This window comes from Terrapene carolina, unplaced genomic scaffold, assembly GCF_002925995.2.
Source record: "Terrapene carolina triunguis isolate 2854851 unplaced genomic scaffold, T_m_triunguis-2.0 Scaffold231, whole genome shotgun sequence".
Classification (NCBI taxonomy): Eukaryota; Metazoa; Chordata; order Testudines; family Emydidae; genus Terrapene; species Terrapene triunguis.
The window spans coordinates 1,880,071-1,931,788 of NW_020664582.1; the positions used below are offsets into that span (position 1 = coordinate 1,880,071).

The 51,718-nt window shown below is 54.9% G+C and overlaps 1 protein-coding gene across 1 annotated transcript; it reads left to right on the forward strand.

Annotated features, from left to right (window-relative positions):
* Nucleotides 1–8,395: 8,395 nt before the first annotated feature.
* LOC112116049 (uroplakin-3b-like) lies at nucleotides 8,396–16,312 on the forward strand. Its single transcript, XM_024213328.2, has 6 exons — nucleotides 8,396–8,456; nucleotides 10,849–11,001; nucleotides 12,203–12,428; nucleotides 14,325–14,404; nucleotides 15,251–15,380; nucleotides 16,207–16,312. Exons 1-6 carry the CDS (start codon nucleotides 8,396–8,398, stop codon nucleotides 16,310–16,312), a joined length of 756 nt encoding a protein of 251 aa, XP_024069096.2.
* Nucleotides 16,313–51,718: the final 35,406 nt, after the last annotated feature.

Here is a 51,718-nt window from a genome sequence, read left to right on the forward strand (position 1 = left end):
CCTGTCACACGCCCCAGGCCCCAGCCTCCCACACGCTCACCCTGGTGCTCTAGGATCACCAGCCCTGGGAGAGGAGAGGCTCCATGCTCCCCATCTGGGGTATCCAGCCCGCCCTGCCCTGCTTCTTCCCACTTCCCTGTGGCTGACTTTACAGGACACAGAGCAACAGCTGGAGAAGGGGAGCACAAGCCACACCCTCTGCTCCTGCCAATCAAAGGGTCGTTTCTATTGACTCCAATAGGCAGCTGCCTGGTGCATGGGGCTGGGCACTGGTGCCACTCAGGGCACCTCGGTCATTTGTTTCTCGCAGGCTTTATTCACCTCCTGCAACTATTTATGAGGCCAAAATAACTGGAGGAGCGAGTGGCAGGGCAATCCCATGATGAGAGCCGAGCTCCATTTACCGAGCCGGAGGGATTAAAAAGCCCTTGAGAAACAAAGACTATCCCCTCCCTGGCTAATGGGCCCCCTGCTTTGATCCCATTTCTTTACCCCCAGCGTAGGGAACAGGGCCCATCTGTCCTATCGGCGGGAACGTGATGGTGGTGTTCCCGGCCCGCTTGCACTGCCGCTGCGGCTCCAGGTTCACCTGGGTGCAGGGCTGGGCCCCGAGCCACGCTCCTCCTGAGCGCTGGGGAAGTTTGGGCCTGGATCTAGAATTCCAGCCCGGGGTGGAGTCGGCTGATTGGCACCTGAATACACAATGACCCTCGGCACCCCGCCCTCCCCACCACCTGCAATTGACGCAGGAGCCTTCGGGCTAGAATGACAGCCCTGCCCTTGCCGGGCCAAGGTGAGCCCTGGCACACCTGTGCTTTAATGCGCTGGGAGGCCGGAGCCCAGGGAACTGTGCACAACGCCTGCTGACGTCAGCGTGGCCTCAGGGCTCTCGAGTGGTCGGGAGGGAGGCGCCTCATCTCTGACGGGGGGGGGCCCTTTCCGAAGTCTGCAGGCCTGCAATAGAGCCAGCCCCTGGCCCCCTCGGACCAGCAAGTGCTGAGGAAAGAGGTCAAGCCAACCCCCCTCGCCCTTCCCAGCTCTGTCCCTGGAGTCTGAGATTCCAGCCCCACAGGACCCCAGCCAGGCCCAAGGGGAGGAGCAGGGACTCACCCCAACACCCATGGGAGTCACTGGGCTTTGGAGCAGGCCCCCAGTTCAGCAGGCTGCAGGATGGAGCGGTCCCCCCAGGACAAGGAGCAGCCCAGCAGCGGTGTGGCTTTAGGTGCTTCCCCCTCCAGCCCTTAGAACTTGATTAAAGGACCAGGGCCCAATCTCTCTTCCCTCCACACTGGAAGCCTTCCTCAGGGACCAGCCGGCCGGCCGATGTGAGAGGTTCAGCTTCTGTGGTTATTGTATATCCCGCTGGGGGAAGGTGGGTTTCTCTTTTCAACTCATCGGTGCCCAGCCAAGTAAACTGTAGTTTGCATTTTTGACCCGCTGCCTCGCTGTCATCCTTTGCGCCCTCCACAGCGGTCCCAGCCCTTGGGCCGCAGGAGGGAGCTGTTCTACAGAACAGCTGACGAGACACCACAGGCCCAGAGGGTCCACGCAGCTCGCGTGCCAGCCTTGCTGGGCTTTACCAGCCCAGCCAGACCCCATCAGGAATGCCAGGCAGCACACCGTGCCATCTTGTGGCTGAACAGTGTAACTGCAAGTAAACGTACCGTTCCCGTGGGCGCAGCCAGCGATGCCTTTTCATGCTCTTGCACTTATGTGGTGCCTTTCATCCAAAGGGACGGTGTGGCGGGCATTGGCATCAGCCTGCGCAGCGCTGTTTAATGGGGCCCAGCGTGCTCATGTACAACAGGACGGTGCCTGTTCTCCCCCAGCCTCAGAGGTGCCCATGCCAGCTGTCCCACTACCAGCGTGTGTCTCATGAAGTCCTGGCCCCGTTCTGTAAGGAAGGGAGGGTTGTCGTGGACAGGAACGGGGCAGTGTGCCTTTCCTAGTGTCTGCTGGGGTGGAAGCCACCAGCCCCTAACACAGCAGCAGTGTGTCCCTAGGCCTTGTACATTTGTGGCTAGGACCTAGTTAGTAACACACTGATCTGGAACTCAACCGTGCCCATGTGGTTTCCTCTAAAACTTATACGTTCGAGGGACAGCGGTGTGGCCTGGCTCCCCCCTCGGTACAACGGGGGTAACAGTGCTGCCCTCTCTCACAAAGGGCTGTCAGATCTGCTGGTGGACAGAGCTGGGGGGTGTTATTAGTGATGTAGCAAGAGCGGAGTTGGATGAGGGGTTTGTGGGGCCCTGAGCCAGAGAGGGGGCCCCTCCCCACCCCTTCTGCCTGCAGGCGCCCCCCCCATCTCCCCTCCCAGCGCTCCTGCCGGAGAGCGGGGTCGGAGCACGGGGGCTTCTCCCATGCCCCAGTGGGTGGGCAGAGCAGGACAAGCCCCTGCTCCCCGGCAGGAGCGCTGGGCGGGTCAGGGCACGGGGGTGCCCCAATTGGCTGGGCGTTGGCCCAGTGGCTAATCCGTCACTGGGCAAGGGCAGTAACACATCAAGCGTCTCATCCACAGGAACTCAGTGTTATTCAATGGCCTTTTCCCCGCAGGGCAGAGGGCATGGAACGGCTGCATGGCCTTTATAGCAAAGCCTTCACCTCTGCTTCCCTCTTGGACAATGGCCCTGAGATTCTGAGCGTCTTGACTCTGCTGATCAGGTCCTGGCACAAACACCTCCCTCCTCCCCCAGCTGCCATTACTGCTGGGGAGGGGCAGGAAGGCCTGGGGCGGGGAAGGGGGAGATGAGATGGGAGTGGAGAGGAAGGAAGGGTGTGTGAAAGAGGAGGGCAGAGGGGGAGAACAGCTCGGACATTTTGAGGGACAGGCGGGGTTGGCTGCTGCAGACTAGAGAAGGGAAGGAATTGTAATAATCCAGGTGTGCCCCAGAGAGCAGCAGGAGGGTGGGGAGCGGGTGGCGGGGGGAGCGACAGCTCGGCATGGTTCTGTGCAACACTCAATACAGCACATCGGGGGGGGGGGGGGGGGGGGGGGGGGCGCGACAGGAGGGGGGGGGGGGGGGGGGGGGGGGGGGGGGGGAGAGGAGCTCTCAGAACAGAACAAACATGGGGGCGGTCGGGGCGTGGCCCGCGGCACAGGGCAGAGCAGGAGGCAGCAGTGGTGTGCAGTGGGTAGAGCATGGTCAGGAGATGGGGTCATGGCTCCCTCTGGGACAGTGGCAAGTTCCTTCCCCTCTGTTTTCCCATCAGTAAAACCAGGTCAATGACCCCAGCCTGATGCGAGCAGTCGCTTCTGTTTTCTTCCTGAGCCGCAGAGAGGGGGAAGGGAGCTGCCCGTCCTGTGAGCAGAGGCTCCGTGGGACTGGGGCGTGGCTGCACGGCCTGGCCCCTTTGGGCCTGGGGTTTGATCACGTCACAAGTGGGGCTTACCCAAGCACGGAGAATTTCTTCAGCTTCTTACACACTCATCCATGCACAGACACACCCACAATGCATGGACACACTCACACCTGGACACACACCAAACCCACGCACATACACACATTTGGCTGGGATGATTTAGTTGGGGATTGGTCCTGCTTTGAGCAGGGGGCTGGACTAGATACCTCCTGAGGTCCCTTCCAACCCTGATATTCTATGATTTGCATCTGGCCTTTAGGCCTAACCAGCAATCCTCTAATAAATCCATCCTAGGCCAGCAGCCCCCCCATTGATCCTACGCGCCCCCCGCAAGTATATATCTCTAGCTGCTTTCTGCTCTTTCGCCTGTTAGTCGGTGACCAGTTACTCTAAGCAGCCAGGTGCACCGTGCCACTAGTCACATGGGTAGGCCAGAGCAGAATTCAATCTGCATTTCGTTATCATTTCAGCAGATACGCTCAATGTTTATCTTCAAGCATTTTTTTTTCAACTGGATCGATTCAAATTTTCCCAGTTGCAGGAAATTAGGGGACAAGGATCAGGCAAGGGGGGGCGGGAGGGCGCGTTCCAGACAATAATGATTTAGCGGCCGCAGCCGCTGAGATGCTAAAGCGTTTATAACCCTTAAAACACAATTGGTCGGCATCACGTGTGGAAAGACATCAAGTCAACAGCCTTAAACGGAGCTCCAAGAAGGTCTCCAGCAGCAGGCGTCTGACTGCCTGGCCGCACGTTTCGCTTAGTAGCACCGGAAACCTTTTCTCCTCGGTTTGTGTGTGACCGATACAAACCTGATCCTTCCCAGGGCCGGAGAACTGCTCCAGTCCTGTGAACCCAGGGGGAGGCGCTGCTTCCCCCCACCCCAGCGCTGGAGCAAGCCCGGAGCGTAACAGAGATGGGAGCAGCCACCGGGCTCCCCTCCCAGGGGCGGGAGAGCAGGGCGCCGGTGCTGTCACATACCCCAGCAGGGTATGACAGCAGTTGAGTCAGGCGCAGTTGGAGCGGCCCAGGTGTACTCATGGTCAGGTGTGTCCCTCACCCCTCCAGCACTGTGCGGATTCTCCATGGGCTGGGAAGGGAGACGCCTGTCAGCTTTGCTCACGCGCTCAGTGACCCGAGCAGGGGAATGCACGGGGGGGGTGGAACTACCACACCCACCTTGTCTCCTTGAGTTCAGTGCTAATGCCTTTTATTGGCTCAGCGTCTGCTGGTGAGAGAGACACGCTGTGGAGTTTACACAGCGCTCTTCAGGGCCGTCCGGAGCTAACGGCAGGGGCTTGCTCGTATGCGCTGGGACGGCTACAGGCTCAGATCCCCTGCGGCCCAGGCACAGAGCGGGACCCCAACACACAGCAGTGGGTCACACAAGCACTGGTGGAGCCTGTGATGAAGTGGGAATGTTCTTATGTTTTCTCTGAATACTATGTGGGTGCCTCAGTTTCCCCTGTGCCTTTCTTAAGTATCTAGGGGCTGGGATAAGGGGGTGTGATTGTTGCAGAGCAGAGGGCCAGTGTGATGCTGTCTGCACAGAGAATGGCCGACACCCTGTCTCCTGGCAACTGATGGCCTGGGCCCCTCCCCTGCAAGGTGCAAGCTGAAGGTGTTGGAGAACAAAGAGATCAGGTGCCCCCCTGGCCCAGGAAAGGGACAAGGCTGGAGGAGGAGCCAGGGGGCGTGGCTGGGGGGGAGACTGCTGGAGGGGGTCAGTTTGAAGCTGGCGGAAATGGAGGGAGGCCCAGACGGGGGACTGGTCCCCCTACCCCCCCCCACCCCAAGATGGACCTGACTGCGGGGGCCTGTTTCCTGTCCCTACAAGCTCTGTTTTGGACTGTGTTCCTGTCGTCTAATAAACCTTCTGTGTTACTGACTGGCTGAGAGTCCCGGTGAATCGCAGGAAGTGGGGGGTGCAGGGCCCTGACTCCCCCACACTCCGTGACAGAGCGTGAGGGGCCTTATTTCATCACGGAGATGGCTGCTGGTTAATACCGGAGTTCCTGTGGCTGAAAGCCCTCCCGCATGTTTTCTGTACAGTCAGCATATCCCTTCGGTGACGTGAACCGCGAGGGGACGCTCACCCAGACCGCTCTACCCTAGAAACCGTGCTGGGAATCGGCTGAAAACAGGCTTTGGTACCAGATTTCCAGCTCGGCCAATGAGGCCCTAAGAACGTCCTTCCTCCTGGTTAGCTGGAGCCAGGAAACCCGGAGGCACATGGAGGAAAAGGGTCTGAAGCTTTGGGTGCAGATCTGGCCTGGCTCCCCTCTCACCCGGCCACACCCTAAGCTCGAGTGCGTGACAATGAGGAAAGGAGCCATAGCCATTAGCCGCCATCCTCGTCGGCCACAGCGCGGGCTGCCCTGACTCGGCCGAGCCCAGGCTGGGCTGTTCAGACTTGTCTCCTCCCGCACAGGTGTCTGGTTCCCAGTGTTTGCTTTCACCCCCTTTCTGCAGAGGGGTGGGCCTGGCGCAGGTCCAGGCTGTTTTCTTCTGAATCCCTCCAACGCGGGCAGGGAGTTTTCTGACTCTGCTCCTGGTGAGGTCAGTTACAAAGGCTTGGACTGCGGGGGTTTATCACTGGGCCATCTGTTCGGCCCTCTGCTATAGCGTGAACAGCCCCTTTCAGAGGTAATGGGTCCAGCCCCACCTGCCCCTCACTCAGCGCTCCTCCCCAGGTGGGGCGCATCATCACAGCCAGGGCATGTGGCTAAATCAGGCCCGGGCCTAGTGATGTGAAAGAAGCCTGCAGCAAGCCAGAGGGAGAGAGGGTGAGCAGACAGGGGGCTGCCCGGAGGGGAAGGAGAGAATTCAAAGGGGGCCAGTTCAGAGACGCTGATCAAGGGCTACAGCCTGCCTCTGAGAAGGAGGACCACACCCAGAGAGGCATATAGGCCCAGAGGGAGGGCTGTGGGACCCCGACCGGAGAAGGGGGACCACACCCAGAGCGGCACATAGACCCGGAGGGAGGGCTGTGGGATCCCGACCGGAGAAGGGGGACCACACCCAGAGAGGCACACAGGCCCAGAGGGAGGGCTGTGGGACCCCGACCAGAGAAGGGGGACCACACCCAGAGAGGCACACAGGCCCACAGCGAGGGCTGTGGGACCCCTGAATTCAGGGGGAGTGCAAGGGGCTAAAAACTAATCGCTCTATTTAGCGAATGAGGAATTCACAGGGGGAATCTCAGGTTAAAGCCATCTGGCCTGGGAGTGGCTTCTTACAAGAACCAGAGCCGGGGGAGCAGAGGACAGCGGCCGTGCAGAAGGGGCATCTGGAAGGACTGTTGCCTGTCACAACTTCCAAGTGCCTTCCAGGCAGTGGGAACTGGAGGACTCAGCACCTTATCCTCAGGACGTACAGTAAGTCCATGGGATGTCCTCTGTGCTGAGAGCGCTCCGCCTGGGCCCTGCTGGGCAGCTGGGAACCCCAGCCTCTCTCTGAGCCTTAGGTGGCGACATCTCCAAAGTTCTTCCCGCGTCCTGCCTCCGACAGTCACCAGCAGCAGCCGCTTCAGAGGGCTGTGCAAGAAACCCTGCAACTACGGGGCAACCTGCCACCAGGGAAAGATGCCGGGCACCCGGGATTGGACTGCAGGGGCCACCGTCGGAGGACAGGATACTGGGAGGGATGGACCTTAGGTCTGACCCAGTAGGGCCGTTCTTATGGAGTGACCGATCCCACATCAGGTAGCTGTGACTCACCCACTAGCTTTTCTCTTCCCATCAATCACAGTTTCTTTTGTCAGCCACTCCTCTTGACGTGATTGTGTTCAATCCAGAGTTACCCCCTGGGCTGCCTTCCTCCCCACCAGTCCTGCTTCCCGCTCCTGCGGATTCCCTGTCCGCCATGCCTGGTGTAATCACCCCCATGCCAACGGCCCATTACGGAAGGGTGAAGCCCCATCGTGTGCCAGGCCAGTGCATGGCGACCCAACGGTCTCATGACGCTAGTGATGCCGGGCTGACTTTGAGTGGGGAATACAATGCAACCTGACTTCGCGTCTATCATGCAAACGGGGTCCCCTCAATTCTGCTCAGCAGAGGAATTAAGAGGCGCAGACATATTGGGATCGAATCTGATCTCACTTACCCGGTTCTACGCCGGCTGCCGTGGATTTACCCGGGGTAAGGGAGATCAGAGTCTGGTTCTGTGCGCTGCTGCTCGCAGGCCCGGTGGACCCAGCTGTGTCGCTCAGGAGTGTGAAAAACCCACAGCCCTGAGCGCTGGAGTTAAGCCGACCTAACCCCTGGTGCAGACAGGGCTAGGTTGACGGAAGAATTCTTCCATTGACCTCGCGACCGCCTCTTGGGGAGGGGGATTACCTACGCCAAGGGGAGGTAGTGTTTACACTGAAGTGCTACAGCGGCGCAGCTGCAGTGTAGACGAGCCCTCAGTTACACCAGTTTAAATCCGGAGGGGAGAGAAGTCACTTCATATATGTGCCAGCGTCACAGAGATCAGAATCTGGCCGTCTGTGTTTGCAGCTGATGCGCTGGAGAGGCAGGAGCCGCAGAGGGGTGGGCTCTTGCACCATGTGGGGAGGGGATTGTTTGGAAGGGCAGAGAGGAGGCTGGTGCTACATAACAGGTAGGAAGGGAGAGAGGAGAGAGACATGCTGGAGCAAACCAGGGCCATCTTGAGTACTCCCTGACGCTGGCCTGGTGTTAAAGGGGGAGCCAGGCTCCTATTTCTATGCAATGTCAGATCGGTGCCCCCAGGCAGCTGGCCCAGGGAGGGCGCTACAGGACAGCTCTCTCCAGCGATGCCCCCGTCCCTGGCGCTGCCAAGCCCGGCGCGCACTCATGCACAGCAAACGCGCCCCAAGAAACTGGCCTGACCTGTTTGCTGTCAGCTCTCAGAGGAGAAGAGAGGAATGCAGGTGTCCAGGAGAGGGGAGGGTACAGGCGGGACCCACAGGGGCCGGGACACAGAGACCGTTCAGCCAGCGATCCTCTCGGCACTACCGCGCCAGCTGCCGAGCCGCCGAGAGCCCCGCTCCACCAGTGCCGCCGGGATGCCCCTCCTGCTGGCACTACTCCTGCTGGTCACCGCCACCTGCCCCGTGCGAGGCCAAGGTGAGTCTTGGGGATGCGGCCGGGCGCTGCAGCCTGGTGTGGAGGGCGACGCAGGGGGGATTCTGAATGATGGAGCTGGGAATGCCTTGGAACCAGGCAGGGATCCATTCACGCCGGGCCGGCCTGCGACCCCCGTCGGCGACCAGCCCTCTCCCCAAGGCAGCACCGCTGCAGGCGGGCGAGTAACCGATCGGGGACGGGAGCCAGGCGCTGGCAAGCAGCAAGGCGACGACTCGGCTTGGGGCGTGTTTACTGAGCGAAATCCTCCCTGAGCCGCGCCGGGCGCTCAGCCGCACGTCTAATCCCCCCGGCCACGCTGTTAGCAGCTGAACCCGCAGAACGACGCCCGAGCCGTGGACCGGCCGGCCGAGCTCAGGCAGATGCAGGCGTCTGACATTGGACCCACGCTGGGAAATCGCAGCATGGGGCAATCGGTTGGGGGGGGGAAAGGGAGGCTATTTGCAGAATATGATGCTAGTGTGAACACGATCAAGTCCACAGTGCATCAGGCACCCACGGGTGCCTCTATACAGATCCATGTGAGGCTCAAAGTTCTGCCGTATTGGAAGCAAATCGCCCCCTGGCTGGGGAGGTGGGATGGGGGTTTCTGCGGGAGAGAGCAGGTCTAGGGTGACCAGATATCCCAGTTTTATAGGGACGGTCCCGATATTCGGGGCTTTGTCTTACATAGGCACCTATTAACCCCACCCCGTCCCGATTTTTCACACTTGCTGTCTGGTCACCCTCAGCGCGTTCCTCCAGCTCATTAACGATAAGGTCATGACCCACAGCATTGGTCATGGCCAGAACTCTGTGATTAGCCCTCCCCACATGCCCAGAGGTGGCTGGTTCTATCCCCATGCTACTGATGGGGAATCCGACGCCAAGAGGTCACGCGGCTCGATCTAGCTGCCTCTCTGGGTGTGTGCATGACCTAGAATGACCAGATGTCCCAATGTTATAGGGACAGTCCTGATATTTGGGGCTTTGTTTTATATAGGCGCCTATTACTCCCCACCCCTTGTCCCGATTTTTCACACTTGCTGTCTGGTCACCCTAGCATGGTCCCAGCCCGCAGTACATGTGCCCCTCCTGAGCTCAGGCGTCCTGCCTCCCAGTCCCCCAGCATTGGCAGCGAGGTGCCAGGTGCTGTACAAACACCAAACAAAAAGGTGGTCCCTGCCCCAGAGTTTACAATCTAAGTAACTGAGCTTGATAGTCTTTTCCCTTGCATCAGCTGAATGCTACCAGCTTCATTGCAGTTACTGCTGATTCCATCCAGCTGGAGAGCGGGATTTCTACCTTCGTAACCCGTCTCCATTTCGTTCTTGCTGCTGCAGTCAGTCAAACTAGCAGGGGGGAAATATATATAAAATTGGCTTGTACTGTCCCAAGCTCCACCCACAAGCCAAACTCCACCTACTAATGGTGCCAAATGAGACCCCCACTCCCAGTAGGATGTGCGTGATTTCATTAGGCTTCAGAGTGAACAGCCCATTGGAATTAATAGAGACAGTCTGCATCTCTCTCAGAGCCACTGTTTCAGGCTGATCTCAAACTCAGGCCTGGGCAACACAAGTTGCACCAATTCCACTAAATTGGTTTCTAAACTGGCTTGTTTCCACGTGAAGCTATATCAATAATAGTCACTCTTCATCCAGGTTAAGAGGAGTGTCAGTGTTTTAATTCATCTGATTTAGAAACCACTCTAGGTGCAGTTTGTGTGTGTGTGGCCCGCTCTCCCCCACAGAAAGCCCCATCCCACCTCCCCAGCCAGGGGGTGATTTGCTTCGGGAAATCGGGACTGTCCCTATAAAATCGGGACATCTGGTCACCCTAAGCCCAGGCCTTGGGCAGACAGCAGTGCATCACTGTATGTCTGGGTCACAGCTGGAAGGTTTTCTGTGCAACTGGAGGGCCTGAAGACTTCGTTTGCTTTTTTTTTTTTTTAAGCAAATTTTTAGCTCCTGGAGCACATATTGCAGCCACCAAGGGAAAGTCATAATTACACCTTCCCCTCATCCAGCACGTCGCATCCCTAGACCTCAAAGCGCTTTAGAGAGTTCAGTGTCCTCAGCCCCAGTTGGCAGATGGGGAAAGTGAGGCACAGAGACAGGAAGTGACTGCCCAAGGTCAGAGCTGGGAATAGAATCCAGCTCTCCTCAGTTCCAGCGCTCTGTTCACTAGGCCATGCTCTCTCCCCCTTGCTGTCATCAGCTTGCCAGCCCAGTTCACCTGCAGCCTGAGTTTCAGCGGCATCGTGAGGTTTGCTCCTGCATTTCTGCAGCTGCATTTCTGCCCCCACAGTGACCGGCCAGCTCAGAGAGTAGAAGGTAAGTGGCTGTCTACCAGCCTGCTCCGACTCATGGTCTATCTCTCTGGCTTTCTGCAGTCTCCACCATTGAGTATGAGCCTGCAATCACTGCCCTGGCGCTGGAAGGGAACGTCACTTCTTCCACCTTTGTCCTGGAGCAGCCTCGCTGTGTCTTCAACAAGACTGTTAGCGACACCGATGAGATCTGGTTGGTGGTTTCCCTCAGTAGCGGTAAGTGTCGTTCCTGCGCACGGGATGTGCTTGGCTCAGCAGAAGGGTCTGGGATTGCCGGGGCTACTGACGTGGCCCCAGGGGCTTTGTACTGAGTGTACGCTGGGTATCAGGCCCCCACTCCACAGCTCAGCCGAGGCACTGGGAAGCCTGGCCCTGCCCGGGAGCCCTGCCTGGCTGGCGATGGGCAGACAGGAACGGGCCTCTCCACCCTGCCCGGCAGAGCCCTTGTTGGCTAGAGATCCTGCCCGTACTCCTGCTGCCAGCTCCCTCTGATTGGAGACTGGGGATGTCCCTGGAGAAGGCTGCAGGGGAAGGCATGTGCTGGCCTGCAGAGATGCAGCAGGCCCAGACAGAGCCAGACGGGTGGGGCACAGGCCCAGGGAGCTGCCTGTGGCGTGTTCCCTGTGAGCACTGCCTGGAAGAATCAGCCACTCCCTAAGGGCAAACAGTGCCTTGATCCAGGGGCGAGGAGCCAAGGTGGCTGGAGGCGCAGCCAAGACTCTGGCTGATGGAAGGAGAGCTCCTTTTTGGCCTCTGACTGCTCTTAGCAACGGGACAGATCTGTGCATTGGAGCCATTCCCTGCCAGAGCCAGTCGCTTCAGAACAGGCACTTAATTGTGCAATATCATCGAGCTGGGAGAGCAGGCGCTTTCTCTCCATGTGTCACCCTCCTTAGAGTCCCTACAGGTGCCAATTTTTGCCCCAGCCTTACTGGGCTCTCTGCCTCAATAATTTCCGGTGGCAATGAGTTCCACAGATAAGTTATGTTGTGTAAAAAAGAAAATGTCCTTTCCATGCAATAAGTGTGCCGTTCTCGGGGCTGGATGGCTCAGGGGGTTAGAAGACTGAGGCTTTTGCCTTAAACCCACTGGGACAAGTCCCGCCCCGGTGGGAAGTGGCTGAAAGTCCTTGCCACCTGGCTAGATGTTGAGTGGCCTACAGGGTGGGATGGCTCATGAATCTGGGCCAGGCAGGGAACAGGGCTCCTCTCCTACTGCCATTCCTCCAACCCTTTGGAGCCCAGTTTGATCCGTATTGTTTCCGTAACTCTGGATAGAGTCCATTGGTGTCCGAAGACTTCATTCTCCTCTAGCTTACACGGGTGTCACTCCGGAGTGACTCCATTGAAGTCTCTTCTCCCACTGTTGTAAATCAAGAGTAAAGCATTTCACTTGCTTTTCACCGTTGTCCCTGCAGCGATATCCAGTTTCACCAGACCCATCTCCCTGCAAAGCCTCCCTTCCTTCCAGAAGTTCCCAGAGAACCCCCAGTACATGACCATGGGCACCTCCTCCTTCAACTACCCATGTGAAAATAGCTCGGGCCAGATCACGGTGCTGCGCGTCGGGAACGAAACCGGGTGCGTTTCGGACACATCAAGACCAGATTGCAACGGCCCCCTGCCTGGCCCGGGGCCCTACAGGTGAGCAGCACTGGCTGAGCTGCCGTGTTCATGTGCTAATCCCGGGGCAACACAAGAGATCTAGGTATGCTTCATCCTGCCTCAGAGCCAGGGGGTGGCCTGGATGTGACCCCTTGAGGCCCCTTCCAGCCCCACATTTGACACATGACCCCACATTGACAGGGTAACAAGCCTTGTGGATAGGGGGGAAGTGGTAGATGTGGTATATCTTGACTTTAGTAAAGCTTTTGATACTGTCTCGCATGATTGTCTCATAAACAAACTAGGAAAATATAACCTAGATAGAGCTCCTGTAAGGTGGGTTCATAAATGGTTGAAAAACTGTTCCCAGAGAGTAGTTATCAGTGGTTCACAGTCATGCTGGAAGGGCATAACGAGTGGGGTCCCACAGGGATCAGTTCTGGGTCTGGTTCTGTTCAATATCTTCATCAATGATTTAGATAACGACATAGAGATACACTGATAAAGTTTGCAGACGATACCAAGCTGGGAGGGGTTGCACGTGCTTTGGAGGATAGGATTAAAATTCAAAATGATCTGGACAAAGTGGAGAAATGGTCTGAAGTCAATAGGATGAAATTCAATAAGGACAAATGCAAAGTACTCCTCTTAGGCAGGAACAATCAGTTGCACACATACAAAATGGGAAATGACTGCCTAGGGAGGAGTACTGCGGAAAGGGATCTGGGGGTCATAGTGGATCACAAGCTAAATATGAGTCAACAGTGTAACACTCGCAAAAAAAGCGAACATCATTCTGGGATGTATTAGCAGGAGTGTTGTAAGCAAGACACGAGAAATAATTCTTCTGCTCTACTCCGCGCTGATTAGGCCTCATCTATAGTATTGTGTCCAGTTCTGGGTGCCACATTTCAGGAAAGATGGGGACAAATTGGAGAAAGTCCAGAGAAGAGCAACAAAAATGATTAAAGGTCTAGAAAACACGACCTCTGAGGGAAGATTGAAAGAATTGGGTTTGTTTAGTCTGGAGAAGAGAAGACTGAGAGGGGACATGATAACAGTTTTCAAGTACATAAAAGGTTGTTACAAGGAGGAGGGAGAAAAATTATTTTTCTTAACCTCTGAGGATAGGACAAGAAGCAATGGGCTTAAATTGCACCAAGGGCGGTTTAGGTTGGACATTAGGAAAAACTTCCTGTCAGGGTGGTTAAGCCCTGGAATAAATTGCCTGGGGAGATTGTGGAATCTCCATCATTGGGGATTTTTAAGAGCAAGTTGGACAAACACCTGTCAGGGATGGTCTAGATAATACTTAGTCCTGCCTTGAGTGCAGGGGGCTGGACTGGATGACCTCTCGAGGTCCCTTCCAGTTCTGTGATTTCTATGGATCTGTGCTGTCTGTATTGCAGTGAAATCCCATAGAGTCTCCCGTCCAGCGAGGGGGCGAGGGGAGATCCCCCTCTGCACAGAGCCAGCCCAGAGCCCATCTGTCACTTCCGCGCTATTTGGAGGGCATCAGTGGTGCCTAGACCTCGTCAATTTCATATCTGCCACCATGTGTTCCTGTTGATTTACCTCTTAGGCCTGTTGTGTTCCCAAGGCCTTCCTCCATCTACCTCTCCTCGTTGTCCACAGGGATGGGTGATGATCCTCATGGGGTACAAGGGCAGATCTGGAGCTGGTGCAAACTGGGGTAACCCCAGTGACTTTGAGAGAGCGATGCCAGTTTGTGCCAGCTAAGAATCAGGCCTCTTAACTCATTTCCCGCCCCGCCCCATCTCTTGATTTTTGCAGGCTTGGGGTTGGCGCTGCTGGGAACAGAGCCTGCCACAGGCTCACCCCTTCCCTCTCCCCAGCTGCTTCCTGCGCCCCCTTGTGACCTTGAGCCCCCAGCCTGTGCATTTCCAGGTCCTCTTCCCATTTCTCTCTTTCCAGAGTGAAGTTCCTTGCGATGAGTCCTGCAACTGGCCCCAAGGCCGAGACAAAGTGGTCAGCCCCGATCACACTGAAAACAGGTAACTGCCCGTACAGCTCAGCCACCGGGAGACGCAGGGGGCGCCGGGTTCTGACTGCCCCAGGCCGGCAGGGAAAGGAGAGGGTCACGCCGCATGCGGCCGAGGAGGTGAAGCATTAGCAGGTTCCGGTGGGAGGCGCATTTGGCCCGGGCAATCGGCCAGGCCAGAGAGGTTTTGTGGGAAGCGGGTGGAGTGGGACGGCCACACAAAAAGAGGAGGAGCGTCTGGAGCGAGGGAAGAATGGTGGCTTGGCGAGCTGGGCTCAGTTCCTAGCTCTGCCGCAGGCTCCATGTGTGACCTCGGACAAGTCACTCAGCCTCTCTGAGCCCCAGTCCCCACCTGAACTCTGGGGATAATCGCCCTGCCCTGCCGCACAGGGGTGTTGTGAGTGTCAGGGGCTCAGACACCGCTGTGAGTGGGGCCAGGGAAGAGTCTAAATGGCTAGAACGGGACATGTCTGCGTTCATCTCTATGGCCCTGGTCCGGGGACTTATAATGCCCCTCTTGTCTAGTGCTTTTCCCCACCAGATCTTAAAGCCCTGCGCAAAGGAGGCTAGTGTCCTTCTCCTACAGATGGGGAAACTGAGGCACAGGGCGGTGAAATGACTTGCCTAAGGTCACCCAGCAGGTCAGTGATGGAGCTGGGACTAGAACTCTCCTGAGTCCCAGGCCTGCGCTTTATCCACTAGGCCACCCTGCCGCCTTCTTAACTTTAAGCACATGACTGGTCCCATGACACCCACGACATTAGGGGAGTTATTCATGTGCTCGGAGTTCTCTCCCCTTCTGCCCGGGGGGGGGGTCCCTGCCAGTGACTGTTTCCCCTCCCCCCACTCTCTTTTCCAGGGAAGGACCCTGCCCGCATTGACACCTGGCCCGGAAGGCGCAGCGCTGGTATGATCGTCATCACCACCATCCTCTCCATCCTCCTGGCCGTCCTGCTGGCCTGCTTCATCGCCGCGCTGGTCTATGGATGGTGAGCTCCACATCCAGGGGGCGGATGGGCAGGGCCTGGGTGCTGATCAGAACCCTTCCCGTCTCTCAGTCCCCCCCAATCCTTCCCCTAACCCCCTCCAGCCCTGCACTCCCATAGCAGGGGAAGGTCACCAGCTGGGACCCTCCCGGTGGTAGATGCGGGAACTAAGTCCTGCCGGGAATTATCCAGGGTTCCCGTCAGGTTCGCACACCCTGCGCTGAACCTTATGCTGCTGGGGCATTGTTTCTCCAGGACCTGAGCTAAGTCCGTTAAAGCTGGCTCGGGAAAATCACCCCCCGGGACTGCAGGCTAGACGCACCCTGGGGGGGAGATGCGTCTGCCGTGGTTCGCACCGCCAGCGTGGCTCTGATTTCAGCACACCCGGCTCCGGAGCCCCAGCTCATTAATTCCTCTCCTGCCCCAGAATAGTGCGGGCTGCAGGGGCTCGGGAGAGGTACCGGGGCTCGGATGGGATGTTAAAGCCAGGTGCTCTCGTGAAGATTCAAACCTGGACTGAATTCACTGTAAGGGGAGAAGCCTGTGAAGGTCGTCCCATGTGCTGTGTTGATTCACCTCTGGGCCTGTGCGGAGATACCCTGAGTCCCAGTCCTTGGGGTCCGCGAAGGAGCCCAGCCCACTGAGGGGTAACTGGGGATAACTGGAAGGGTCGGGGGGAGAGAAACTGACTTGTAACGGAGTCGCTCGCAGCAACAATGGGCAGATCTCTGACTGTATCTGACCCAGGGGGTTAGGTTCGCCCCGCCCCACTCCCCAGAGCCCCCCCTGTGGAGCCCCCCTGATCCGCTGTCCACCCTTCCTTCGGCAGTTCGGACATTTCCGAGAGCGCGGAGATAATGGACAAGCAGGACCCGGTGACAGTGAAGAGGTACAACACCCATCATATCTACGACCAGCCTGCGTTCAAGAACTGAGGCCTTCCCGCGAGACAGCCACCCCCTGCTACAACCCCGTCCCATCACGCGGGAGCTCCTCGGCTGACTCTCCGGCACAGCCTGTGTGCGCCGGGAACAGCACTGGGAGAGGAGGGGACCCAGGGGCAGTGATCCGGGGTGGAACTCCCCCGCTTCTCCTCAGTACTAGTGCCAGTAGCACCCTTCGCCCTGCTCCTGCCAGGCTGTTCCTGCTCCATCCCCTCCTCTCTCTGCTGCATTCGTGAGCCGAGCTGAGTCCCAAGGCCCAGACCCAAATACTCCAGTCCCAAGCTGCAGACTCGGAACCAGGTCCTCCTCCTCGTGCTGATCCTCCGATCACCCCTGACCTTCCGGGGGAGATTTGACGTTGGCGTCTGTCTCTTGGGCTCGGGCGCTGTGTCAAGGACCCAGTAGCCTGGGGCCAGTGTTATTTCCAAGCATGCGGTACTTGAACCCAGGAGGCAGTGGCCGCCTGTGGGTCTCTCTGGCTGCTAGGGTGACCAGATGTCCCGATTTTATAGGGACAGTCCTGATATTTGGGGCTTTTTCTTATATAGGCTCCTATTACCCCCCACCCCCGTCCCGATTTTTCACACTCGCTGTCTGGTCACCCTACTGGCTGCAGAGGGCTCATCCTCCGAGCTGGAAGCCACTCCTAATCCTCTGCTTGCTGCCCATGTCTGAATCCAGCCGGCCACGTTCCCTGGCTGCCCCGATGTCCGCTGGGGGCCACGTCTGTGCCACCAATTTTGGTGCACCATTTCCCAGAGCGCTAGCCCGCCTGGACTGGGTATGGTCCTGTGTGATCAGACAGGCTCAGCCCAGACAATAAGGATCCCCTTGCAGAGTCCACTCCAGCCAGGCATGGAAATCCAGACCGGGAGATAACGGGGGCTCCCACAGGTGAGGCTCATTAACTCCCCCAAGTAAGCGTTAGCCTTAAAGTGGGGAGGCTTCCCCCGGTTGCGGAGCCTCTGGGAATAACGGAGAAGCTGGACTGGATTTCCACGTGCTGTGGGAATGGATTCTGCCTGCCATTTGTAGGATCCTCAGCCAGGTACCTTAACCCCCACTTTAAAAGGGTTTGGGGGGTGGGGGGGTAGCCTCCCTGCACCCTGGAATTTCACTGGGTCTCGGGCCCCTCACTCCCCTCTGTGCTTTCGGAAATCCCAGCCAGCGTTCCCAGGGAGGCAGAGGCCAGGCCCGTGCAGCAGGGCCAGTCCCCGTTTGCTTTTTCAAATGAACAATTAAAACCGATTGTCACGAAGACAAGTTTCGCTGTGAGTCGTTGATGGCTGAGTGCAATCAGCCTCCGAGCCATCTGAGCCCAGGCCGGCTGCCCCCACTTTGTGCTCCGCAGAGCGCATCCGCCACCAGTCACACGAGTGATAGGGGCTGCTAAATGTCCTGGGAGCCCCGAGCTGTAGCCCAGACTAATACGGTACATGGCAAAAAGGCTCAGGGCTCGCCAGGGGAGGAGAGCTGTGCGGGACCAACGCTGAACAGTTTTGTTTGACTCAAACCCCCAGACCTGATCTCTTCCTCTGTGACGGGGCAGTGTCATGACCCCAATTCTACAGGCGTCGCGAGCCAGCCGGCACATGCACAACCCATGCAAAGTCAGCATGGCTCTTTGTCCCCCTCTAGTGGCTAGCCTGCACATAACCGTTCGTGCGCCTGCCCCTGCCTTAGAGCAGTAGAGGCTCATATTCTAGATCTCCTGGGTTCAAGCCCCACTGATACCCTGCCTAGGGGTGTCATTACAAGTGCTGACTCATACAGGGAATGGGAACTGTTGTGAAGCCTGAAACAAGTGTCCCTGGCTCCGCGGGAGAAGTATCGTGAGCCCAGGTGTAGGGTTCCAGATGATGCTGGTCTGTGCAAGGAGCGGCAGCGTTTCTGATGTAGGGTTTTAGCATCGTGGTGGGTGTTTCGCCTTGCAGGGGGAGGTTACAAGTTTGGCATCTGACTCATGGTGAAAACAATCTGTCCCTTTGAGGCAGAAAAGCTGCACCTAATGTGACTCATCCGGAAGTTATTTCAGGGGGTAATTATAAATAGCAGAGCTGGCCAAAGAGATTCAGGGGGAAAATCTTAATCTGAAAACTGGGTTTCATCAAAAAATGAGTTGGTAGTAGAAAAATTTCATTTCTGAATCATGTTTTAATTTTTTTTCCCAAAATGTAAAACCAAAATCATATTTTTTACAACCCCAATATTTTTCTAATCGTGTTTCTTTTTTCTCCCACTTTCCTGCAGTTTTCCAGCTGGCAAAATTTGTGAAAGAGTAACACGGCGGGAGATAACCTACGGTCACCTCTTTTCTTGTAAACAGAAAAGAAAATTGGGAAAAGGAGGGTTTTTTCCACATTTTCTCACGCATTCTTACTCTTTCCCAAATTTTGCCCGTTGGAAAACAATATAAAGTTGTGGAAAGTAGATGTATTCCATTTTCTCACACCTTTTCCCCTCCTTTTTCTAGTAGCTAGAAAGTGCTCACGGAACCTTAATCCAGTCCCCTTGTGCATATTCATTCTGATACAGCGTTTCATTGCATGGTCCCATGCTATTTTCCCCCCACGAGGCACATTCCTGGCCCCAGGCTGACCCCCCCCTGCCAAATTTCAAGCCCCTTGATGGTTCTAGAGCATCTCACTGAAACTGTTTCAAGACTTTTTCACCAGGGGAGAACAACATTCTTGGAAAGGGCTGAACTGTTTTTGCTGAAGCTTTCCGACGCCCGGCGTGGAGAATTCCAGCCCGAATGGTTAAAGTTTGGCAAAGTTATAAGCCACTGAAAAGAGGGTTTTATAATGGACATGGCAGGTGACTTTAGCAAGAGGCGTCACTCCCAGCTCTGCCTAGACTTCTTAGCTTGTCTAATGACAATTACTTTTATTCGGGTGCATGGGGGCATTCATCTGCTTCCTGAGGTCGAGGGAAGGTGAGTGGATGTACCTCTGTACTGAGCTTTCCCAGCAGGCAGAGCTTCCCCGGTACAAACACACCCTTTATCCTTTCCAGGCTTCTGATGAAGTTGGCCACTAGATGGTGAAGTTGTACAGTTTTTGGTGCGCTATAACTGAGAATGACCATTGGCTTCACTGTAACCCTATAGCTCTGGGTCAGTCTGCAGAGAACTCTCCCCACCCCCCATTTATCATGATCAATAAATGCACAAACCGAACTGTTCACCATGTGCCTGAAGAGCAAGCGGTTAAAAGCTACAGGGCCCCGTGGTTACAGGCCCCAGGCTAGCTGTGGGCCCTGCAGAGTTTTCTTGGTTCCCCTTGGAGGGAAGGCTGTGTGGACAGAAGGGTGTGAAGAGGTTTTTTTAGTCCCAAAGCCAAGAGCCTTAGGGCACGATACACAGATCATGCCCAGATGCCATGGTGATGGGCAGCTGTAAATGCCAAGCCAATTCTCCACCAGCATCCCAGCATCTCTTCCCCACCAGGGGGCATCTCTGTCACCCATTCACTGAACGGCACAAGGGGCTTCAGGCAGATTCGCTCTCCCATCCTTTCCCTGATGTTTCCCATCTGCACTCTTTGGTGTAGCCAGCACTCCCGCAGCACGGACCCACCTTGCCCTCAGGTTCCACTGCAGGCCGGCTCCCCCTGGCGGGGAAAGGGCAGGACGCCGTAGCCTGGCAAGCGAGAGTGGGGTTAACCTCCCAGACGCGGCTGCTGGCTCTGCCATGTGCTGCCTGGGAGGGTCAGATAAAGCCAGGCTGTGTGACCAGTGATCGGAGCTGAGACAGGAGCTTGGCGTCCGTTAGACCACACTGCCTCTGTACACAACCATTTATTACCATTACTTGTATTGCAGAAGTGCCTAGCAGCCCCAGTCACGCGTGAGGGGCCCCTGGTGCTAGGCACTGTACAAACACAGCACAAAGGCCTGGTCTACACTAGGACTTTAATTCGGATTTAGCTGCCTTAATCCGAATTAACCCTTCACCCGTCCACACTACAGAGCCAGTTAATTCGAATTAAAGGGCCCTTTAAATCGATTTCTGTACTCCACCTCGACGAACGGAGTAGAGCCTAAATCGATTTTGTTAATTCGAATTAGGGTTAGTGTGGACGCACACCACCGAATTACTGTATTTAAGTTAATGGGGTAGTGTGGCCGCACACCACCGAATTAATGTGGTTTAAAACCGAATTAAGGTGCTTAGTGTGGCCGCGCACAATCGAATTTATACAACCTGTTTCCCAAATTCGAATTATCTAAATTCGGATTAATCCTGTAGTGTAGACATACCCAAAGAGACAGCTTCCAATGGAACCTGGCCTGCGTCTATCATTTATATTAGGGGACTGACGCCCATGTTATCTGGGGTGTGCCGGGCTGTGATTGGTGGAGAGTTGGGTCCTTTGCTGATCATTTGAACCAATCGGTGGCAGCAGGTGTGGAAAAGGAGGCGGGACGTTTCCCAGGTGGCAGGTAGCGGATGGGGAGCTGGTAAAGAGAAGGGGCTCTGGCCAATGAGGCAGGCGCTACTGGGAAGAGCCGAGCAACGTTTCCGCCCCAGACTGAAGAGGGAGGTGATTAGCTCCCACCCCACCACCCCCACATGTGGCGCCTAGCCATGCCCCCGTTAGCCAAAGCCCCTCGTTTTCCGGCAATGTAGTTGATTCTTTGCCAATCAGTACGGTAATTGGTACCAGGCGCAATGTGCTACGCACAGCACTGCAGACCGGGCAGCAGGTGCAGTAACGGATGCCATGCCAGGAAGCCGATAAGAGCCAGCCAGGACTTGTCATCGGGGCAAAATTGATCAGCCGGGTTGGAGGGGTGGGTCGAGCAGGTGTGTGGTGGGAGGAGGCACTGGCCTGCTTTGAAGCTGCTGCTGGAGATGGGATGCTAGAAATGAGAGGCCTGGGGCCTGAGCTGGTGTGGTAGGCGAACCAGGTCGGGGAATTCATGGTTTGGTCCAGAGTGGCTGCAGGCAGCGTGTCAGGGGGGTCTCGGGCAGCAGGCACCCCAGCGTGGTGGGGGTTCTGGCGCAGCGGGGGTCCCAGGCTCTACGTGGGTCACTGTTCTGATGCTCTCTGACTAACCCCGTGTTCTGGAACCTGCTTTGCTGCGACGACTCCGCCTTTCTGTTGCTGGGGCCGGTCCGTCCCCTCCCACGCTGTAACGAACTCCCTGCTGGGATGGGCGAGCAAGCAGCTTAGCAGAGCGGGCTCCTCCTTCGGCGCGGACGCTGGCAGTATCTGCGCAAGGAGTGAGTCAGGCACGCGGCAATCAGCGCGCGCTCCCAGGCGGCAGGCCCTCAACTTGCTGCCGTTAAGTCTTTTCGGTGGTGGGGCCCATGTGTGGGCTGGCCGGAGCGGGGTCTCTGGAGGAGCCCGTATGCCGGTCCAGCCCTGGAAATAGCTGCGAGGCGATAAATCTCAATGACTCGCTAGGGGCTTTGAATCAGAAACCCAAAGCTGCCGAGTGCAACCAGCTGCAGAGAGGCCCATCCGATAACTGACAGCTGCAATGACGCCAGGCCTATAATGCAGGGGAAGGGGGGAAAACAAAGAGATCGAAACCAGCCAAATCCCAGCGATGAGCATTTCGTGGCACTCAGCAGCACCTGGGAGTTGCGGCTAGCGGCTGCTGAGTGCTGGGTGGTCACGGTCCAGCCACATGGAGAAGGCTTTGCCCAGCAGTCCCACGGGACTGAAAAGCTAGGGACATATCGCACCCTGCTGGCGGCACAGGGTATAACCCCACCTTATCTGCAAGGGTCTCCCCAGCACAGCAGAGGGTAGATGCATCCTACAATGATGAATGGGGCTACCCTGCAACTCGTGCAACCCCCATCCCTACAGTGCAACATCTGCTGAGTGTGGGTGGGACATGCTAGCCAGTCGCAGCCTCAAATCCTATACACAGGTGACTTGCAAAGACTTTGCCCCAACCCCGGTCTGGATCCCTCTCCAGCTGTCCCCATCGGATGTCTGATTGGCCATTCACTCTTGGCTGACCAGGTTTAGAAAGGGCACCAGTCCCAGCCGGACTCCTTTGAGGTGGCAAAGAGACCGTTCCAAGCTGCTACCCTCGTTGGATGTGCATCTCCCTAATACACACGTCCTGGGACCTTGTAGGGCACCGTGGACGTGGGAGCTTTGCAATTGTTCTGTGGCCTGCAGGGTAGAAGGCGGCTTGGAAGCTAGATGGAAATCGCTCATTTCAGCAGCAGCGTGGGCTGTACAGTCTACCAGCACACCAGCCATAGATCATGTCGAAGCCTGGGGGGGTGGGGTGGGGAGAGATGGAGCCATGTCAAAGCAGTAGGAGCAGTATCCAAGCAGCAAAGGCTCCGGCCTCTGAGGTCGTAAAAGGGGAGTGGGGAATGTCAGAGCAGACACGGGGCATTCAGCTGGCCCAGTAAATCACAGCCTCTTCACTCTGCCAGAGCGTGCCGCCTTTAAAGTGCCCTGGTTACCTCCATGAGTGATCAGCCCACCAGACAAGTCCCTGGACCGACCGTTGTCCTCCGGCGTAGAGAGGCATCATTGTCAGAGCGACTGTGATTACCTGGCTAAGCGGAAAGGGGACGTGGGGAAATCCAGCTGGCTGGGGGACCGCGGAGCACAGCTCATCACCCCGCTTCAAGCCACCCACCTCTTCGACGTGGCTGGCCGGAGCTCTGGCCAAGTCCACGGTAAGTCAACGCTTTCCTGGGGTCATTGGGACGCTCGCTCAGTGGCAGGTGGGCACACTGCACCGGAAGCTGCTCTCTGTGCACCCCGCAGGGAAACAGGTGTGGATAACGGCGGGCTAGATGCCGAGCCCTGGGTAGCTTTTCCCCCCACCGGGAAGGGGGCATGGAGGCCCGTGGAAGGAGGAGTCAGCAAACGGAATGGAGGCTGCACCGTAAGGGAAATCAGGTGGAATCCGGGGGCCAGGATTTCATTGCTGTGTTAATGGTGCTGTCCGGGTCCGTTGTGGATAGTTGGGTGAGGAGACACTAGTGACCATGTCAGTGCCAGTGGCCAGGAACAGGGCATTACGGCTACAGATTAGCCTCTGCTGTGGTCTCCAGAGGGGAGTGGTGGGACCTGTGGCTGGAGCTGAGAAAGGGGCATTGCTTTGCAGGTCGAGCAAGGGGCTGGAAGCCCTGGCGCTCAGTTGCCTTGAACAAGTCACTTAACCCTCTCTGTTCCTCAGTTTCCCCAATGGGGCCAATAATACCTAGCTCGCTGGGGGCGGGGAGGGGGGGTTCTTTCATGCCAGTAAGGAACTTGGCTGGATGTGCCAAGTGAGGCCAGTGAGGGGGGAGAGCTTCGTACATTGCTCACACAGCCTCAATCTAGGAACTCGGGATACAGCTGGTCTCGCAAACCCCACTAATAACACTGGGCCGGATCTCAGCTGGCCTTAACTGGCGCCATCCCAGTGAAGTCAGCAGAGCTGTGCTGATATAGACCAAAGAGGGACCTGGCCCCATCTTTCTTGTTATAAATTCAAGGGGGACTTTCATGCATCCGACAAAGTGGGTATTCACCCACGAAAGCTCATGCTCCAATACGTCTGTTAGTCTATAAGGTGCCACAGGACTCTTTGCTGCTTTTACAGATCCAGACTAACACGGCTACCCCTCTGATACTTTTCAGGCAGTAGACCAGGGGCAGCGAGATTGATCACCACAGTCCCCCCTTGTAGAGGTGCAGCAGATTTCTTCTGTCCTAGGCACAGACGGATGCCTGTGTCCGGGTGCAGGCCGCAGAGATAAGCTCTCCTGGCCCGGGGGCGGTGCGGAGATAGGCCCTGAGTGATGGGGCCCCTCCGAGGAGCTGACGTATTGCACAAAGGGAGCAAGGAAGGATAGCACAAAAGCTGCGGGGCTTGATTTGCCTGCCTGTCTGGGCACCACGGTGTGTACACAGCCTGTTAAGAGAGGACAATGGATGAAAGGAACCCACCAAAGGCCGCAGAGAGACAAAAGGGCTGGAGGCTCAAGCTGGCTAACAGCAGGGGAGGAGGAGGGGAGTGACTGCCGGAGGAAGCATTGTCTAGTGGTTAAAGCCCAGGGCTGGGCTGCAGGAGATCTGGGTTCTAGCTCAGCAGACATGCTGCGGGACCTTGGATTGTTAGCGGGTGCCTAGAAACCCCGCCCTAAAGAGCTAAGGAGGGAGGTGGCTTATCCACTGGGGCGGGGCGATCGGAAGGCTCTGTTGACTTGAATGGAGCCATGGCCATTTTCCCCAGCTGAGGGTCTCTGTCCAGCTAAGTGGCTTGCCCTAGGTTATGCAGGAAGTCCGTGGCAGAGCAGAGACTGCCCCCCCGGTCTCTCCAGTTGCAGGCTAGCACCCTGCGCCAGCCTTCCCCGAGACTTACGCCTGCCTGCGGGGGCTGAGCGGGAAGCCGTGCAGCAAAGCTGCAGCCTGGGAACCCTACTCACACTTCTTTCTTTCTAAATTAGCAGGGAACGAACAGAAGAGCCTGAGGACCAACCCCAGAGACAGCGCCAGGCGCAACGCTCGACTCTCCCTCCATCCCGCCTGCCACAGCCAGAGCTCCCCGAGCCAGCCCGGCCGCCCCACGTCATATGGGCAGCGCTGACCGCGGCACCCAGAGGCAGCTGCTTCCTTGTGTCCCTGCTCGGCAATGATCCGAAAGAAAGGCGGTCCCGGGCCGGTCGCCAGGCTCCTGCGGGAGGCTCAGAGAGCTCTGGCGTACTTCTTAGTGATGTACACGCTCTTGCTGGGCGGGCTCCTGTGCGCTGGGTTGATATTACAATACCTCGCACCGCTGTGAGCGGAGACACCACCGCAGGTCCAGCCTGGGTCCCACGAGACCTGGGTCCTCGTCCTGGCTCTGCCGGTGACCTCGGACAAGTGACGTCCCTGCTCTGTGCCTCAGTGTCCCCACCTGTACTATGGGGGACATGCTGCTGGCTGCCGGTGCGAAGTGCTTTGAGATCTACTGAGGAAAAGCGCTAGAGTGGAGCTAGCTCTTGTGATGATGCAGGGAAGGATTAAAGCTGTCTCACGAGCTACATGGATTTTAAAAGCGTGTGTAATCCACACCTACTCAGCGTGGCGTTCTGGTCCCCTTTTGTGGGGCCGGGGCCACCCGCAGAGAGGCTGATGAACCTGTTACAGCTGTAGCGAATGGCGGTGGCTATGTTAGCTCAGGCAGTAGTAGAGGCTTATGCTTTAAAGATCTCCAGGTTCAATTCCCACTCCCACCCCTGGCAGTGTTGTGTAACACATTCAGTTACTGCCAACAGCGGCTCCATGCACCAGCGCTCCAAGCGCGTGCCTGGGGCAGCAAGTCACGGGGGGCGCCCTGCCAGTCCCTGCGAGGGCGGCAGTCAGGCAGCCTTCGGCAGCATGCCTGCGAGAAGTCCACCAGTCCCGCGGATTTGGCGGCAATTCGGCGGCAGGTACGCCGAAGCCGCGGGACCGGCAGATCTCCCGCAGGCGCGCCGCCAAATCCGCGGGACCAGGGACCTCCCGCAGGCATGCCGCCGAAGACAGCCTGCCTGCCGTGCTTGGGGCGGCAAAAAAGCTAGAGCCGCCCCTGTTTACTGCTGCTCACGTGTGCCGAGAGGGTGCTCCTCCGCCGGGGGAAGTGGGCCCACAGGGAAGATGCATAATGGACCCTCAGCAGTGGGATGCACAGCGGGGCCCTGATCTTGGCTGGAACGTCTGTGTGTGCAATAGGCTATTAATAATAATCATGTCGACCATGGAAGTTGTTTGTATTTGCCAACGCTGTGTCAGCCTATAGAGCGTTGTGTGTGATTAGATCCTGTCCTGCAAAGCCAGAGGTGGCCAAAAAGTGGGATCCATAATGGAGCGTATAGACCTATAAAAATCGAGGAGGGAACTACCCCCGGGCCTCCTAGCAAATGACGCCCCTGAGGGCAGTTGCCCCCCCTTGTGTCCAGGCTGTGCGTGACGCTGCCTTCCATTTAATGCTGGCATTTCCGGGGACCCAGGGCGGGGTGCGGAGAGGGAGAGATACAGCCTGTCGGACTCCATCCCTCGCCATGCGTCAGCCCCTCGCTCCTACTCGTGGGGACCCTTCCTTGTTTCTGCGGGACTCTTTGCGGTGGAAGAAAATGCTCCTTTGAAAGCGGTTCCTACGGGGCGGGGACGAGCCCTCGCTCCCTGCTAACTGCCGCGCCAGCTCCGAGCGCGTTATGGACACGGCGGGGCGTTAGGCTGGTCCCTGCCGTGCCCACGGGAGCGGTGCTGGTAATGCTCTGAGACGGACTAGGTTCGAAAGCCGCCCCCTCTTGTTCCTTCTCGCTGCCTTTCTACAGCCGTTTCCGCCTCCCTTTCCACGGAGGGCACAGCACCTGTTCTCGGCTCTCGTCATGTCCCCGTCCCAAGAGCATGAAGCCTGCTGCTTCTGCCGTTTGCTCCCCTTGCCAGGGACAGCCCTGGAAAACGCAGGCCTCTTTAGCCAAAGAGCCGGTGCAGGCCAGCAGCAGCCACGCCCGCTTTTCCGTCCTGCCCCGTGCCCTGGGACTGCCCCGAGCGGGGGGCGCTTTCTCCACGCCCAGCCCAGCCATCACCCAGCAGTTGCTCTGAACCCCCCTTTCCCCCGAGGCCTGTAAAGTTGGGCTCAAGGGCGACTGGAAGCCCTCCCTGGGCATGGAGGGAAGATAATCTCTACCCATAGACCGCTCCCCCTCTGCGCCTGCTCCCTTACTCATGGGGCCCTGGGTGCAAAGGGGTGTGAGCGAGTGGAGGGTGGGCAAGGCCAAGGCGACGATGCGCCAGCCCCAGCCTGCCAGTGAGCCTCTGTGCCACACGCTCCCCTGGAAGGCCTCATGCCAGCCCCGGGGCAGCAACGAGATCTGGGTCTGTGGAGCTGCCTGTCTGGCTCACGCCCTTCTCCCTCGGGCTGATACGTGCAACACTCAAACCCATCCCCCCCACAGGCCGCCTGCTCTTGAATGGGGGTCTCGGCCCCTCCCGTTGGATTACTATAGAGTTGTGCGATGGTGGCACAGAAACAACCCGTCCAGAATCAGAACCCCACCGGCCAGGCTCTGCACCGCCACATCTCTGCCCTGGAGAGCTGATGGTCTAGGCCAGTGGTCTCCAAAGTGGGGTGCGCGCAGGAGGATCCTGGGGGGTGCGCGGCAGGAGGAGCACTTTTTTTGCTTCGTCAGGTGGGAGTCAGAGCGGCTTTTTTTTTTTTTTTTTTTGCTTCGGCGCGGCAGGCGGTGCGTGCTCAAAAATTTTTTACTGATAGGGGTGTGCGATCAAAAAAGTTTGGAAACCGCTGGTCTAGGCAATGGGAGAGTCCTGGTCACCAGTCAACCCAGTCTGCCTTCATCCCAGTTATCTAGAGGGGAAAGGCTCGCTCCGGGCCTGCAAAGCCCACTGAAGTCGAGGGCAAGACACCCCTTGGCTCCAGTGAGCATTGGCTCAGGCCCCATCCCATCCTCTGAGCCATCTGCTCCCTCTCGCCTGCTTTTCTAAACTGTGGGACCGGACAGCAAAAACAACTGCAAAAATAGCCCCGTGGTCCTTCGTGTCTCCATTCGCCCCGCGCCCTGTCCCATTGCTAATACGGTCTGCGCTGCGGAACCGTTACTGCCAAAATCTACATTTAGTCTCTTAAAGAATGAGATGCTTTTCAGACGTGCTGTGCACCAACAGTTCCCGTTTCAGCCCATTCACGTAGGTGTTCTCAGTAATTCTGGATGTAGGTGTCTGACCATAGGCTCCCAAGGCTTGGTTCTCTGCTGAGCTGAGAGGCAGCCTTGCCTAGTGGCTAGGGCAGTAGGTGATCTGTATTCCCAGCTCTGCCACTGACCTGCTCGGTGACCTTGGTCAAGTCACCCCCTCTCTGCGGCCCTGTTTCGCTTCCCACCTGCTGGCTGTCTTGTCTATTTAGATTAGAATCTCTTCGATTCCTCCCTGCCTGCCAGAGGGGGGACGATGGGTTTGAACGGGGGGATCTGCCACCCCTCTGGCGAGTGCTCTAACTAGTGGGCTATGGGGTATCCTGAGTGGGGGGGGGCTCCCCCAGTTTCTCTGTTGAAGCTGTTCCACTGTGGCTAAATAACAAACCAGGGACTTTAGCCAGGGTCTCCCCCGCGGGTGTCTAAGCCCTGGACCGCAGCGTCAGTCTCACCCTCTCTCTGGCCCAACCACTGCACGTATTTAGCCACGGGGCCAGTCGGAGAGCAGCAGAGGTCTTGTGGATCACAACGGCGCCAAACCTGGGTGTCTAAACCTGAATCCTTGGTGCTAAAACTGGGGCTTAGGGGCCTAATTGCCTGTGTGGATCTGGGCCTTTCCCTCAGTGGGCCTCTGTTTCCCCTCCCCCCCCCTTGGTCTGGAAACTCCTCAGGGCAAGGACTAGGATAACGGGCGCTGGGCTCAGCCCGGGCCTCTGGGTGTTGCCCTGACGCACAGAAAAGGTTAAAATGGGGCCACCCTGGGCACGCCTGGCAGTTAATAAAAGCATCCCGCAGCCTGGTGGCCCCCACGCCAGGGCACAGCCACAGCTGGAAGGGTAATTGGGGTAATTGCATTGGCCTCAGTGGACAGTGATTTGTACCAGCTGAGGATCGAGCCCACGTTGCATTGCAGTCTGATTAACAGCCTCCGGGCAGGGCTCCCCAGCACCTTCCCCTCTTGCTCTCAGCCTGCCTCGGACTCCTATGCAGCCGTTGAGGGAACGCTCTGGAGAAACCCGCCCGGTGGCGAGCCCAGATAACATGGGAGAAGCAGCGGCACGCGCCGACGTCCGAACAAACCGACCTTTCCCGGAGCCTGATCAGAGCTCCCTCCGCCTGCGCCTCCCCCACCTCTGGCCTGGCTGCATGCCACGGCCGGGGCTCTGAAATGCACAGCCCACCACAGCAGGCGAGGAGTCCAGCTCCACGGGATGACAGCCGGATCCGTCCTCCACAGGTAAGCAATCAGTCGAGGCGTTTCTGGGCATTCTCCAGTCACGGCCCAGCCCCGGTTCACAACAGCGGCTCTGCCGCTCCCTGTGCTGCTGTCCATGCCGGAGATGACCCTCGCAGGTAGGAGCCCCGCGGGGCGAGGTGCTGCACAAACGTAGGAAGGGACCGTCCGTGCCCCTAAAAAGACAAGCCAGACACTCGAAGGCTCATTGTCCCCATTTTGCAGACAGGGGGCCTGCGGCCAAGAGCGATCAAGGGCCAGATTTTCAGCGCGCCTAGAGCTGCAGATAGGATTTTCCAGAAGCAGGTGGCACCCAAGTCTGGCCCTGAGGAACGTGCCCTTTCACACAGGAATGCTGAGGCAGAGGTAGGCCTCAGAGGCAGAGGTAGGCCTCAAAGCCAGACCCCTGAGCCACAGCTTACTGTCTTCACCACCCAACCAGCCCTCCGTTCCCAGGGCTGCTCTAGATCTTCTTCAGTCAGGGTATTCGCACATCCCCTTCAGGCGGCTCCTTCACATGGGGGCTGAGGCACTTTGCCGGACAATGTGGGAACCGTCTCAGGCGCTTGGGCTCTGCTTCTGGCCCCTAAATCGGCTTTACAAATGCTACACTCCAACTCCCGGTAAGTGTTTTGCCTGGCGCCCTCCCCAGCTTCCCTCTAGGTAAAACCCAGCGTCCATGGGGCCTTCCGTGAACCGGCTGCCGCCCGCTGGCTGCGTGCAGTCCCGGCCCAGGGTTTTAGCCCCAGGTGATGATGCACGTTGTGCTGGCGGCAACCTTATCCCCGGCTGAGCTGGCATCCGAGTGAAGCAGCATCTCATGGAGAGGCAGCCGCGTGCTCTGCAAATCAGAGACCGTTTCAATGTAGTGTCGGGGGAAGCAATGCTCAGTCTGTCCTGAAATCCTGTGTGGGATGAGTCACAAAGCTGCAGGGAGCTTTCCTGAGCCGAGTTACTGAGCTGCTCCTTCTGGCTAGAGGAGATGGGGCTTCGCACAGACAGGGCCCTGGACTCTTCACAAAGCTGGGAGAGCAGCTCTGGGGGGGAAGGTGTCCTGGGGGAAGGCAGCGATTTAATGGTACACATGGCAGTCTGGATGCTCTCTCAAAGGGGGTGGCGTTCCCCAAGCCAGGGGCTTTCTTCCAGAAAGGTCACCGCTCAGGGAAGGAAATGCAGGAACAAAGGGAACCATTAGTCTCCTCTCCTCTCAGCCCTGATGGAATTAATGGTCTCTGTTATCTCTGCTCTGCAGCCTGGTGCCTGCTTTGTGATGCCAACCTGCCGAGAGAGAGAAAGATCAGAAAGGAAACAATGCCTAAGTCTTGTATAACAGGCTGTCACTGTCTGCAAAGCTTTAGCAGCTGCCCTGGGGAGCTAATCGGGGTGGACGGGGGAAGAGGAGGTTCACCATTAGGTTTAGAGAGTTTGGCAGCCAGGTGCAATTCTAATCAGTTGAGAATATCATACAGGCCCAGAGGAGGTGTCAGCAGAGTATTTCTGTTCTGCGCAGCTTGGGGGCAGGACGAGTCTGCTGGGAATGGGCAGTTTTACGCCACCACAACCGTGCCCACATGTCCATGCTGCTTACCAAGCTGTGGGTCCAGAGAGCTACTTGCTCCGAGCAGGTAGCCCTGCCTGTGACCTTGTCTCGAGGGATGCAGGGTTGGGAGTCCAGGAATGGAGGTTGTTCGTAACTCTGAAATGTTCATAACTCGGAACAAAACGCTATGGCTATTCTTTCCAAAGTTCACAAAGGAACATTGACGTAATACAGCTTTGAAATTTTACTATGCAGAAGAAAAATGCCGCTTTCCCTTTATTTATTTATTTGTAGTAGTCTACGTTTAACGCAATACTGTACTGTTCTGTAGTTGATTTTGTGCGCGTGTGTGTCTCTGCTGCTGTCAGATTGCTTTCGGTTCCAAATGAGGTGTGCGATGGACAGGTCAGTTCATAACTCTGGTGTTCGTAACTCTGAGGTTCTACTGTCGCTAGTATTGGGTGGGAGAGCGCCAAGGAAAGTCCAGGGTGCCACCAGAAGCAGTGGTGGTGAGTCAATAAGTGGCGCTCTTCCCTCTGGGTCAGCGCTGAGCCAGTGCCGATGGGACGCTTTGGGGAATCTAGGTGCAACTTCAGAATTCTGGTTGATCTTTATGAAATTGCTGTGTAAGGGAATTCGCTGGTGTACGTGGGCTCCACCCTCATCTCTCCCAGAGCAGAGACAATGGAGAGTCGTTAACCTGAATGGCTCCCATTCATATGGGAGCACCCTGAAATGAGGAGGGTCAGTTTTCTCTAACTTCTGTGCAGGGGGCTGGGGTGTAGGGCACCAGAGACAGGGTGAGGAGGGAGCTCCCAGGAAAAACAAAGGATTTTGGAGAGAGAGGGGACGTCTTGGACTGCGGGGGCCGACCAAGGGCAAAGGAAATTGGCAGGAGAAAAGAGAGAGATTCCATGATTCAGAGAAGCCATGAGCTGCAGGGGGGAGGGACCCTGAATTCCTTAAAAGACTCTGGCCTGGGCCCAAGAACACTTGAGGGTGGGGAGAGAACTGAGGGAGGGAAGGTGATTGTTGAGTCTGGAACTGTATATCTTGTGTGCTGTCTAAAGTAAAGAGTAGCTGCTTTAGAAGCCCTGTTTGCAAAGCCTCTGTCTTACGTGCTTCAGCTACAGGGGTGAGGATCCCCAGGGTTGGCGCTCTGGAAAGGGTGTGCTTACGCGACCGGGGAGCTGGCGCTAGTCTCAGTGCCTAGGCACTTGGACTGTGGGGTCTGCACTCCCAGAAAGGGATGCTAGACAGAGCATGTGCACCCCAAGAGTTTGCATAGAGACACCCTCTGTGTTCAAACAGAGGCAGTGCTTGAACTCTGCTCAGACTCAGGCAGCTTAAAGCACATGGTGCCCAAACACTCCAGCAAGGGGCGCTCTACCAGGATCATGTGGCAGCTCCATTCTGATGTTCCATCTTTCAGATGGGGCATAAAACCAAAGTTGTGATCCTTGGGACTCTCTCCAAGCATGGGAACGTAGCATCTAATTTGGAGGTTTGCACTCCATTAGGATGACCAGATGTCCCGATTTTAAAGGGACAGTCCCGATATTTGGTGCTTTGTCTTATATGGGTGCCTATTACCTCCCACCCCCATCCCGATTTTTCACACTTACTATCTGGTCACCCTAGCTTACATTCCACCTGCATGCTGCACGCTTGCTTACCTGAGGTTAACTATGGTGCTGTTAAACGCCTGCTATGTCCCATCCCCCCTGGAAGAGGTGGTCGGACGTCTCTTGTGGGCATAGTGAGTTTTATACAGACCGTTTGTAAAATGCATCGGGCTCCTGTGCGATGAAAGCTGCTCTGCATCTCCACATTATAGTTAGGCCTCCATGCATAGTCACAGCTTCTACGTAGTCTGTCCATACCGCCCTTCTCCATTAAGTCCATTAATGGCTATTAGCCAGGATGGGTAAGGAATGGTGTCCCTAGCCTCTGTTTGTCAGAGGGTGGTGATGGACGGCAGGAGAGCGATCACTTGATCATTACCTGTTAGGTTCACTCCCTCTGGGGCACCTGGCATTGGCCACTGTCGGTAGACAGGCTACTGGGCTGGATGGACTTTTGGTCTGACCCAGTACGGCCATTCTTATGTTCTTATGTTCTCACCCTCTGGGGTATCATTACAGTTCCCTGGAGGCTGGTTATTAACCTGCCTACGCCACCTATTGCAACCTGAAATCTGGATTTTGCTGCAGAAGGCCCATCTCCCTCCCCCCCGCCCCCCCCCAGCGTTTTGTTTAGCGGCTGGGATTTATGAATAGGATCGTCAAAGGGGCCGTATAGCATCTTTAGACTCTTTAGGGGCAGGGTGGCTTTTATAGCTAATTCCACAGTATGTCGCACAGCTAATATCCCATCCTAGGAATTGAAGCTTCATAGATACTGTGCACTGAGGCTCTGCCTCGTGCCTAGGCCGTTCGAAAGGCTTTGCCAAACTCTGGCCTCAAAAGATCTGGCTCCTAACTACTTCTGGCTGTCTACAAGTGCACCGCCAGCGTGCCATCAGGCGCATCCCCTCGCCAGTGCCATGAGAGATCGTCATGCTGCCACTTCACTGCCAAACTGCCTCCTCCCCCCAAACTCTGGTGGGCTTGTTCCTATTACGCCCGGGCTCCCACTGTGTCCTGTCATCCTGAGTCCTCCCCTGTTCCTTTTTGGCCAGGAGAACATCCTTATGTTGCCACATTCCATCAGGATACCATTATTATTAAAGGAGGGTGGGGAGCCACCCGGGGCCATGGTCGGACCACTTTGAAGCAGCAGGTCGCAGGGCTACTCAGGTTTGGCCTGGCTGCCCCTCCATCAGGATGGGAGGCCAGGTCAATCTGAGTGACTGGCATTGTGACCGGGCACACGGGGTCGCAGCACAGCTCAGGTTCCCCCCCACCCTTAAATGGGGCTCCAAAGCTCCTGGTTATTTCTTCTTTGCATTACCATGGGCCCAGAGCTTCAAAGGTATTTAGGCACCTCAGTGTTTTGTCCTGCCACCATTGCATTATGTATATTGCATGTTGCGGCGTCCCCTTACATTGCCACTGCATCGCATCTAGAGCGGGGAGAATAACGGGAGTTTTGGTTCACTGGCTATTCCAAGAAATTAAAAAAAAAATAATAATTTTGGGTTGACTCGAAACAAACATTTTTTGATATTTCCGGCAAACCAAAAAGTCGAAAAATGTTTTGAATGGAGCATTTCTTAAATGTCTTACATTATCTAAAAATAATATTGAAGGCAAGTTCAACTCATGAAGGGGTTTTGAATCAAAGAACTGAACCACTTCAACTTTTTCTGAAACCCTCCCCCCCAACATGAACAGTGTGTGTGGGGGCAATCTCTTTTATTGGACCACCTTCTGCTGGTCAAAGAGAAGCTTTCGAGCTCCACAGAAGGTACTTGGGGCATAGATTCATAGATTCTAGGACTGGAAGGGACCTCGAGGTCATTGAGTCCAGTCCCCTGCCCTCATGGCAGGGCCAAATACTGTCTAGACCATCCCGGATAGACATTTATCTAACCTACTCTTGTATCTCCAGAGATGGAGATTCCACAACCTCCCTAGGCAATTTATTCCAGTGTTTAACCACCCTGACAGTTAGGAACTTTTTCCTAATGTCCAACCTAAACCTCCCTTGCTGCAGTTTAAGCCCATTGCTTCTTGTTCTATCCTTAAGAGGCTAAGATGAACAAGTTTTCTCCGTCCTCCTTATGACACCCTTTTAGATACCTGAAAACTGCTATCATGTCCCCTCTCCGTCTTCTCTTTTCCAAACTAAACAAACCCAATTCTTTCAGCCTTCCTTCATAGGTCATGTTCTCAAGACCTTTAATCGTTCTTGTTGCTCTTCTCTGGACCCTGTCCAATTTCTCCACATCTTTCTTGAAATGCGGTGCCCAGAACTGGACACAATACTCCAGTTGAGGCCTAACCAGCGCAGAGTAGAGCGGAAGAATGACTTCTCGTGTCTTGCTCACAACACACCTGTTAATGCATTCCAGAATCAGGTTTGCTTTTTTTGCAACAGCATCACACTGTTGACTCATATTTAGCTTGTGGTCCACTATAACCCCTTGTCATAACTATTAAGGGAAGGGTAACAGCTCTCTGTGTACAGAGACTCCAAATCCTTTTACCTGTAAAGGGTTAAGAAGCTCGGGTAACCTGGCTGACACCTGACCCCCAAGGACCAATAAGGAGACAAGATACTTTCAAATCTTGGGGGGGGAAAGGCTTTTGTGTGTGCTCTTTGTTTTAAGGGGTGGTTCGCTCTTGGGACTGAGAGGGACCAGACATCAATCCAGGTTCTCCCCATCTTTCTAAACAAGTCTCTCCTATTTCAAACTAGTAAGTAAAAAGACAGCAAGGCGTCTTAGATTTACTTTGTTTTCTCAACTTGTAAATGTACCTTTTTACCAGAGTGTGTATCTTTGTTTGCTGTACTTTGAACCTAAGACAGAGGGGGGTCCTCTGAGCTCTTTAAGTTTGATTACCCTGTAAAGTTATTCTCCATACTGATTTTACAGAGATGATTTTTACCTTTTTCTTTAATTAAAAGCCTTCTTTTTTAAGAACCAGATTAATTTCTCCTTGTTTTAAGATCCAAGGGGGTTTGGATCTGTATTCACCAGGAGTTGGTGAAAGGAGGGTGGAAGGAAGGAGGGGGGATGGTTAACTTCTCCTTGTTTTAAGATCCAAGGGGGTTTGGATCTGTGTTCACCAGGGAATTGGTGAAAGGTTTCTCAAGGCTTCCCAGGGAGGGAATTCTTGTGATGGTGGCAGCGGACCAAAGCTAAGCTGGTAGATAAGCTTAGAAGTTTTCATGCAGGCCCCTACATTTGAACCCTAAAGTTCAAAGTGGGGATCCAGCCTTGACACCCCTAGATCCCTTTTTGCCGTACTTCTTCCTAGACAGTCTCTTCCCATTCTGTATGTGTGAAACTGATTGTTCCTTCCTAAGTGGAGCACTTTGCATTTTCTTTATTAAACTTCAGCCTGTTTACCTCAGACCATTTCTCCAATTTGTCCAGATCATTTTGAATTATGACCCTGTCCTCCAAAGCAGTTGCAATCCCTCCCAGTTTGGTATCATCTGCAAACTTAATAAGCGTACTTTCTATGCCAATATCTAAGTCGTTGATGAAGATACTGAACAGAGCTGGTCCCAAAACAGACCCCTGCAGAACCCCACTCGTTATACCTTTCCAGCAGGATTGGGAACCATTAATAACTACTCTCTGAGTACGGTTATCCAGCCAGTTATGCACCCACCTTATAGTAGCCTCATCTAAGTTGTATTTGCCTAGTTTATTGATAAGAATATCATGTGAGACCGTATCAAATGCCTTACTAAAGTCTAGGTATACCACATCCACCGCTTCTCCCTTAAACCACTACAGCTGCACTGTTGTGTAGACACTACCAATGCTGATGGGAGGGGTTCTCCCATTGGTGTAGGAGGTAATCCCCCTGCCCGAGAGGCGGTAGCTAGGTCAGAGGAAGAATTCTTCTGTTGACCTAGCCCGGTTAGTTCAGGATAGCTACAGTCTCTCAGGGAGTGGCTTTGTCACTCTCCTGAGAGACAGCTCAGCCAATGTACGCCCTGGTCTACACTGCAGAATTACTTTGCTATAACTACATCGCATTAACTAAGCCGACGGGAGAAGCTCGCTCACGTCAGCTTAGAGCAGCCTCATTAAAGCGATACAGCCGCGCAGCGGCACTGGTGCAGCCGGGCTGATGCAGCGTTTACAGCGTCAACTCCCCCCCCCAGGTTTTCAGTATAGACCAGCCCTCAGCGTGTCACAGGTGAATACAAGGTGGACTAGATTGTTTAGCGTAAGTAGCTAACGCACGTAAGAGGCCATTCAAGCTGAAGTGGTCTGTTAGCACCCTTGCAATCTTAGGACAAAAACGGGGGTTAGTGGGTTACAGAGTGTTGTAATAAGCCATAAATCCAGTGCCTTTATTAAGATCATGATTTTGAGTGTCTAGCAAAGTTAGGAATCTACGTTCCCAGGCTTGTTTTTGCGGACTATTTTGGTGCGAACAAATTTTTTGCTGGAAAATTTTGATTTGGCCAAAACTTTTCTCCCAACTCTAACTGTATCCTGATATCCTCCTGTTGCAGCGTTGTACCATGTGGAGTTGAAATCCAAGGGCAATATTTTTCCACTGTGTTGACTTGTCCCACGGGGCAGACCACGAAAACTAGCAAGCCTGTCCTGCACCGAAACTGTGCTTGGGACCAGCTACAAAGGGGTTACGTTCTCCTGGTCGTAGTGAACAGATGGGCACAAAGGGACATGACTCAGCCTGCCTGACATTTCATTTTTAAAGACCTAGAGCAGAGAGCAATTTTTCCCCCCTCGTACAAAATAACCCTGTTCTAATAACAACTATTAAACCACATCCTGCATTCAAGGATATATTCTCCCCTCCGGTGCACATTAAGATGGTGACATTAAGGAGCAGAGAAGCAGCATTGTCTAGCGCAGGGGTAGGCAACCTATGGCACGTGTGCCGAAAGCGGCACGTGAGCTGATTTTCAGTGGCACTCACACTGCCCGGGTCCTGGCCACCGGTCCAGGGGGCTCTGCGTTTTAATTTAATTTTAAATGAAGCTTCTTAAACATTTTAAAAACCTTATTTACTTTACATACAACAATAGTTTAGTTATATATTAAAGACTTATAGAAAGAGACCTTCTAAAAACGTTAAAATGTATGACTGGCACACGAAACCTTAAATTAGCGTGAATAAATGAAGACTCGGCACACCACTTCTGAAAGGTTGCTGACCCCTGGTCTAGCGATTAGAGCCCAGCGTTGTGTGTCAGGATTCAGCCGTTTCCAATCCTACCCACAGTCACAGAGCAAGGCAAGTTTCCTACGGGGAGGTTTCAGGAATCAAGAAAAGTGCCTGGAGCTTAGAGCGAAGACCCAAGAGACATGCTAGGTTTTCTCGGGTGAGCTGCTAGGGGCCCTGCGGGAGCCATGCAAAATATTTGCCGTGAAACCAAAGCCAGACCTTCCTCGTTCCAGGTACGGTCAGGAACTCCGAGGGCAGCCGAAGTTCACTGGAAGGCACGCAAGCCTGAGTTGATTTATGGTTCTCCATCAAAACCTTGTGGAATCAACTAAGCAATATATGAGTTGGCAATTTACTTAGAAGACTTCATCCTTCTAGCTGGAGCGTTAGAGCTTTATGCTGGTAATTTGGAAGTGCTGGGGCTCCAATCCTGACCCCATGCAGAGCCGGTGATGGATATGTTGTCACATCCTTAATTTGCAGGTGCTAGCCTGGGAATGGTACAATTACCAGGCCCTGTCCCAAGGCGCTTCCCACTTAAAGGCCGATGCTTGTGAGCTGGTATTGGTTTGGGAAGCAGGAAGGATGGCTGTGTTAATGGCTGTGGAGTGCAGCACAGGGGCAGGGGCGAGAGCTGGATTTTAACTTGAAGCGGCAGTGAGATCTCTAAGAAAAGGGTGGGGTGAGGAGATGGGTGCGGAGGTGAATTAGGCTTTGTCTTCACTGAAGTTTCAAGCACTGGTGCTTGACAGTAGCCATGATCAGGGCCCCCTGGGGCTGGGAGCTGTACAAACAAAGAGACAGAGACAGTCCTTGCCCTGGAGAGCTTGTAGTCTAAAGATGAGACAATAGGTGGATACAACAGACCGTGTGTTGGGGGAAACCATGAGGGAACCATGCAGACAGTGTTGATCAGCATGGGAAACCCCCCTCAGCACTGTCAGGCAGATGTGGATTCACAGCTGGAAAAACTAGGCCAGGACAGGTGAGAGTTGTCTACGCTAGGGGTTAGCATCAGTTCAAGTGCCCCTGGGGCTGAAATCCCAATGCAGATGAGGCCTTAGGCTTGTCTACATGGGGGGAGTTATTCTGGAATAGCTAATCCTGACGGACGCCACGTCTGGACCCTCCGATTCTGGAATCAGAGCACCTTATTCCAAAGCTTATCCCTTCGGACTGAGGTAGTTTGGAATAAAGATCTCATTTATCGGAACAGCCACACACGGAATTAATCAGGAAGAGTCAATTCGTACCCTGTTGTATTCCCAAGGGACTTTCATGCACAGCCATGCCCTGCGAGCTGCAAGAGAGGAATGCCTTGCTCACAGCCAACCCTTCCCGTGCCAGCAAAGGGGACCAATGAGTGTGCTCATGATGATAGCCTTTTTCCCCAAGGTGGACCGTCGTTCGCTGGTGGGAAATGGAGCCAGGCTCCCTCCTAGAGCCGTGGAACGGCCAGAAGGTTTATGAAGCAAAGAAACTGGTGCAAACGGTGGTGAAGGGCTTGTAAAGTCCAGGGCAGCCCCGAGCGAGTACGCTGGCTGCTGGGAGCACCGGGGCCCCCACCCCGCTCTCCTCCAGCCGTATCCCCCGCTGGCGTGCAGCGTTCCGGCACCGTGAGGTAATTGCATTGTTTGTTTCAGTGGCAGCCGCCCACACAAACAGGCTGCTGTCGCTCTGCTCGGCGTTTGTTATGACGTGGGGTTGAGGGGAAGCCACCTCTTCAGTGACAGCGTTGGCAGTGCTGGGAATAAAGCAGCGGGGGGCTGTGGGTCCTACCTGCTCTGGGAGGTGGGTGGGGGCGGGGGTGGGGAGGAGCTCCCCTTTGGCTTTCTCCCCCTCCTCTTTGCAGGTCTCCCGACTCCCAGCCCAGTGCTCCGTCCACTAGACCGCGCTGCCGCGCAGTACAGCTCCGACGTGCGATGCGTTTGGATGCAATCCCCAAAAGCAGCATTCCCCCCGCCCCAGTGTTCGGCTTTCCTGGGACACCGGCTGCATTTCCTCCTCCAGCCCCAGGAAGCACTGATCTCCCAATGCCACTCTTACCCCACCCCGCAGGGAGTGTCGCCATGGGAAGGGTGACCGCTGACCACCATCCAGGTGCATAGCGGCTCTTAGCCGTAAGGTGCCAAATCGCCTTCGGTGCTTGTTTGATCCAGGGACAGTGTCTGATATGTGGGGCCTGAGTGTCGTTCGGTGGGGTGAACAGGATTGAAATGTCCGGTCTGTGTCTTCCCCCCCCCGGCCCCGATGAAACCCTCTTCAGATCTCCCCCTTAGATGGATCCTTCCTGCCCTCGTCGCCAGGCGCCGAGACTGAGCCGCTTTCTTTCTAATGCTCCCCTGTTTATAGTCGCTCATTTTCACTTGCTGAGAGCGTGGCTAAAAATAGACGGCAAAGCTGTTCAAAATAAACCTTAACGAGTAGCTCTCTCCTGGGGCTGCTGCCTCCCCGCCTGGCTCTGATGCAGTTCAGCATCATCCCTCACGCGGGGGGGGGGACGGGGACGACTCCATTGTTACGCGCGGCTACGAGCCATTCACTACACCTGCTGCAGCCAGTCTGGGGGGGAAGGGAGACTTAGCGCCCAGGCAGAGGGGCCTAGGCATTAAGACCCATAGCCTTTTGATTCCTGGAGCTAAGAGACTCGAGCTCCCAATGCCTGCCTCATGACTTCCTCCTGGCTGGCCCTGTGAGCTGCAGCTGTGCCATTCTGCCAGCAGGTATCGACGCTAGGCCAGCTGTGCCATGCTGCCCAGGCTGGGAAAACCACCCTACGGCCCAAGCAAGGGGGGTTTCTCATAGATTCATAGACTTTAAGGTCAGAAGGGACCATTACGATCTTCTAGTCTGACCTCCTGCACAACGCAGGCCACAGAATCTCACCCACCCATTCCTGTAACAAACCCCTGACCTATGTCTGAGCTATTGAAGTCCTCAACTTGTGGTTTAAAGACTTCAAGGTGCAGCAAATCCTCCAGCAAGTGACCCGTGCCCCACACTGCAGAGGAAGGCAAAAAACCCCCAGGGCCTCTGCCAATCTGCCCTGGAGGAAAATTCCTTCCCGACTAGGGTTACCATATTTTGAGTGTCCAAAAAGAGGACGCTCCACGGGGCCCCGGCCCCGCCCCCAGCCCCGCCCATGCCCCGCCCCAACTCCACCCCTTCTCCAAAGTCCCCGCCCCAACTCCGCCCCCTCCTCTGCTTCCCGCAAACATTTAACAGGCAAGGAAACCCCTTACAGACGACAGCATCATAGCATGTCCTTTACAATCACACAGCCAGATGGTCCAACACAGTTATATTGGAGTCTTGACCATGCTTTCAAGTGCTCACTCAGCTGGTGAAGGCCCTGGACTGGGATTCGGGAGACGTGGTTTCCTGACTCTGCCACAGACTTACCATGGGACCCTGGGCAAGTCACTGGCCTAGGAGGCTCCCTTACTGTCCTATGTTCCTATTGAATATTGCGTCAGTTCCCTATCCATGACATGGAAATTACAGGGGGGCTGTGAGGAAAATACAGGCATGTCTGGGAGGTGCACAGATACTATGGGGATGGGGCCACAGAAATAGTAGATGAAGGGAATGGGTTGCTAACCGAGGGTGTATCTTAGAGCACTGGTAGGTTTTGCTGTGTCATGTGGTTATAGCTGATGGTTACATAGATGTGGAGCCTCTTGTGAACACTGGTAAAAATAACATTTGGGCAGTGTCAAATGCATGGCTGGCTGGGGCTGGATCTTCATCAGAGACGAAAGGGACACTGCTCTGCCTCTAATGATATAGCCCGTCTAGAGTATTGTTACCCTTTTGACCCGAGCAGCTAGTCAAAAATGTGGGGGTCTAGTAGGTTGTTTCAGTTAGGAGGAGAAATTCATGATAATCAAGTAGTTCTTTGTAAATAAACAAAACTGCATCAAAAGAATGTACAAAGTCCCGTGTCTCTGAACCCAGAAAGAATCAAATAACAGATAAATGACAAATAAGCGGAGATTTTCCACTTGTCCCAGCTCCTGGAGTCATGTGATTCTAAGAAACACCATGATATGATCAAATAAAATCATGATAAAATTGTGAGCATTGGCCATGCTGTGTTAGATCAACCACTTAGTGGCTTCAGTGTGTGCGTCAGAAGGCCTAAACCAGGGGTAGGCAACCTATGGCATGCGTGCCAAAGGCAGCACGTGAGCTGATTTTCAGTGGCACTCACACTGCCCGGGTCCTGGCCACCAGTCCGGGGGGCTCTGCATTTTAATTTAATTTTAATTGAAGCTTCTTAAACATTTTAAAAACCTTATTTACTTTACATACAACAATAGTTTAGTAATATATTATAGACTTATAGAAAGAGACCTTCTAAAAATGTTAAAATGTATGACTGGCACGTAAACCTTAAATTAGAGTGAATAAACGAAGACTCGGCACACCACTTCTGAAAGGTTGCCGACCCCTGGTCTAAACTCTTATCTGTCTCCATGTTTTTCTCTACCTTCCTTCCTCTTAGACACCTGGCAAGTCCACTAGATGGCGCTAGACCACACTACCACTGGCACTTCTCACAGGGACCTTTTTTGCACCTGCTTTCCCTATCCTGTTGTCGCATGTGGTCTCCACTCAGCAGCGTGCCATGAAGAGTTGCTCCTTGTTTCACCTCTCGAAGAGGAACGAGGCTGAAGTGGACATGGGCATCTCTGTCCTTGTGCTGCCGGGTGTATCTCTCTTCATGCAGCACTGGCAAATTAAATACCAGGTGGTGTCACCCATGCGGGAGGCTTGAATTTTGGCCGAGGAAAACAGCCAGGCACTCCTGTTCTCTGGCGGCTGTTGTTTTGTCTGTTCAGATTGTAGTACTCTATGAAAGCGAGGCTGCGACCCGACACGTTCTTAGTCCTGGGGCTGCGGTGTACTGGAATAGAGGAATGCCCAGGTAGCTCAGGCTGCTATAAGGTTTTCACAGGATCTAGAAGGAGCTGTCTACTCTTTGCCCAGGGCTCTTACTGACTTTCCCTTGTGATTGTTTATGTATAATGACTATCATCATTGTTCCTATTATCTGGGTAATTTGTCTCACACCCCCTTACGTCACTTACAAAGTGAAGCTAAGCTGCATTCAGAATAGATCCACTAGAATACGTTTCTCAGAAACCACTGGCCTCGGCGTCTAGCAATTGGAGAGGAATAGATTTATCGTGTGAATTACAGTAGCGCTAAGAGGTCCCAGCTGCGCCAGGGGCTGTACGTACACATAGCATTGCACTATCCATCAGAGAGAGAGGCCCTGTCTTCAAGAGTTTACAGTCTAAATAGACAAAGGGCTGGAGGGGAAAGCATAGACACATTGAGGGGAAGTAACTCCCCAAACTCGCACAGGGGGACAATGCCAGAATCAGGAAGAGAACTCAGGTCTCCTAGCTAGTATCCTAGCCACTGGCCGACACCACCTCTCCAGAGCACATGCCCATTCCATCTAGACCTATAGCATGTCTCTGGTACTGGATGCTTCATAGGAAGGTGATCTACCCTAGTGCACCAAGTTATTTGGGAATAGTCCAATAGGTACGATGCAAAAGCAAAGCATTTTCTTGCAAGGGATTAGTATTCGACTCTTTCAATAGAGGTACATGCCGGTTCAGTGATTTCTCCAAGCTCACTGAGCAGTCAGTGGCCAACTGAAGATTAGAACCCAGGAGTCCTGAGACAGAATGCAGAATTGGCGCGTGTGACTGAAGAATAAAGCAATTTTCCAGTAGACGAAGACAGGGGGGAAAGAAATAATACCAACTAATCTTATGGCCTTGGCTTCCAAGGTAACAAGGAGGTCACGTTAAAACAAGCCATCCCATCAGCCATAGCAAAATCTGAGAGGGGACTAAACTGCTGTGCTCCTTACTATTGTCCCCGTATAGTACTGCCAATGCATGCCGTTCATTCACCCACAGCCAAATGCCACTTACTGGGCATGTTCCGAGAGAGAGACCAGCTTGTGACGGATCCCCTACGCGAGGTCACCCACACCAAAAGGTGTGAGGGTCGTGCCAGAAATTAGATCTTGTTCCCCAGGGGAAGAAGAGTATTAAATAAATGAACCAAAGATAATCTCGCTGGCAACAAATGGCCTTTTCCTCGTTCGAAACGGCGCTTCCTTTCTAAGCCATCTTCTGTCAGTTCATTCAGTGAAGTACACGTTTCACTTGGAAAGCGGCTTAGGGGAGCTCAAGTGGGTTTAGCACCCAGTCACGTGGCTTGAAATAGAAATCGCATGTTGGGTGTGGGCCCCACGGGCCGCTGGGAAGGCAGGTGGTGTTCCTTCCCCCAAAGGGCTGGGAGGGCTCCCGGTCACAGGCAAAGTGCCAGGCATTTTTAAAGCAGAAAGCCGAGTGTGCCTGGAGGAATCAATCTTCTGGTTCTGTGCTGCCTCGTGGCCAGGGAGCATCGCATACTGGCGGGAGGCGTCCCGGGGAGCAAAGCCAGATTTACTACAGATCCAGGTAAAATGGCCTTGAACGCCTAATAAACAGATAGGGCCACACACCTGGGTTCAGGCCCCGTACGCTAGAGAGGAGTGTGGCTCATTGCCTTCAATGTGACTTTTAGGAAGCGGTCGTTCTGTTTCCCAGAGAATGGGGGCTGGATGTGCCTTCAGGAAGCCCCAGGTGAGGTGGCGATGCCTTTCAAAGCACTGTGATGACGCTGAGTATCTTCTCCAGGCTGTTCTGCAAGGTCTGGGCCAGCAAGAGGGAGGTTTGCCCCATGGCGTGTGGGATAAGGCAAAGGAGAAAGGGTTCCCATCGGCTTCTTTATGCATTCGGAATCCCCCGATGACAGATCAGGCAATTGGCTAGCTGTGCTGGTCAAATCATGATTGAGAAACTTTCCCGAGAATAGCCACTGAGATCGTACGGTGATGAGGGCAGTACAGATACCTAGATGCGTCAAATCAACAGTGACTAGTGAAATCTCCTGGCTGATGAATGGGATGAACTAGGCTTTACCCAAGCCAGCTTTTCGTGGCAAAGCAAACGTTCGAGTGAGGACAGCAGAACTGCGGGTGGAGCTGTTTAAAGAAACGGATGGATTTGCTTTGTACCCAGTGAAAATGCGCAGGGCTAGCAGGGAAACCCTCGCAAGCGCGGACTCAAAGAGCCAGACCACTAGGAGAATGGGAGCCCAGTGCCACAGCAAGCGCCGAGCCCTTGATCTTTGCTTCGTGGATTTGATGAACAAAACATTGAGATTTTAGTGCATTTTCTCCCGTTTGTGATTGGTGCGGGCGTGACTAAACCCAGGAGTCCTGGCTCTAGAAACAGGAGACTATTGCTTCAGCTGAAATGCCAGCCAGCTCCATTAGCTCAGAGGCAGCAACAGACTTGTAAACTTCTGTAGGGGGCCTAGCCACTAGAGGGGGACAAAGTGCCACCCTGCATTCAGGCATCCCCCCTCCACGTTAAGAGTCTCCATTTTCCCCATAGGGAAATCTGTCATCGGTCTCCGCAGAAAAGAACAAAGAAACCAAGGCCAGATTCCCAGCTGGAGTAAAGAGGCGGAGCGCCAGTTAAGTCAATGGAATGCCGCGGATTGACGCCAGCTGACCATCTGATCCTGTCTGTCTAATGGGTTCCGCTAAAGCAAAGTAGCAAAGAGAGGGCGATTGAGGGAGGGTCCACAAATCCAGGCCCCCAGATCCAAAGGGGGCCCCCACAGTACAGCATCATCCTGTGTCATGAAGAAGGACGGCCCTGTGATGGGGAGTGCTCCCCACCCTGGCCCGGCAAGAGCGGAATTGGGCCAGGTGGGCCCAATCAACTAATTCAGCTGCAAACAGGGGGAGCTTTAGGCTGGAGACAGCTAATTCGAGAGAAGCTCACCTTTGAGGGACAGGCGGGGCTTCTACAAAAGACAGGAAATTGGAAGCCGAGGGGGCAAGCAGAGAGCCAAGTTGCCTAAATGTATCCCCTGGGAGGAGGGAGCGAGGAGTGGGGAAGGCTGGGAGGTCTGGATGCGGCTCAGGGGAAGGTGCAAGGACCCTGTGCAGTGGGTCCCTGAGCAGCACCCGGAGTAGTGGGTGGGCCTGGGCTCCCCTGCCAGCCACTGCAGGAGTGGCACTGTGAGGCAGTGAAGCAGGAGACAACTGGAGAACAGGAACCTTGTTTCACTCACCCCCTCCCCCAGAAGGGGAACCCCGATAGTGACCCGGCCGGAGGGCTGTGTCACGAAGAAGACAGCAGTGGCTCCTGAGAGCAAGAGAGGGGCTGCAGAGGAGAAACCGAGGTGTAACCGCTGAAAGGGGCGTCGGCCTGGACCGAGCTAATCCCCAGAACGGCCAGGAGGTGGCACCATCCCGCGGTGAGTAGAACAAACCCATCCCAGGTCCCCGGATCCCCACGCTCCAAACATTGAGCCTGTTCAGATCCAGGAGCCAAACTGGACGTGGACACAACTTCACCTGCGCAGTTTCAGGCCGTCCCTGGTGGGGGTAGAAATGCGTCGGCAAGAGGCATCATCCTCCCGGACTCGCCGGCACCCCGCCAGCAGCCACAGTCAGAGAGCAAATGGGAGCCGCGTCACGGTGGGCGAGGGAGGTGGGGGGCTGCTCGCCCCTGGCCTCCCGACATCATGAAACACCCCGGCAGCTGTTCTTGTGCTGCTGCTCTCTGCAGTGTGTGCGTTGCATTCGGGGAGGGGGGGGACACGAAGGAGGAGGCTGCCGTTCAAACCTGCCTTTAGAAGCAGCAGTCTGGGGAGGGGGGCTCGGCTGCATGACAGCTCAGAAAGCTATTCTCAATAGAGGGCTCCTGCCGAGCTGTTAATTCAGGGCTGCTATTACCTGCAATTACACGGAGAACAGCTTCGCTTTTTTCTTTTGACTCCAGTCACATGAAATTGCCGCAGGAGTCAGGCTGCTGCCGATTGAATGGCTCTCAAGGCAGGGCTGGGTTGGTCGTGGGGGCACTTTGCCGGCTCGGTTTGTTCAGAGACCACGCAGCTGACGACACCGGCTGTTATGTGTAATGGATTCCAGGGGGCGAGGAGAATGGAGCGGGGGAGGCAGGCGCCCATTGGGGAGCTGTGTTAAATGGCTCACCGATCGTAGGCGAGGTCTTGCCGCTTGGTGTCCCTCCCCCCCGAAGCTAGCCTTGCGGTGGGGCTTGCATGGCTGAGCCAATGCATACGGTAAGATTCCTCCTTCCCGTCCCATCCTTTCTTTGCTCCTCATTAGTTAACTGGGAACTAGGCCCAGGAGGGAGCAGTGGCCGGCCATGGGCCTGCATTGTGGCCATTGGCTGGTGCCTGGGCCGGGTTATCCAACCCCACTTCTCTTTGTGTTTTCGCTTGTTGGGGTGTTTCTTCCAAATGGTCCGACGGGGGAGAGTTCTTTCTCGCAGGACGCCTGCCAGGCTCGGGGTTCCCCCAGGCAGGTGTCTTTGCGATGTCCCCACGTCTCTGGGGTCTGGAAGCTCTGCGCGCCCAGGCCCTGTTCGTGCTCCTGGTGAATTCAGTGGGGGCGGGACTGGACCTATAGCCAGCCAGTAGGGGGCGGCACTGAGACCAGCCTTAAGGGCTTGGTTCTGATGATGGAAAGCAGGAGTAAGGCCATTGAAGCCCGTGGAGTTATAATGGTGTGGGACAGGGGGAAGGGGGAGGAGGATCAGCCCCGAGGTTACTAGTCAGCCCTTTCTGCAGGACCGCGCTCACTGCTGCGCTTTGCTGGCGTGTTCAGAAGTGGCCTAGAGTCTCGGCGTTGACTCCCCAGGGCCATGCCAGAAGGAGCCATCGCCTTGCTCCGACCACAGAGTAGGCGAGAGCAGGAGATAGCCCAGGTGTCTCTCCTCTCTAAGCAGAGGGGAGCTCCCAGTCCTGTCGCTGGCTTGGGCAAGCACTGCTCACCCACAGCTGTCCAGGCCTGTCCCCAAGGTCTGTCTTCATTGCAGACTGTATCTGCGCTCTGACGCTGGGGATGCTGCTAACCTCCCCCCAGCCCTCTCTCCCGAGGTCAGTGTGCTTTCAACCCAGGCTAGTTGGCATGGCTGGGGGGCTGGTTTAAACCCTGGGTTCCGCTTTCACTCGGGCTGGTAACCCGCTCACTTTGCAGTGAGGACGCTGGCTACACCACACCAATGCCAAGAGTCCTCCAGGGCTTTCCCACAATTCCTCCTTCCTGTGTGCCCAGAGGGACCGATGAGTTCTCCCACAACTGTCGCTGGGGTTGGGCTTTGCCGGTGCCGGTCAGCAGAGTTCACTCTGCAGCGAAGAGAGACCTTTTAACAAACTCAGGTGACGGCTGACAACAGTCTAGCGACGATCTCTCAGTCAAGCCTGTGACATATGCAAACAGCTGGTGCCTTTTCAGCACCGTCGCTTCTAGCGAAGGCTGGCGTGTGCCTTTGCGGCGTTCTCTCTTCATGATGCGTTTCAGACTATTAAGTCACGATGCATATGTTTGCCTGCCCTCGTCAGCTCAACAAAATCTGGCCTGTGCCTCTGCTCTGTATTTACTGGGAAATCTCCCAAATTCACATAATGATCTCAATTAAAACGCCTCTTCTTTTTTTTTTCACACACAGAAATACAGTCTGGCACGTTGGGCTAAGCCTGTGTATCCTATCGTCTGTCTGTGTCGGCTCCATTCTCTGGGTTATCGGAGCCATGCGTCAGTGAGGTTGCAGGGATGTAACTGACAGATTAGTTCAGCCCCATAAATGCCACCCAGGCAGGATCTGGCTGGGTATTTAACCTGGGGTTAGTGAAATGGTTCTGGAGGCAGCTTATCCTTGTCTTCCCTTGCACCCATTGGCAGCAACGGGTGGTGGTTCTAGGGCAGACCAGGCCACATTGATTTATCATTTGTTCCCTGTAGGACTGGGACATCCAGACGCCTCCTCTGAGATCAAGCCCCCTCTTGTGCTAGGTGCTGTGCAAACATGTAATAAGAGTCACTACCCAGGCCAGAGGCGAGGGAGGTACTTCTCTGTTTTACAGCTGGGGGGTGGGGGAGGGCTGAGGCACAGAGAGACTGAGTGACTTTCCAGGGACAGTGCTTTCCCATCATATCCCTGCTAGTTGTGACCTTCCAGCCTCACCGCACAGATTTCGTTCCCTCTCTCTGCATTTTCTTCCTCTTGTTGCTTTACCAGCCACCAGCTCCGTAAATCAATGGCTGTGTGGCTGAAGCCCGTGGTAACAGGAGATATACCGCACTGGAAAGTGACATGAACCTTGGGCTGGGCGGCAGCGTGACCAAGGGTTTGACCTTGGGCAGGAACAAGGAGTGCTCTGTGACCTGCAGCTGTACTAGCGAGAGGTGTTTGGTAAACAGGCCTGGCTGAAGCCTTCCGTTCCCGAGCAGGTGGGGAGCCCAGTGCCCTTCGGCCGTGAGTCTGACACTTGTATGAAGGTCGGGTTAAACCGGCAATAATATCAAGCATGGAAACATCTATTGGAGTAATTTCCAGAGGCTTCTAATGCGTCTTCCCTCCGGCTGAGATTTTCGAAGCCCCCAGAGTGATATGGGGCCCCCATCTCCACCAAATGTCATAGTAACCAAGCCTCCAAATCAGTTAGAAAAAATGGAGGCAGATTTCTTTCTCCCAGCCCCGTTGGACTCCTGGCACAAAGAACCCACTGGGGTTTCCAGGCAGAGGGCATGCCGGTTCTCAGCCAGCCTCTGAGCTGCCCTGCCATATCAGCCAGCCAATGAGCCAGCTCCATTTGGGGGGCATAAGCCAAGTACCTGCAACAGGCTCCTGGATTGGCTGGCTGGGACGTGGGGTAGTTCATAAAAGAGCTAGGGCAGGTAGAAGAGGGGCTTTGTCTTGCTCCATTCTTCACTGCAGACTCAGGGCTCTTTGTTTCATGCTACCCTCCGGCTCTCCTCTAGCATGTTTCGTCCATAAATCTCAAAATGCTTTACCCCCGAGGGGGAGTGTTATCATCCCACTTGCAAGATGGGGAAACTGAGGCACAGAGCGGGAGCCATGGCGTGCCAGTATGAAGAACAAAACCAAGGTTTTCTAAGGCTTAGTCTAGTGTTCACTGCTCTAGTCCACAGTCCCTCAACATACCCACTTGCCACAGTAGCTCAGGCCAGCGAACCATCTAGGCTCTTAGCCTGTCTCGGACAGTGGCCAGCACCAGATGCAGAACCTCTGCAGTTGGCAGCGATGAAATCACCTGCCCCTGGGGAAAGTTTCGTCCTGACCTCCTTTCGTTAGAGGTTGCCTTGTCCTCTGACTCTCAGTGGGGTAAATCAGCAGTGACTCAATGTCCGGCAATCAGATTCTTTGCTGTCCTGCACCTTGTGCAATCATTTACACCAATGCAACGTGACTGCAGACTTGATCTGCTCTGGTAGCGTTTTACACCCGTGTTGCCCGGGTGTGCATGACCACACATGGTGCAGGGCTGTGGCAAATAAGGGGGTTTGTTGACAATCTCCCATCCCAACCCCGAGCAGGTTGGACCCTGCTTTGGCTGTGGTGAGCTCAAATCTCAAGACGTTATGGCTGCAGGAAAAACATGTCACATTATACAGCATTGGCACTTTTCAAAAAGCCCTGAGCACAGCGTCAGTGCCCAAGGGGAGGGGAACACTGAAATGGAGTCTGGTTACATTTGTTTTCCCTCTTAGGCCTTGCCTACATGGGGAAATTAACTAGTATAATCATACACTGCTGTAGCTACAGCAGTATAACTCCCTGTGTGGGTACCTTTATTCCGGAATAGGAGTGCCTGTTTCCACTTCAGCACATACCGCTGCCGAAGCAACATATCCAGAGTTAAATTAGTAACATTTGGAAACAATTCCTGGAGTTTTGGAAGGGATCTAAACCCTCATGCTTCAGGCCGTGCACTAACTAATGGAGGTCAGGAAGAAGCTTGCCCCGGAGGGGCAGGTTACCCAATCACTGCCTGCTGCAGGGTTTCTTGCAGCTGGTACTGGTCACTGTCAGGGATAGGATACTAGTCTAGATGAACCGCTGCATCTATCCTGTTTTAGGTATCTACATGGCCCCCAGTCCCGTGGTATCTGAGCTCCTCATCATCTTTACTGTATTTATCCTCACAACCACCCTTTAAAGTAGGGAAGGGCTGCTATTGACATTTCTCAGATGGGGAGCTGAGGTACAGAGAAACTTAGCCCCCAGTTCTCACAGTGATTAAGTGACTTGACCAAGGCCACAGAAGACCTTGTGGTCGTGGGGAATTGGACCCTGGTCTCCAGCTAGTGCTTCAACCACTAACGCATCTTTCCTCTCCAGCCTTGCAATGGTCTGGTCCCATGTAACTGAGGGGCAGAACTCGTGCCGTAGGGTAGTGGACACTTCCTATGGCAGGGGTGAATCCCACAGCAAGTTCTGGGATGGGGCTTGGAGTTAAACCAGCCCTGGTGACCCACCCCGGGCCAGCAGGCAGGAGCCCTGCCAGCTGCCGGTTTGTTGCGCCTGGGCTGCCTAAAATTCCCTTTTGCCATGTCAGCTGCCAAATGGGAAGGAGAGAAATGAAAACACACTAAATATAGAGCGGAGGGTGGTGACTGTCTTGGCAGTGAGGGCCTCTCTGAGCCATAGGAAAAATTCACCGCGATGAGCTGTTCTCACCAATGGAAACGTCCTCTGCGGGGGGGCTTTTTCCCCTGACCTTTCTCTCTTCTTTATTTCACAAAAGCTCTCTTGTTATGCCACCAATTTACCCCGTGGATTATATTGTCGCCTTACCACGCACAGACTGGATAATCACCACATTCTTCGTTCCCGAGTCGCTCTGTCTGAGCCTCCAGAGACGGTGCGCCGGATTCCCTCGGCAGCTCCGCGAACCGAGAGCAGCATCATGTCGAGCCGCCACATGTCGTGGCGCCCACATCCAGCCTGGTCCAGCAATGCCTGCCCACGTCTTTATCCTTCTGCATTTCATTAGCTCCTCCGCTGGTGTAAATCGACATTGCTCCAGTAGTTCCCACGGTTCTGTGGGGGGAAAGGCGGTGTCGGGAGAGTGATGCTGCCGATCTGGTCCCAGGCGCTTTGTCCTAGTGGGTTTATTTGTCTCTCCTTAAATCCAGTTCTTGGGTCAGAGCCAAATCCTGGATCAAACCATCCTTCTCCCGAGGCATTTGTTTGGGCATTTGTTTCTAGCCATTGCTCTAAGACCGACCCTG

Bases quoted from the DNA above. Each gene is read 5' to 3' on its own strand.
- LOC112116049 (XM_024213328.2), top strand. From the start codon at position 8,396: ATGCCCCTCCTGCTGGCACTACTCCTGCTGGTCACCGCCACCTGCCCC. The intron at 14,405-15,250 runs GTAACTGCCCGT...TCTCTTTTCCAG, and splicing joins CCCGATCACACTGAAAACAG to GGAAGGACCCTGCCCGCATT. The intron at 15,381-16,206 runs GTGAGCTCCACA...TTCCTTCGGCAG, and splicing joins GCCGCGCTGGTCTATGGATG to TTCGGACATTTCCGAGAGCG.